Here is a 72,089-nt window from a genome sequence, read left to right as displayed (position 1 = left end):
TGTTGACTCAGTGAGTTTTAGTAACACGAGTGAGTTAAGCTGGAACTGTGGGGAAGAAGGTGCTACGAAAAGGAAAAGTGTACTTGAAACTAGGTTGAAACAGATCCGTAATTATTTATTTATTTTATATATTTCTCTGGGTGTTCCTGTTTTGAATATGGGAGACGAATGCGGTCAATCGTCAGGGGGTTCGGTCAACCGAAGCGATCGGAAACCGTTCAATTGGAATGCATTACAAACCGGTTTCGCGATTCAAACGACGGAATTTATTTCATTTTTGAGTGCGTTAAAAATCAGGCGAAGTGATCTTCTTCAGAGGCGGGAGTTTTTGAAGGTTGAAAATATTGACTGGTATGGGACAAATTTGTCCCTGCCAAATTGGGAAGATCCAACTAGCAAGTTTCTAGCGGTTAGTTTGAAGGTTGAGAAAGAAATAAACAGAGATGATGAAAACATGTTGGATGGTGACATGTTTGCCGCCTTCAATGGCGGAGATGAGGCGGTAACTGCTACTGTGCCGCCGCCTCCTGCTGACATGGCATGGGTTCGTTTGGTCGACACAAGTCTTCCGTTTCCAGGGTTCTTTTCTGTAACGGGTGATTCCATTCCTGAGATGATGCCTGGAGCACCTGCATATGAAGTGGCGTCTCACAGTTGTGTGTTACTTGAAGCCAGGAGGAGGATAGACGGTTAACGGTAGATTCTTGTTTGTTATTGTTGAGGTTTGTTTATTATAAATGTTAACAAAAGGATTACACTCTTATAATACCAGTATCATATGTAAAGTAATATTTGCGAATAATGATGCCATCCATGAGGCACAAAAAAGTTCATTCACACACAAACACAATTCTTGCTTGTCTTGGCATTTAGTAAACTTTGTTTTGGTTTAAATATGGAACAAATAAAATGGTTGGGCAATGGAAATGTGAAAATTGGATACATCAGCTTCAATCCAACTCATGTCTCATACCCATCAACCTAACTTAGTGGCTGGCTTCTCTCTTGTTCCTAGTCAAAATTTCTCACATGATTAACTAACTTAAGAACATTGTTTCACAGCATATCTTAAAATAGATGATATTTTGATTCTGTTGTTGTTGCTCTTTAAGGTGAGACGGGAAAGCTCTACACAGTTTTGAGTGTATGTTTGGTGGACTTGCTATGAGCCCTTACCCTAGAGTAGAGTTGTAAAAAACATACAGTATAATAAAGTTAACTCTGTTTCTAATACGCAATTTAACAATCAAAACAGTTTGATTAACATGAATGATACTTGTTTTGCAAGAAAGGACATGTAACAAACTTAACGTCATGAGCAGTCCACAAACATCTGGGCAAAAGGAATATTTCCTTTCCTGTGTGCAGTGTTGTGCTGTGCTCAGTCTCAGACAATATAGTTACCAATGGCCCTTTTAGCGGAAGGCAGTTTGTTTTATATTTACACAAACAAACTAAACTAGCCCTGCCCTACCTCCTGATTAAACGGAAGACTTAACTATCATTTCAGCAGCTGCACCCATTGCATTCACTCCAGAAATCCCAAGCAATGCCAAAGCAAGCTCATCCTCATCCCACTTCCTTAATCCCTTACTTAGCCTCTTCAAAACCTCCACATCCACCTCACCTACCCACTTGGGTGCACACAACACCATCAAGCTCACAAAACCAGACACATATGCCCTCCATGTCGCTTTATTACACCCAAGCGAAATCTTTCCATCAAGTGCACTCGCCATAAACTCCAAATGTCCCCCAAGAATAACCGCCCGTTTTTTAGATGCCGAACATGTGGAGTCAACGCCCCACGCAAACGCCCCCGAAAGCACCGCAAAGTATGCTAACGCATACCCCATCAGCATTCCGGTCATCCCGCCCGAGTCGCCTTTACTCGGGTCAGATTTGTGGCCCGATATGAACCACGAAGGTAACGTTTCTTTGATTAAAGATTGTACCAAATTTAACCGGCCTGTGATCCAGACAAGCGAGGCCCCAAGGGAGGCTGCTAGCTTGATACGGGTCATGGCTGAATATAATGAAACCTCTCCGTATCTCATCACCATCCCGTTTTTAGGTTTTCTCAGTTTTTCAACAGGTACTTCCAATGATACGATATCTCTGACTGTATGCATTAATAAAGACACGATTTCTTCAGTCATAAACATGATGTCTCTAACGCTACGGTGGACTCGCAAGTAGAGGATTCCCGGGGCCACCGCAGAAATCCCGCCGGAGCAGTGGGACCCGAAGCCATGGCCGAGAAGACTACCGGCACCACCGGCGGAGGCGACACCACCACAGGAGATAGGTAGGCCGATGGCTGATGAGAAGCAAACTCTAAGAAGCTGGACAACGGCGTCACTGCTGTGATGGAATACGGTCCGGGATGCGGAGAAAACCAGATAGTCAGTCCAACGTTTGGCCTTTGAAACCCAAAGAGCAGAGATGATGGCCATGCATGGCCATGGGCAGCTTGCCCCGAGGGTGTTTAAGGCTGGTGCAGCTAGGTTTAGGACAGGTTCAGAGACTTTATCCACTTTATAGGTTATTGTGAGGCTCACTAGGGCAGCCATAGGTAAAGGAAGTGTTGGCGTAGTCCCCCCTGCAATGCAACAAAAACACAGATTTTAAACAAACTGAAAATCTCCAATCAGAACATACAAACTGAAAAAGACCTGCAGAAAGACTTGGAACGTCGACACCAGTGGCGGACAATATTTTGTTCATGTTTTTCTCGACCATGGCTAAACTCGTGGCAGGACTTGGCCAGTCAGTCCCGTTCATGGCTGCAGGCTTCCATAGACCCCGTGTTGTTTCTGCTGAAAGGTAACTTACTATAGTTGCCATGGATGCAGGAAGGAAGTCAGCAAGATCTTTCAGCCCTGAAACATACATATATATGTTCACAAAACAAAAATTAGATACAAACACAAGTTGCTAATTTCATTCCAGAAAATTTAAGAAGAAAGAGCAATGCTTCAAAAATAAAAGAATGCTAAACTTTTTCATGTATACATGTTGACTAGAATTGATGTAACCAATTTTTATCAGACACTTTTACAAGTAACAAACTTGCAGAAGCAAAGCAATCACTTCTTTTCCTTTCCTGGTAAAACAAACATTCCACACATATTAAACTAGTGTTTCCAACTCACTTGCAGTCATTTTTAAAAGAAACTCACAGGATGTGGTGAATCATGTAGAAGAACATTTATACTGTAAAAGATTGTGCTATTCACTTTTCTTGTGGGTATCATCATATTTTAAGTGGCCTAAAGAAACTAAGGGGTTGTTTCTTTTTTACTTAATGGGCTTAACAACAAGACTTAATATGATAAGCTACATATGAGTGTTTTTTTACTTAAACCGGAAAAAACGACTTAATAGAGAAAATCAGGAAAATGAGGCTTTTCCCATTCGTCCCTAGCCTTTTACAAATTTGTCATAAAATCTTTCCTTCTATTCCTCTTTTAATGGGGAAAGCCTCCTTTTCTTCACTTTCTCTATTAAGTCATTTTTTCAACATTAAGTCAAAAGAAACACCTATATGGCTATATATAGCTTACTGGATATAATTTGTCCCCATCCATTAATACAAAAAGAAACAGCACCCAAGTCTAATAACTCATACAGCACTAGCATGTGGGAGGATATAATATGTATAATAAGTATTATTTGCCAAACAACTAATTTATCATGAGTAATTCAACATGACAAATCTTATACAATAAAAGAAATGCAACTTGAAGGCTTTACAAGACTTGGATAGGATAAGTTAGAAACACTAACCTGTAGTGAGTTCACGGGGAGACAATCTTCCATGAGCACAGGCTGTCAAAGCAGCATCAAGCACAAAAGGAACAGCTTCCAGAATATCCCAAGCAGGAAGCTTAAGACGAAGAGTGCAATCCTCAGGTATGGATCCAGATGAGCTACTGCTCCCAGATGTTGAAGTACACTGACCACCTCTATTCATTTTTCTAAACATCATATTCAAAAGGGCATCAAAAATTTGGTACACGGAAGTTCCAGGTTTAAGATCCGAGAGAGTTGAAGCAATACACGCTTGATGCTGTTTGTACCAAAACGCCAGTTTTGGAAAAGAATCCAAAAATATCGGCTCTAAAGATGACAGATTACTCCTCCCAAAAATCCCCCTTCTGTTTTTTGGATCAAGTGAATTGACACATGATGCTAACTGGGAATTGCGTGCCAGCAACAGGAACTCTGGTGTTAGCTGGGATCCTACAGGGGTTACATCCCCCATCACGTGTTCAAGAGGTGGTTGATGAAACCTCCATAGCTTTAGAAGAAGAGTGAATGCGTTTGAGAATACAGCAAGGGGACATAAATGTTCCCCAGTTGGAAGTGTCCAAGAAACTGTAGGCGAACATGATCCAAAAACCTCACATATGGGCATCAACACACCAGCAAGATGTGGGGCCTGGATAAATAAAATATCAGCATCAGCTTACAGGGAATAACAACACACTTTACTCTCGTTATCATTATGGGCAATGCAGTTTATTTTCTACCCATTTAGCAATTTATATACCTATATATATTTTTTACCCATAATAGCAACATGTGTACATTACTTTGCTAATATGGTCAATGTATTTTATTGGTTACATATTGATGCTATCATTGAAGAAATAAGTTTTATTATGGGTAAAAAAATGAATTACAGTTTACACGATTCAAGGATGCTATATTATTGGTAAAAATAAATGTAAACCTTGCCTACATTGGTGAAAAGAGTAGAGCATGTTGCCATTACCTGCTTAATGATACATCAGAATCAAGAGCACAAACCAAAGTTTACTTACCAAGCCATGTAAAGAAATAATCTGAACGCAATCAATAGATGATATCCCAACAAGAAGAACATTTAGCATGGGAGCATAAACTATCAAATGGCTCTCGCTCCCAGAATAATCCACAGGAACTGGAGGTGCCAACAGCTTAATGATGAAAGACCCAATATGTTCCTGTAAATCAATGTCACCCATGAAGACTTTAGAATTGTAAGAGTGGAATAAACCAAAAATATACATGAATGAGTAAAAATCACCTGTATATTCCAACCGCGGGTCAGGGATGCTCCGCATAGGACAGTTGCAGCAGAAATCTTCTCCTCATCTGAACCGTTGATTGCAATTCCATATATTTTCTCGATCTCTGCTAAGCTTCCATTAAAATCCAAGATCTCAAATTCAGTTCCCAAACCAGGGTTTAAAATATGAAAATCAAAAATCAAAACATTGTTGTTTGTTGGTGGGCATGGAATTTAAAACATAAAATCAAGACTTTGAAAACCATAAGGACAAGCATACCTTGAAGCTGGAATTGATACCAGAGTATGCATCATTTGAGTAGTCAAAGGAGACCCCTTCATCAATGATGACCAGCCAGGCATCTGGCCAGAAACAGCGCGAGGTATTTGGTTGCTGTGTCCCTTCACATAGCCAGGCCACAGATATGCTGATGTGTCCAGAAGACTCCTTGCAATACATGCCTCAACAATCAGATGTCTCAAATTTCCAGCTGCAAACAAGAAAGTAGATTCTAACAATAAGCTTTACTGAGGCAGATGCCCTGAGTAAAAAGATGGAAAATATTTTACACACCACAATTGACTGGCATGTCATTGAAGCTCACACCATCAAGGTAACCACTTCCAACTGGTATACCCGAGAAAAACATAATAGCTTTTGCAGCTGCTTGATTTGCTATGGAAGTCACGGATGGTGGTGGGGTCAGTAGGCCTTCCAAATCACCCAATTGTTGTAGACTAGAAACAAGGCTCTTGCGACAATTTCCAAGAATTTGTGTTTCGCTCCCTTGATGTGGATGTTTATCATCATCTTCTTGAAGCAAAGCATTCTCCTCTTCTTCAATAATATTAACAACTGCAAGAGTTGTCGTACATAATAGCAGGCATAAACATGTATCAAGGCGAGGTACTGGACCCTCAACAGCTTCCCCTTCCTAAGAAACCATTAAAAAAAATCAAACCGAATAAAGGGTATACATGTAAATCAATACAACACTGCAGAGTGCCATACGACAGGGTATAAAATGTGTATGAAAAATACAAGACAGGCTAAATTTGACTGGGTCATACATGCCATGGTTCATATTTTTTATAGTATTCTAATCGAGGGTATACATGTAAATCAACGAACTTTACAGCAACACCGCATACTGCCATGTGGCATAAAAATTGGACTATATAAAGAAAGAATACACTACAGGCCAAATTAGACTGGGATATACATGCAACGGTTCATATAAAGGGTAGACCCGCCCCTGAATTTTTTTGTAAAATATATATACAAGGAAGTAAAAGGTTTATGTATATCACTTTAAGCCTTTCAGAGATTATGAACTACTAATGTGGAAAGTGTTACAGGATTTTACCCTTTGAACAAGTCGCAAAGCTGCAATCCATAAGCCAAGGAAAGTGTCCTGCCAGGAGGCCTGAGTAATTGCCTGATGAGCTTTTAGCAGATCTACAACACAAATCCATTCAATCAAATGGCCTTAAAAATGATGTTTCTAACTCAGCACCTCCACAAAATAAATAAATAAATTGTACCAGTGAGAGTTTCAGATGCACTGGTGGCAGCCACTACATAACCATCCATAGTGTCTTCAAGGAACAAATCAATTGGAAGCCAAATAGCTGAACGGCTAGCCCCATGACTTTGGCCTGCAGATGATATAAGTGATCCACAAGCAGCTATTGCATGAAACTGTTGCAGAGATATTGTTTTGCCTTTGCATTCCCTGGACAGTTGTACAGGGTTATCAGATGTTAACTGCAAAAGAGCCTCAGGAATTATATCTTTTGAATTTCTCACAGCTGTTGAGTTTGCTACGAGCAGCCTCAAATGATGAATGAAAGACATCCAATGTGCAGACCTAAAAGTATGAATTAGCAACAAAAAAAAAAGTATGATTAGAAATTAAAATCAAAAAAATACAGTAACAGATTTTAGGTCTTGTTTCTTACATATTCTGGCGTGCCAGGTTCAAAATTCTGGAAGTTGCTTTATTACGGAAAAGTTGTACGATAATCTCAATGGCCATTGTGGTGTTCATTTTGTAGAGTCCCTGGTGAGAGTGAGAATCAGTTTTCTTTTCTCCAAAATCATCGATTTCCATCTCGAGTGATTTGATAGGCCATATAGACTTCTTATCAGGTACAAGTTCCAGCAAGTTTTCATCATCCAGTGACGCATCAAGTAACTGCCACACTACTGAAAATATAAATTCAACCAAGATAATCCCAGGTTCACTTGACTCCAGACCAAATTTCTGGTAGAGGTGAAGAGCATCATTTATAGATTCCATGATCCTGCAATTTCATGTTATCAATGTCATTCTTTTTCCTATTTAAAACATGCTAATAAGTATAATTTCAAGAGACATAGATATCAAAAGGATAACTACCTCACAACTCAGTTACAAAGAGATACAAGGGCACTACAATGGATCATAACCATATTAAATGACAAGAAAGAGCACCCGTACTCTAAAAGCAGATATTCTTATAAACCAAAAGAGGAAAAGAAACTTACTTGTGATAGTTTGGACCATTAATTTCCGAAGCTAATGGAAAAATGTGCCTTTTAAGGAGCTCCAAATAAAGCCTGTAGGCAGCAGGGTGGCTTCTTCGGCTTGGGATTACTCTATGATAACCAATAACCACTTAATTCAAACAATAATATAATCTGACAAAAAATAAATTCTACAAGAACATCCTACAACAAGTTGCACCTAGTTGTTTAACACCAAGCTTGATGGAAAGGCATACTTTGTGTGAATGTTTGGATGTGCATTTTGAAAGTAATTATCTGATTATTGCAGCTTCAAGCCACAATAACCAGTTTGTAGTGTTTGGGGGGCCAATTTTTGCTTATGATCATCTTATTATTAGAGGTCAAATAACCCAATTCACAATAACTGCAACAAAAATGATCATCAAATGATAGAGAAATTTTACTTACATACTTTTAGTAGTTTAGTTTACACTTGTTTCAATGTACTATTCCATTTAACCAATATTAAAAAATCACTTTCAATATGCACATCATAAGCAGCCAAAACATCAGTAACATGTTCATAGTAGCACTCCAGCGTTTATTCGTTCTTGTAAAAATATTTAAATTAAATCTCAAGCAGTCTGATTTTTCCACTATGCTAATCCTCCAGGAATAAATAAAACATGGACTATTATGCTATAAATGTTATGTAACTAAGACGTTATTATAATCTAAGAGTAGGAAATTTGACTGAATCTATCGGCATGAATGAAACCTGTTGGAAAGAAGCGCGAGAACGAGCATTGGCGGAACGATTCTAATGGAGAGCGCTTTCTCGAGAAACTTCCAAGCAATTGGAACGTTATTGGACCAACAGATGTGAGAAACGAGTAATTCAGCGACCTTAGTTGAAGGCATGGATACTCCTGCAGACAAGAGCGAAGAAGAGAGCTCAACCGCCCACATCAACGGGTCAGCGCCCTTACTTTGAGCAGATTTTGTCATTTCTAACACTCCATCCCACAAACTCGTGCTCGCCGGTACTGTCACCGCCATAGACTACTCACTACTAACCCTAGGGTTTTTTTTCGCTTTTAAAAAAAAACCTAAGGGGGGATTTTCTCCGATTATTACACAGAGTCGACTGAGCGAAGAATGTCACAGGAATGTGACCGCTTACATTGATGAGGGCAAGAAGAAAATGGGTGATTGGCTGATTTTCACCTTGAGTCAGTGACGGTGGCGGGCGGGCAAACACATCGAGGTAATTATAGGAGAAGATGATATTTAATTATTTACGACTTACGACTGCGGTTACGTGTACCTTTTTTTTCTCGTTCATATGAATTGCATATTATTTTCAAGATAAAAGTGTAAATTTGGTCAATTTCGAAAAATATTAACATAATTTATTTTAAATTTTTAAAAATAACGAGTTTGTCATTTGTATTTCATTTTCTATTTCTTTTATTTAATTCAAATATTTTCTAAGTTAAAAAAGAAAATAATCACTTCACTCCTTACATATTACTAATATACCCACCACTTTCCATTCATTCTCTCTCTACCGGAAACACCATCCTAATCCACCACCACCACTGCCTAGACCATCACCACCAACATCGATTAAACAAAAAACTTTTCCGAATGAAAAACAAAACACTTATTTTTTTATCTGCAATCTTAAACATAACTAATAATTTTTCTGCAAACTCAAGAACAACATTGTAACATCTGGATTCTTAGGGTTATTATGGTGTAGGTTAGTCTTGTGATTAAAGGAGAGACTCGACGAGTTGAGGATCCAACTCGCCGAGTCGAGTCGGGCTTCTCACGCGGATTTAATGAGTGGACTCGACGAGTCAGAGGAGGGACTCGCCGAGTAGGTGTTAGGTAGAGAAACCCTAATTTCTGGGTTTGGGACCTATTTAAAGGTCCTTATGGCCTTCATTTGCGGCCATTACACCCTAAGAAACCCTAGAGAGCAGAGAGAAAGCATGTGGTGCAAGAGGAGGGCTAATTCATCATCTTTTGGTGTGTCTTAGCAAAGGGAGGGATGGATTTCGAGCTAGGATGTCCTGTGGGACTCAAATCTTCCATCATTTCATTCAGAGCTACTATGAGAGGTAAGGATTCATGTCCATCTTCGTTTGGGTGATAGATTTCATGAATCTAGGGTTTCTTCTCTTCTTTTGGTAAGAGATCTAGAGTATGTGATGCCCTCTTGTGTCTATATCTTCAGATATGGACCTTGAGAGGTCCAGATAGTCCCTATTCCCCAGCTTTATGCAGTCATTTATGAATTTGGAGCCAAGGTTATCATTTTAAGGGTTATTTATCCATTTATGGCTATATGTGGGTCGCATGAACATAAAGTTTGAACCTTTACGTGTTTATTGAGCTTGGGAAGGTCGGATCTATGGATTAGAGGAACAGATCTGACCTCAGAAGGTCGTTTGAGTATGATCATGAAAGCAACTCATCGAGTTCATAATTGGACTCGAGGAGTCGAGTCGGGTTGCCCCGCGATTCAAATCCAGTGGAAACTCGTCGAGTGGAAGGTTCACTCGACGAGTCGAGCGAGGCCTTGGAAGAGTCAGAAGACACGCATGGACTCGCCGAGTCACCCCTATGTACTCGCCGAGTATGGTCAGAGTTGACCGTTGACTTTTGTTGACTTTGGGGTTTGGTCAACATAGGTAATAGAGGCCATGGAGGGGTAAAATGGTCTTTTACCCACTATCTGATTAGAGAGGGGAAGAGTAATCACCGGTTTAATTAGAGTTGATACTTCGAGTGTTAATTAGAGATATTGGCCTTATGTGTTAGGCGGTGGCGAGTTCGAGATTCAAGTGTGAGGATATCTGCTTTCTGCTTACCAGGTGAATCTTCTCACTATACTTTACCTAGAGTGGTAACAGAGTTATGTGACACAGTTATTGTATGTTATCTATGCGATGTGTGGCACTGCATTATTTTTATGTGATTTATGTTGTGTGTATATCAGAGCTAGGACCGGAAGGTCCACAGAGCTAGGACTAGAGGGTCCACAGAGTTAGGTTTAGATTTATGTGCCAGTGTATTTGTATGCTATTATTTTTATGAGATTTATTGTGATATGTGATATGCATGATTCAGAGTTATCAGAGTTAGGACCTTTGGGTCCATAGAGTTAGGGCCAGAGGGTCCATAGAGAGTTGGGACTGGAGGGTCCCACTGAGACACACTGACCAGAGGGTCAACAGAGTTATAGCCTTGAGTGTCTAATATGTGTTAGAGTGGTATTTTGGGTAACTCACTAAGCTTCATGCTTACAGTGTTTCGTGTTATATGTTTTAAGTTTTCTCAGGATCACGGGACGGCACCGGATCGATTGTACACACCAGAAGAAGCGTTGGTTTTGAGGATCCCGGTCTATTAATTGATTGAACAAAAGAGTCATGTATTGTAATTTAAACAAAAAGGGGCATTTTTATGAAAAGTGTTAAAGAGATAAACGATTTTAAACGAAAATTTTGTTTTAAAAGTTTCGGTGTTACAAACATATTTCTACAAACCCTAAAATCATTTTGTTTTTCCAAACATACACAAGAACAGTCCCAAACAAGAAAATTCAAGATCTGTAAACAAAAAATCTAAAAATATCTAGAAAACGAAAGAGAAAACCAAATCGATTTTCCATATCTGTCTTAGACCCATAAACAGCTCCAGATCTTCGCCACCACGCTTCTCCGATTTTTCAGATATGTCTTAGACACACCCTCGTAACCCCAAAACCTTAGAAACATTGGCATCGTCGCCAGTAGATTTTTCAGATCTAGAGGTCGCCGCCACTGTGAAGATCTCTGGAGCAAGGGTTTCAGAACACACCGTGTGACATACCCAATTTCACGGCTCGGAAAAAAATTATTTATGCTTATTTAATTAAGAGTATCCTTTAAAATTATACATTTTTACGGAATTTGTCCCAAAAACATTATTTTAATGTATAATACTATTAATATCAAAGCATTTCTGCAGAAATGTTTTCATTAATATTTAAAACATTGGGATGTCATGACCGATACAGGAAACATAAGCATAAACTTAGTCATTACATGTCTTGCAACAATTTATTTTACTAATGGCCTAAAACCTCTTACAACTCTCAGCGGATTCAACATTACTATCTTTGAACATTTGTATCGCTAGATGCGATACAAATAAACTGAGTAGGTCAAACTTGGGAGTCTGGAGAGCACATAGGGATTTCAACCCACAAAAATATAATTATATTGCTTTAAAATATATATTTATCTCAAAACAAGCAATAAACCTGGTTACCCATTTCCATAACTCTCACTCCCTGATCCTAAAATGATGATCTCAAGGGACCTATCCTAGAGGATCATTGTAAGCAACGAGTAAAACAATACTTCTTCGAGGATTTCGTAGCAATATATGTCAATAAGGCAACCATGTGGGGATAGAGTATCGAAATGAACATTCTTTCATTCTCCCTAAAAATCATGATCATTAACACCTACAAGTGGCGAGCCTGCTAGTGTTCCACAAGACTGTCTAGAATAGTCAGTGCCACAGAGTCCCACTGAAGCACTCAAAAACGTTAGGTAAATCGGACTCAAGGGGAAGGTTTTAGAGAGAAAGGTACTTGAAGGTGTGAGCAAAATCGCTGAAATTCGCATCCTATTTATTAAGGTGCATGTTGTGCCTTTGGTTGATGCGTCCAATTTGGTTGGTGTCACGTGTCAACATTCCAATGGTCCACATAGTGTTTCATTTTAGGAGTCATCATTCACTACGTGTTGAAAGCTCATGGAGCTACGTCACCTGGTCTATTGGAGGAGGTGGCTACCCGACAATGCCATGTAGTGCCTCCTGGTGGTGCCACGTCATCGCCTAATAGGTATATTTTCGCAATCTTCGAAAGGCCACAGCATTTGCATACGAGCTTCGTTTACGATGTTCTTTATATATGTGTGTAAGTAATTCCAAGCACTACAACTTACAACTTTCTTTTAGACCTAAACAGCTAATTCTCAATCTATTTTAAATTCATATTTTTATAGAGATTACATTGTTAAAGTCTATGCGAAAATCATAACTTCTTCATACGAACTCCATTCTCGATTGTCTCTATATAAATGGATTCATACTTACGAGATCTTCAACTCTCATTTACATTGTTTTGGCTAACAATCAACCGATCTAAATTTCAAATTATGTGTTGCATATTGATGTACTGTGTCACATTGAAACTTTGAAAAATCATAACTTCCTCATACAAAGTCAGATTTAGGCGTTCTTTATATGCACGCTTTCTCTTTTACGATTATTAAGACTTTCATTTATATTACTTAGGCTAATAAGCAACCGATTTGTAATTCACTTATAACGTCCCAAAAATATCAATAAAAAAAATTAATATTAAACCATCGAGTCATACAATCAATTATTCCAAACCAAACGAATTAAAATGTACTTTTAGACACCACAGTATATCAAAAGTAATCACTGCGGAAAAAGCCATTAGGAGATGTTGTGCAAACAATTCGGGTCATTCCCTTTGGAATTGGAAGTACCAGAAAAATGTTTAAACCACAAAATCGTAAGCACAAAGCTTAGTGAGTTCCCCAAAATACCACATATCATACATAATATCGGGCCCGCCCATATATCGGTCCCCGTCTAACATACAAATGGGCCCAACCCAATATATATAATTGGCCCCGCCCAGCATACATAATGGGTCAAACCTAGCATACAAGCGGGCCCCACCTAGCACACAATTCAAGAGTCACAAAGACAACTAATATCCTACACAATATAGTGAGAAGACTCACCTGACTCACGAAGTCAGCTAAAGTAACGCTCAAAGCCACACAACCGGTGCTACAACACATTTATCAAATCATATTAGGTCCAACCTTAGTCTATACACTAAATCCAACAATCTTGACCAAAAGTTAGCACATGTCAATAAGTCAACGTTAACGGTCCAAAGTCAAATAGCCAAAAACATTTCAGCGATTCGTCACGTCGTGGCCTCCCATTGGTCACATCGTAGCAGTAAGATGAAAAAACAGTTGGGCTCGCTTTAGTTGTGGCGCCAAAGTGTCACGTCGTGGGAACTGGATCTACGACATATCAATGCATTAAGATGCTTCCAACCACACCAAGAGCTCCAAAGCTCATATCTACTTCTTCTTAAGGTCTTGATGGATAAAGTTTTCAACTTTCTCCCTTAGGACATCCCCGTACACCAAGATCTCAAAACCTAGGTCCTAATGGAAACTTAAGGTATGACTCAACCATTAAGCACTTAATCATAAAATCCATTTCCCCAAATTTTTCTATAAGGGTTTCCTACGCCTAATGGATCATAAAAATCGCATATTTATGGGCATACATGTCTAATGCATGTCTCCTCCATTTTTAGGTCAAAACATGGGAGAAATGAACTTAAACTTTTGCATGGGACCAAAGTCTCCAAGATACTCCAAATCTATAACATATGACCTCAAAGAGGCCTTATGGATCCATAAAGTTGCCCACTTTATGGAATCCATTCCTTCAAACATTCCCAATCATGAAGAAAAAGGACAATAAATCTAAATCTAGAAGCATATCACCAAAAAGCTAGGATCTTGAACACTTAGAAAGGTCTAGATGCTGCACAAGAGAATGATAATGAGGCTTGCTTGCTAGATCAACACACTAGAACACTTTCTTCTTCTTCTTCAAGCCACCAAAAGTACCAAAATGAGCCGGGAATCACTAAGAGGGATTAGGGTTACGGTTTTGGGGATTGAGAGTGATGGAGGCTGAGGAAGATGACCTAGTGCCACACCCCCGAACCAGACGGCGCAAACGTCCGAGGGCTCGCGTGACTTAAATTGAATATCATCACAATGAATATACATGAAACATAACATAAACATCACCGAGCATTAATACATTACAACTGACCTTGTTCACATCAAGTACATTGTCTAAATATTACATATCCATAACATAAATTGTTTGATAGTTTTCAAAATATAACATCCTAACACACTTGGTATTATTCTTCAGCTTATCTGTTACCTGAGAATACAAGTTATTTTTGAAAACGCCAACATATGGAATGTTGGTGAGTTCATAAGCAGGGTTGTTATGAAAATGTTTTGTGCAATTTATAAAACCCAGAAAATCCGATATTTTCTGAAAATACAATTTTTTATACTAAAGTGTGAAGATCCATAGGTTTGTGCATGAATGATTTCAAAGCGTGTATAAACGAGAAGTTTTGCATTGTAGTTATTGAAAAATACAAGTGAATGGTGTTGACTTCCTCGAAAAACCCGACGTTTTCCGATAATATAATATGATTGTTTCGAATTATTATACCGTCACAACAGATGATTATGAATTCCCTTGATTACTCAGATAACACTGGATTTATTATGTGAGTCGTTATAACCATGCATGACAATTACTAGTTCGTCTGTCTTAGCATTCTAGTGAACGCCGGAATTGATCTTAAGATTTTGTCACCCTAGACTGGCCGAGTCTAACTGTAGCGAACAGCTGAGGTGTGGGGGAGTCACCCCCGTATAGATCTATACACAAACTCTCGCTCTCCCTCCAAGAGACTTTGATTATAACTACAGACTACAACCGACACTTAAAGGTGTCGCCCGTTATCACTCACTTAATCCAAACGAATTTGATTACCATTGATTAACGACCTGTATTTGTTTGCTTGAATTGAAGGTAAGCCTAACAAACAAAGAGAGGAGGATTACGATATCCTACTAATTACGTATGTTATTTTAAGTTGTTGGGTATACGAAGGACGCGTTGGCCCATTTCGCATATGATTTATTTGAACCTTACTAGCAATGCTAATGGGCCACTGAGGCCCAATAGCACGTAAAAGCCATTGAGGGTCCCTTAAGCATGTAATTGGGTCGTAGGAGGCCCAATAAACATGTATTATTATTGTTAGGACCAAAAGTCATGTTAATGGGTCACGAAGGCCCAATAGACATGATTAGAATCTTTCAAGCCTAACAACTTAAATATTTACTTGTTTTAGGTATAGCATAATTGTCGTAAGGTCTGATTGTTCAATTGTTAAATCGCAAAGTGTGACATCCCCAATTTCACGGCCAGAAAAGACCGATTTGTTTATGTTTTGTTTTTAAAATCAGAGTAATCGTTTAAAGAAAATTGTTGTGGAATTTGTCCCCAAAACTAAAATATGATAAGAATTTATCAAAGCATTTCTTAAAGAAAACTACTTTCACTATATAACAAAATCTCGGGATGTCATGTTCCGATACAGACGAAAAGCATAAACAATATAAAATAGACCTTACAACAGTTATTTATAACTACTGATCTATAATCCAAAATCTCTCGTCAAGTCCACCAACTTATACTCTTATGCCATTACCTGTAATGCAAAGAAAACTGAGAGGATCAAGCTTGGGATCTTGGTGAACATATAGGGTTTTCAACCCACAATAATATAATTATTATATTTAATCGTCAAACAATCAACCCGATTACCCATCCCCATTATCTTCTTGACTCTTAAGGTTTTACCCTAAGAATCAACTATCCTTCATTCATTCATTCCTAAGGATTTACCTAAGGAATTGGCACGAAGTTCATTGCTGTCAAAGTTTATCTATCAGGTACTAAATCCATAGTTATCAGGCGCTAACTTCATAGTCACTAAGGTTCACTTAACAGGCACTAACTCCATAGTCGTTGGGGTTTATCTCGTTTATTGACAGTATTGGTTCTGAGACATCCTCTAGCAATACATATCAATGAGTTTTTAGAGTACACCGGTGAACATCAAGTCCACAACACCTACAAGTTGCGAGCTTGCTAGTGTTCCACAAGACTGTCTAGAATAGTCCGTGGTTGTCATCCCTACTGTGTTGAATGATGGGGGCCATCGTTTGGGTAAAGGTTTCACTCATTTTTCATCTGTCACCCTCATCTCATGATCTATATCATCTTTCGTCTTATCCTCAAACTAATATTTCCTCACACACCAACTATTTCATCTACCCATGTTCTACCAAACATATTAGTAGATAAAAATACATATTTTTATACATAGTTTAAAACCTGTATAACATTCTCATTAAATACATATTCCAAACAACAGACGAGACACATACATATAACACGTATTTCATAGAGAATGAATCATATCTATGAGATAGAAGAAAGTGAATATACATTCACACATATAACAACAAAATATACACATAACACGTATTTCGTATAAAATACTTCGTAATTATGCGTTAGAAGAAAGTAACCACACACTCACTTGATCAGAAGATGATCGGACAACACTACGGCTTGTAGAAGTAGTATTCTTCGGTAGATCTGGAAGATCTTCACAAAAAATTGGCTTCTCGCGGGTAGAGCTTCGGCTTGGGAATTGCACTTCTCGGGATCTTCGGGGCTTCGGGACTTGCTTCGGGGCTCGGGATCAATATCGGGGCTCAAGGAGATTTCTTGCACGAAAATAGAGGCAAAACGGGAGAGAGAGAGAATAGAAATTGAGCAAAGAAATCGGCTGCCCTTGCATTCTATTTATAGGGTGTTGAATCTGGGATTACGCTGGGCGTAAATCTAGGTACGCTGGGCGTACTCGATACGCTGGGCGTACTCAGTACGCTAGGCATACTAAGCCTTACGTTGGGCGTACGCGACGTCATTGAATGCGTATGTACTCGAGTGACGTCATTGCATGCGTAGCTGAGGCGGTTCCGGGTACGCTGGGCGTACTCCAAAATTACGTTGGGCGTACTCGATTGAGCAGACTTCAAACTTGCGTAACTTTCGCATACGAGCTCCGTTTTTGACGTTCTTTATATCCACGCGTAGGTGAGACTAAGCTCTACAATTTTCATTCAGACTCCGTTGGCTAATTTTGACTTTATTTTTTATTAAATATTTTTAGTAGGCCATGACAGGAAAACTCCATTATAAATTCATAACTTCTTCATCTGATGTCCGTTTTCGTCTGTCTTTTTACCATTGGACTACTATTGACGAGATCTTCGATTCTAGTTTAGATTGTTTCGACCAAAAATCACTCGATCTCGAATTCGAGTTTCGGGCTGCACATTGCTAAGCTGAAACTTAGAAAAATCATAACTTCCTCATATGAAGTCAGATTTGAGCATTCTTTTGATGCACGCTCTCGGTTTAACAAACTCTACGACTTTCGTTTAGATCACCAGGGCTAAATATCGCTGTAACGTAATGTCACTATTTACGTCGCGCTGTGTCGTGCCGGTTCTGTCACGAAACTTCGACAGGTCATAATTTCTTCGTTATAACTCTAATTTCGGCGTTCTTTATATGCACGGAAACCTTATGATATATACTACAACTTAGTTAAGATTATTCATTCTAAATAATATTCTATCAAAAAGTCGTTTTTGACGCTTATCGTCTCTAAATTGACTAACTCTAATCTACGAGCGTTACACAAAGGCACGAAGTTTGTCGATTGTTTATAACGATATTTGAAAATATATGTATATTTTTCGTTCTATTTTCATAAGTTATAATTCGGTATTCATGAACCAAATATCTTAAGAATAAAATAATTGACTCAAAAGTATTGGGTTGACCTATTCAGCCGTTCTTAAATAAAAATGACAATCTTAGTCTTTTTTTATAAAAAAACGACATTTTAGGCCCTTAAACTATTTTTCTTGACATTTTGGCCCATAGACTTATTTAAATAATGCTTTTAACCCAAAATGTACTTTTTGGCAGTTTCATCCCCTTTAGTAAAAGATTTTCATTTAAATTCCAAACTTTTCGCAACTTTTACAATTTTGACCTAAAATTCAAAAAGTTTGCATTTTTGATCCTTTTTGGAAAAAAGGGTCATTTTAACCCACGAAATAGATTTATTTACCCTTTTACCCACTGTTTTGAGAAATTTACCATTTCAATCTCTTAAAACACATTTTTTTCGCAAATTTTGGCCTATGGGCCGAAAAGCCCAAAAATTTGGCCCATTAGGCTACAATTTACATTTCTAGTCCTTTGAAGAGTATAATATTCATAAAAACATCTATTTTAACAGTTTTGACCCTTTTGGTCCTTAGGAAAACCGTGAATGACAACCTTTAACCCAACTTTTGTTTATTTGACAAATATAGCCCAAAAATGAGTTTTATGTTGTAATGTGTTTATTATAATCTTGGAGGGTAATTTTTCTTGACTTGTTTAATGTAATATATCTTAGATCATGTATATTTTCCTCCTTGAGCTATAGATCTCGAAATTTATTTCCTTTTTGGCACATATTTACCACATAAACACATGAAATCACACATAACATACACATACACATAGATCTACACATTTTACTTGTATTCTCCCCCATAAAACTTGTGAAAACCGAAAATAGAGGGGTATGAACTCACCTTTGCTTGTTGTTTCGGTTTGAAGAAAGAAATGGAAGAGTTTGATGTTGTTTTCGGCCCCAGAAAGCTTCTTGAGAAGACTTTGGCTTAGATAGGTTCTAAGAAGCATGATCATGAACTTTCATGAGTCAGAAGGAGATTTATAAAAGAATTAAGAAACTAAACCATGGATCTAAGTACAACTTACCAAGGATGATGATTTCTTATGTAAGAACCACCTTGAAATGCCCTAGATCTCGAAAATTTGATGGAGGAAAGGAAAGTGTTCTTGAGAGAATTCGGAAAGAATTGGAGATGAATTATGTGTGTGCCTACTTTCGGCCGAGAGTAAGAGGGAAGAAGAAGAGAGATGATTTTGCATGGGAACATGAGAGGGCTTGGATGTTTGGAGTGTAATGAGCCTAGTTATCCACCAAATAAAAATGAGGTGGCACCACACAAGTCAACTCTCTAAATCTCTTTTTTTTGTTGGGCCGAGAACTTGGGCTAGGAGAAAGGATGAAGTAGATTGGTCCAAATCCTTTCCTTGGTTCAAATTTATGAGGCCCAATAATTATTTTTCGTCCCATTAGGCCTTTTGGGAAATCACGACCCATTTTGGTATAAAAGAATGAATTTATGGCCCATTAGGGCTAATTTGATTTGTTATGGCCCAATAAGGCCTATTAAAGATAAACTAGTCCATTTTAGGCTTATAAGGCCCAAAAAGGTTAAGTCTCATGAGAGTGGGTCCAATTAGATCCCATATAAGAGTTCTAAGCCCAAAATAGTCAAATTGGAAGCTTATTGGTCCATTAGGCCCAATAAGAAAATCCTAGTCCAAAATGGACTTGAACCGGGATTTTTAGGGTTTCCAACCTTTTGTTGACTATTTGAATGTTTGTATAGAGTATTTGATGGAATTTTGTTGTCATTGAATAAGCACCATACATGTTTTTAAGTTTTAGCTACAATGTTATCTTTGTTAAGGGTTTTACAAAGCATCAGAATTCCTAGTTGTGACACCTAGAATGGGAGTTAATGTGTTTATATATGAGAGAACCCAACAAATCCTGGGTTTTGGGCTACAACAGATGCCATGCGGTGGCCATTCTTTGCCACATCGTGGAGTCCACCAAAATGTTTGTTCCAGAATAACCTAGTCATGTTGTGGGTTTCCATGTACCACGTCGTGGCATGGAGTTTTCCCCAAAAACTCCATATTAACTCCATATTTGATTCCACTAAATTTAAAGCTACACAAAAATGCGAGTTCCAGAATAAACAGGTGTTACATCACTTTTTCTGACACACATAGTTGTGTCGGGTTGTTTGCGAGATTTGGAAGAAGCATAACCTTTTCATACGAACTCAAATTTAAGCGTTCCTTATATCCACGAGATTGTTATCAAGACTACTACATCTTTAGTTAAGATTATTTATCATAATTAAAATGCTATTTATGATTCATAATGCGTAAGACAATAATTAACCTATTCGAGGAGATGAAAGACGACGATGGCAGGTGGTTTCTACGACATTCACGAGTCGGAGAAGATGAAGGATGACGGTGGTGAGTGGTTTCTTGCGACAATCTTGAGTCGGAGAAAATGAAGGACAACGATGGCGGGTGGTTTATTACATTGGTGGTGGTGGATTTCGGTGTCGGTTTTCGAAAAAGAGAGAGATAGAGAGATGTAGTGAGAAGTGATGGGTGGGTTAGTTGATGAATTTTATGCAAAACAAAAAACACTTAAACTCTTAAGTGTGCATGCAAGCCTAATAAAGATATATGTTTTCTCTATTGAACCTATAATTATGAACATCAAAAGGAAACCCTAAGAACCCTAGTATATTTTCGAAAATATCAAATTGGGGTTGATAAATACATACATTGATTGTTATTGAAGCAAATAACAATAATTCTCGTGTTGTTGAAGCTCTGGAAGCAAACACCACAAATGTCGTGTCTCTAATGGTTCATACCCAACACTAGCAAGATGATGAATATGGAAAGATGAGAGGGGAGCTTAGAATTTCGGCTATATCTTCAAAAATATAAGTGGTCTAAATCCTTAAGGGTGGAGGTCCTTTTATAGTGCAATAAGGATGCCCTAGATAACCTTAATCTGAATATAATAATAATATTTCAAATTCGGTAATTAACCAGCACCATATTTATCCATATTGGATATCCTAGAAACCCTATAATATCCATCTAAAAGCGTCCATGCCTTCCATGCGAAGGTTCTGGAGCCTTTTGTTCAACTATTAAACAATTACACTTTAGACCCTACACTTTTAACCAATTCTTTTAACTCTAAAATTAAATCCAATTAATTCCTTATTAAATATTAATTAAATATTATTATTTCTAATTAATATATTATTCTCACAATATATTAATAAATTATTTATTTTAATTTATTAATCAAATAATAAATCAACATCTCTCTCCAAAAATCATCATGTCCAGTTGTTAGGTTTGAAGGCAGCCCAAAAGGACTTTTGCTACCATCAATTCAAGTTTATACCGGTTATATTTATGGGTTTAGACACCTAATTCAACAGTCACCCACTTGGATAAGTTTGTAACCATAATTGCCAGTATAACTTCTAAACTGATCAGCAAATTGTAGCTTTCAAAAGCTGTTGTCGAACTCTGACCCAGTCAGATACGTGTCCTAAGACAAGTGATCATATAATCCTTCGTTCTTCAAGATATCATTCGGATATGAGACATGGAATAGAATCAATCTCATTTTCCAATTCGTTGTTTCCCGATTTCTGATTTATAATGACATAGAACTTCTAATCGAACACATCAATCAAGTGTTGGTCAAGCCTAACACTATTAGTCAACACCAAATCACCGAGGGGCCCAAATATATCGTTTTTCCCATTAAGGAAAAAGGAACAGATAAACATTGACTTATATGCTTGCACCATTTACTCATCAAATCATGCACAACAATACGTTTTATAACATTAAATTACTGATTACGTATCATTAATGCACAACCAATTTGTAAACTACAACTCATATATCTCCGTTTAAAGATTATAAGATACTATCGTCTCAAAATTACTCGTGATAAATATCCATGAAGTAATCTCTGAATGTGGGTTAATCCAATACTTAAATCTCCATTTCAAATTGCAACAACACAATTGTCATGTCTAAAACTCTTTAGACAATCTACAATTCAATTCATGGCAGTCTTGATTCACTACTTACTTCCAAAAGTATGATCGAATGTGAATGTTTGATTAATCCAATTATTTGGGTAGTAAAACATGCAAAATGAAACACAAAATAAACAATAGATAGAAGGTAGTAATTCAACTTATAAATAAATTTTCATTATTTAATCACCACAAGCCAATTACAATTATTCTGTTACAAGTTTCAAAATAACTATCTAACTACTAAAACTAATATCATCTTTCAGACCAATGCTCCTAGTCTACTGAACGTGCTTGACCCTACTCAGACCCTTTATGAGGTATCTATAGAATTTTCTTCCGATGATACCCTCTTTATGACAAGGTGAACTTCTTATACTCTATGTATGATGAAATGGTATTTTCTGTCGATATGTATTGATCTTCCATGATCTCTTGGTTCCTTTGTTAAGGCAAACCCCCCTTCATTTTCACAGAAATTCTCCATTGGTTCCTTGATGGCTGGAACAACTCCAAGGTCTCCGATAAAGGTTTTCAACCAAATAACCTCCTTTGATGCTTCTCTCGCCGCTTTGTACTCTGATTCACAAGTAGAATCAACCATTGTCTCCTGTTTGGAACTTTTCCAGGCTACCGCTCCTCCATTTAGGGACCAAAAAGTGGTGGTGCTTTGGGCCAGGGTAATCCAGACCGATGGTTGTAGACTCGGGGGTATTCCAGTCCAATGACTGATTGGACCCATCATGTTTGTTCGTTTATGTTATGTGTGCTATGTGGTTGTACTTTGGGGGAACTCGCTAAGATTTGGCTTACGGTTTTTAGTTGTTGTTTCAGGTACTTTTGATTATCGTGTGAAGGCGAAGGCGTAACCGCACATCCTCTGTTTATGGATTTATGATTTTGGGATACTATGATATGGATAAACAATTTGGAAACAATGTTTTTGTAAACATTTTATAACTATGGGTTGTTTTTAAAAGTTTGAATTTGTTGTGATTTTTTTTAGTCGTTACAAATAGCTTCTATGATGAAGTTGAGCCACTAATGTAGTGGCCAAGGAGGCTTACTATAACAAGACTGGATTAGTAACCGATGAAATCCCTAAATAAAATTTCCAATGAACTATTAAACAATGTGATTGATCAAACAAGTACCAATAATTTTGGCAGACTTCTTTCTTTTTCAAATTTGCTTGTGACAAGTCCTAGCATTAGTATGAGTTCGTTGATGGATTATTGGAAGAAAAGGGGCTAAGTACAAACACAATTAAGACTTGTTATTGATGGTGTATTTTTAGCAGAGAGAAAAATAGCGAAGACATAAAAGTGTGTATCAGTGATGAAATCCTTCAACCAAAAGAATGCTTCAAATACCCAGGGTCTATGATCCATAAGGTTATGAGTTGTTGATGATAATGTCACCCAACGTATAAAGGCGGAATGGTTAGAGTGGAGAGCATCCACATGAGTTTTGTGTGACCAAAATGTCTCACTAAAACTTAACGGAAAGTTTTACAATGTAGCTATAAGACAAGCTATGTTGTATAAGATTTCAATGTTGGTCAACCAATAAAGAATTGAGAGGAGGATAGAGATCATGTAAATGAGAATGTTGTTATGGATTTGTGGAAGATTCTTACTGGACCTGGTGACGAAGATAACAATCAGAACTTTGCTAGGAGTGGTGTCAATCAATGAGAAATTAAGGGAAGGAGGATTGTGATGGTCTAGACATGTATGTAAGAGACAACTAACGGTCGCGGTAGGAGGGTGGATATGATTACCATATATGGTAAGAAGAAGAAAGGATGCCCATGAATGAAGTGAGAAGATAGTGTGATGTTTGACTTGAAGAATTTGGTACTTTCTGAGGATATTACCTCATACGGATAATGTGGACACATATGATAAAAGGAATAAAATAGGATTTAATGACATACTATAGTAGCACCCATGGATGAAGGGGAGTGTCTTTCACTTGACTCATTCGGCCCTATCTATACTTCCATCCCCACTTTCTATAATTAAACTTGTTAAGGAGATCAATAGACTCCTGACTTATTTTAGTTGACTATGGTGCTTCCCACAACTTCATTTCTTAAAAGCTGGCTCTTATACATAGGTTAACCATCCATTCATTCCCAGCAATTAGCATCAAATTGAGTGATGAGCGAACAACATGGATGTTAGAATAGTGCCGACACATTCTTGTCCAACTCAATTCCTTCGCATGTATTGTTGATTATTTGGTATACGATAAGGGTAACTTGGATATGATTTTAGGTACCGCCTTGCTTAGAACTATTGGGGACATCTTATGCAGTTGGAAAACTAGGGATATTTAATTTGGAGCAAAACTTCTCTCACTAAACTGCATGGCATCACACCATTCCAAACCCTTCCTTCTTCCCCTCCACACCTGCATTAAAGATTAATCTGGTTTCTCTATCTTTCCTCCTCCTTATGGCACCATCGATCATTCCTAGCTAACATGATTCAATTGAATAATCTTTTTAGTTTGTTGCTATATTCTATCATCCCAAAATGCTTACCCCCACTACACGTTGCATGGAACACTCCATTGATTTAATCGTGGGCTAGGATTCTGTATGTGTTTATACATACAACTATCCTCACTTGCATAAGGATGAAGTACATCAAGCATTTTGAGAAAATATTTAAGCAATGTATTATCCTCCCAATTCATAGTGCTTACTCGACCCGTGTGATCTTAGTAAGAAAAAAGACTCCTATTGGCATTTATGTATTAATTATCGGGCATTCAACCAGGCCAATATTCATGACAAATACTTGATACTAGTTGTGGAGGAGATGCTAAATGAGCTCTACAACAGCCAATTGTTTTCCAAAAATGACCTTAAATCTAAATTCTATCAAGTATGTATCTGAGAATCGATATTGAGAAAATTACTTTTCAGACCCACAATTGGCATTACGACTTTTCATGTGTCCACCAACACAACCCCTTTTGATATTGTGTATGGTTATCCCCACCCACTATTATGTGTTTAACACCTAGGGAAATTCAATGTGAAACCGACGCTTGAGACCTCATGTACTGTGATAAGGCATTGGCCTCAATTAAAATATCACCTTTCTCATGCCTAAGATCGAATGATAAAAATCCACTAATAAACACCGAAGGGATGAATTATTTGTTGTTGGTGATTGGGTTTTCCTCAAGCTTAGACCTCATCGACAACAATTGGTAGTACACCGCATAAACAAAATCATGTTGCTCATTATTACGACCTTTTCCTCATCATAGACAAAATTGGTTGTTGCTCGTTATTACAACCATTTTCCTATCACAACCAAAATTGGTTTGGTGGCTTACAAACTACAATTGCTCAATTTCGCTAAAATTCATTATGTCTTCCATGCCTCCCTTTTCGTCTCGAGAAACCATTCAGTCAAATCTTACTTACCAAATGGGTTGTAAATAGATATAGATGCTCCTCCATGACCTTACAAATGTCTGACAACTATAGAAATCCTGAAAGACAACAACATAATTCCTTAAGGTAGCGTTTGGTGGATGGTATTGAACTGGATAGAACCGAACAAGTATTATTGAAGTAGCATGTGACAAACACAGAATGTGGACAAGGTATAACTTTGACTAAATACAAGGAGACAATTTCTCTGAAATTTTAGTCTCTCTCAAACCCATGGAACACACTTTAAGAGAATGTATAATAATAGAAAAATCCCTAGGACTCTTGTCCCCACCTTCCCATATCCCCACCCCGACAACAATCTATTGACCCCCACCCCTTCTCGATGAAGGTTTGTCTTCCTCTCAACTGGTTGTTCTATTTCCTTCATATCTTGATCTTTGTTATTTGATATGGTGGTAAACATACAAAATAAAAGTTGAAATATGTTTCTTTCATTTCTCGATCTACTTCGTTTCACTCATGGTCTTTGTTGCTTCCACATTTCTTGATATATATATATATATATATATATATATATATATATATATATATATATATATATATATATATAGAGAGAGAGAGAGAGAGAGAGAGAGAGCTAGGTTCAAATGTTTCTAGCAAATAGTGTGTGCCTAAATGCACCAATGAGAATTCAGGAATAATAAATCATTAAATAAATTAAAAAGGGTATAATGGTAAACTTACTATATCTAATTATGGTAAAAATTAAGTCAATTAATTTCTCCTTAATTAGTTTAACCCTACAAAGCCAACATCCCTAACCATCGACGACTTCCTCAAATCATTGATACCTCTCTACCTTAATTTCCACCAGAAATTGATTCATACATCCGAGCACCACCGTCGGCCTTTTATCCGCCATCATGACAACAACTTCTAGATCCTTTATTCGACTACTCTTCTTCCTCATCTTCATGTTCGTCGCCTTCCATCCACCTGATGCCTCCATGCTTACAGATGGTGGCAAAAAATAGATTGATTGAAATAGAATGCCTGAAAGATGTTCGATTAAAGTCATCAGAATAAGATTATGTCTTTCTTTTCATATCTGATTTTGAGTTTTTGAGCCGACAATATTGAACCATAAGACAACTATTGAACAACAAGACCACAGGTTTGATTTAATGCTTATGTGATTCTTTTTAATTTATATTTTCTGTCTTTGGTTCTTAGTTATTGCATATACGATGACATATACTACTATAATTTGTATTTGTGTTTTGGTTTTATTAAAATAATGGATATAAATAACACATATTGAAGTGCACTCTATGTGTTTGTGTTTATGCCTGAGAGAAGACAGAATGGCAACTAAGACTAATGATTGATAACTGTATGAATTACAATAGCAGGAAGAGTGAAGCAATGTGGTTAAGAAGTTGGATGATCCTCGAGGGGGAGTCGTTCATCAGGTTTGTTTTTCTTTTTATCTGCAGCTTGATCTTGATTTCTCTTATTGATAATCAACCTCCTATCCAAGAAATTATTCCTCAATCTAAATCCGTAGAGACACACGATCATTTCTAAATCAGTGGAATTTTTACACATTAATTGTTTATCCCATTCTTAAAGAATCAGATAGTGAGAAATATCAATTGTTCTCTTTGACTTTTGAATAGATACTTTGATTATAAAAGTCTAATTTTGTAATTGGTTTGGAATTGTTTTTATACTTGTTCTTCTATGTTTTATTGTAGTGATTTTGAATATAAAAGTCAATTTATGTTAGAATCTTGTTTTGCATATATTGGCTTTAGTTGTTTTGTTTTTCTAAACCATTTGAATTTAGTAAAATTATATAAAAAAACTAAAAACTTATGAGTTTTGTAGATAATAAGAAGAAAACAAAAACTAAAAGTTGGTGTTTATTTATTTTTTGTGGTGGTGTAAGTAGGAACATGTGTTTCTTTCAAATATTCATGATTCAGATATTCTGTTGGAATTTAATGTATGTTAGGATGATGCAGAAATGATGAGGTAACTTATGAAAAAAAGATATGTGATACTTCATTCTCAAAGAATGAAGAAAAACAACAATATTCTTTCAGAATTTCGGGATTCAACATCCAAAAACAGCAATATTCTTTCAGAATTCAAGAAGAAAACCTGGAGAACGAGAGTATTCTAGCATAATGTTGTTATTTTTTTAAGAATGTTATTCATTTTTGTTGATATTCTTTTAGAATATTTATAACTATATTAAAATGTATAAGACTTTTAGTCTGTAAGAATATGTATGAATTTGTATTTAAGTTCGGATGTATAAGAATATATTAGAATGTTTGTTATTTTTCAACATCTTATTCAAGAATCTTGTTTTTCTTCAATAATATTCTATTAGAATAAAATTCTGAAAGAGTATCATTCTAACAAAAAATATTATAATAGAATAAAATCGGTAAAAATTGAAATTGAATTAATTAAAAAATTCAGATTTTTTAAATTAGGAGAATTAATCATCTCTAAAAATCTGAAAACTTCCTTTTATAAATGTAGTTAATTGTCCAAAATACCCTTTTGCTAAAAATTGTGTGATTATATGGTACATGTTACCCCATTGTAATATCATACACTCTCAAATCATGTTCATTGATTAATTTCATCCGTTGGTCCAGATCTGTGCATTCTGGCACACAATACTTAATAAAAACAAAATAACCTAAGGCTATATATATATATATATATATATATATATATATATATATATATATATATATATATATATATTAAAGTTGTGAAAAGTTTTAACATTAAACATGAGACATTTTGCCCAATTTTGGTCCCTTAAATTATATTTCCGGTCCCTCTATTTTTGTTTGTGTATCATATTCCTTCTTGGTTTATCTCTATCAATCTCCAGATCCTTCCATACATAAAATATCGCACCGCCTCCTTATCCTGTATCTTCCGCTCCATCCCCTATCTAGCCCGCTAAGACCATGTTGTCTCTTTCTTCACGGAGTCGCTTCGGACACAACCGGTGGCGAGGTACTGAAGCAGAGGAGAGGGTGGCCGAGAAATCTGTGTAGGATGTGTCGCACAACGTGCCATCAGTTCTGAAACCCAAAAGCGATACGATGGTCACTTCCTCCAGATCCTTCCCCACCGCCTCTTTACTTTTGATCAGGTAAGAATATCTTGCACTTTTGTACTTTTTCGCTTTCAGCCATCGTTTTTGATGAAATCGAATTTTTAATCAATTCTCAACTTTTGATTTTAGGGTTCAATTTTTTTTTTGTTATGGAATGGGATTTGGAATGGGGAACGCGTTTAATAAGTCGACAGGTGGTGATTATTCAACATGAAGCGGACAACTATGCCTAAATTGGAGACGTCCCGTCAATCGACTGTCGTCCTTTTGTCATTCTTCAGGCCAAGTATGTTTCTTTTTCGTCTTTGTTTTCCTATATTAAGGGGGTGTTTGGATAGGAAAAAAAGAGGTGTTTATTGCTTATTCCCACAATAAGCTAACTTTGAGTGTTTGAATACAATCCAGCTTATTAAGTTAAATAAGCTAATTTTAATAAGCATCTCTTCCCATGCTTATTGCTTATTGCTTATTCCCACCATAAATAAGCTAATAAGCAATAAACTAATAAGCAATAAGCTAATAAGCTAATCCAAAACACCCCTAAGCTTCCCTCGCTTAATTTGCTATGTTTTCTAAAGACAAAACTGCACAAATGGTCCCTGTGGTTAGCTGAAAATTGCCACTTTGGTCCAAAAATGTTTGAACTAGCACCAGAGGTCCAGACTTTTCATTTTGTTGCGGGTTTGGTCCAAAGTATTTTGAAAATATATAAAATGACATATTTGCCCTTGCTATTTTTTTCAGTTTCTTTATTAAGTTTATATATAAAAATAAATAATAAAGAAAAATATAAACACCCTTCCTTTGTTATATGCCTTTTTGTTTCTGTAAACACCCACTTGAAGCCATCGCCGATCAAAGCATAACCACCATCACCAAAAGCCACCGTCGGTAGCATCACCACCACCACTTGAAGCCGATAGAAGGGAGATGAAGAGATACATTTAGAGAGGAAGAGAGACAGAAGTAGATCGGAGCTAGAAATTCGAGAAGACGAAGGACTCCCTTTATCTCTCTTTCCCTATGTCGTTGAAGCTTGGTGAACAGATCTGGGAAACGGAGAAGATGATGGGTGGCAGTTGCGTAGGGAGGTCTCTGGTGATGAATGCCACCTGCCTGAAAACCTCGACGAAGATGAAGATAGTGGCGGTGATGAATGTCTCCATAGCTTGAAGCCAAAAACGGAAATGAGAAGGGCAGTGACCTGGGGTTTTGACTAAACGATTTTTAGATCAGAGGGTTCATCTCCACTGCGGCCGAAGATTTGCAAACGTAAAGCCACCTCTATTGCCGAGGATTTGTCCATCTTCACCGGGGGGACCACTGCCGACCCCAATGCCGCCAACGATTAGGGTTTTCAGCAAATCGTCGGAGATGCTAGCTTTGTTGTGACGATGATGACATCTCTAGGGGTTTTGCGAAGAGGTACAACTCCGTTGAAACAAGGGTTTTTTGAGGAAGAAGATCAGAGAGAGACAGAGAGACAGAGAGATCCATAGATGCGAAGAAGATCAGGTGCAGATTCGCCTATAATTACCTTATGCATTCCACACTCTATCTGATTGTTCTTATGGGTTTAAATCTCTAGTTGTTCTTGATTTTGAGGTTGTAGACTAAATATGTAATGTTTTATTTGCCAGATCAGGAAAAATATGTTTGTATTCATCAGATAATGATAGTTTTCTTGAGTTTCAATTTATGTTGTGATGTTGGTGGTGATTGATGGCAGTAGCGGTTATCAGTGACTAACGGCGGTGGTAACAGTGATTTTGATGGCGGACGGTGGTGGTGATAGCATAACCGGTAGTGGTATGAGAGAGAGGGGGAGGGGTGGGGTAGGGATTGGAGTAGTAGTTTCTTTTTTGTTTTATTTTTAATTATGAAAATTGTAAAATATATTTAAATAAATAAATAAAAACTGAAAAAGCAAAAAGTAAGGACAAAATCGTCATTATAAAAAAGTCCAAAGCAAATTGGACCAAACTCGCATCAAAATGAAAAATTTGGACCTCTGGTGGTAGTCCAAACATTTTTGGACTAAAATGGTAATTTTCAGCTATCCAGGACCATTTGTGCAGTTTTGTCTTTTCCAAATCTTTGTTTTCTTTCTGTGGCTTACTTTTGCTGTACGCATCGAAATATAGTTTTTTTTCTTCCGAATTTCAATTTGCTTGCTCTGATTTTGGTTGGTGGTAGTTAGTTTTGATCATCGTCTCCCACCTCCACCGTCGCCTACCTCTGCTAGGATTGTGTTTGTTGTAATCATCAATGATTTCGGCTGAGTTACCGTCAGGGCCGATCCATTGATTTTTCATGCCCAGGGCGAGATAATAAAAATAATACCCTAATGTTTATACAATGGAGAAAATACATATATTGATACAAATAACTCAACAATACTTTAAAACAATACTAAATTTAATATTCATTCATTTTAAATTTCAGCCATTATATATTTTAACTATTTTTTATGAAACAAACATGTTTTCATAAGATATTAACATAATCACATGATATTACATTATAACTATTTTTAATGCAGCCATTATTCATGTTAAAGGATTTATATAAAAAACACCATTGTTTTGAGTAAATGTATAATAGACAAGCTAAAAAAAAATTCAAGCCATTGTTTTGAGTAAATGTTTAACAGGCAAGCCAAAAAAATCATATTTATAATCCACACGTAAAACACATCTCGAATCAACAGGAAAATAACATTTAATAAATTTTAAAGATAAAATCCTAACACTTTGTGACCAAACAAATAAGGCGAAATCTAAAATGGTTAAGAAAGATATAAGATTGTATACAAATTATAAAAGCTTTCAGTAACATGACAAAAATCTATCCCACCCTTTTATCATATTACAGTGAATTTTCATGACATGGTGGATAGATTAGAAAAATCACAGCATAAAAAATATGTGACAAATGTTTTTTTTTTATCTCGTTCAGACATTTCATCGAACATTTGGCATACGCTTTTAACATTGCCAAAATTAATAAGAATTGCTATGTATATGCTCCCATAAATTCAAGTTTTTTCATGTATGTAACGAAAGGAAAAAAAAAAAAAAGACATAATATTAGAAAATTCAAATACCGATGGTTATACAAAAATCGAATTGAAACATACTTTAGGCTAATCGTCAATCTTTTTCTCCCTAGCATAAAGATGGTAGCCATGGAAGTAGACGAAGCACCATTGGGTAATTTTGATGAATATGCTCACAAAAGTAAAAAATAATTAAAAAAATAAAACATTTCAGAATAAGAAAAGCATTTGCTAATTCCAATCCAAAATAGATACTCTGGATACTTATTTCATTTCAAGGACTTCAACAAAACATACATTCACTCGAAAAGCTTCAAGCCTTTCACTTTAAATCCACTCTTCACAAACATAGAGCGATGCATTCCAGATTTCAATTATGCAAGCTACCCGTCTCCTCGTTTTCTGAAATGGCGTGAAGACGTGTCTCCTCGTGTTCTGAAATAGGAGATGCATTTTCTTTTGCCCCCATACAAGCCGTTGCGTCGCTGCCCCTGTTTGAGGGAGTTAATCGAGGATAAAAATTAGCTCAAACGAATACAAACCCATAAAAATTGTACTGAAAATTATGCCCTCTTACATTTGCTGCCCTGGGCAATGGCCCAGTTCGCCCAGCCTTCAGGCCGGCCCTGGTTACCGTCTTCCCCACTTATTCATCTGTCGGCGAATTAATCAGCCATTTGGATGCAAGAAGAAAAGCAGGGGTATCTAGCAACTACAAGAGACAATTTCTAGCAAATCTGAGGTTACTATTCATGATCGATTCATCTTTTTTTTTTTTTTTTTTTTTTTTTTTTTTACACTTCTGTTAGCAATTTGGGTTTTGACGTTTCCATTTGACAGCCATGAGTGACAACACCATTGGCTGCAGTCATTGGATAGCTAGACATTCTTATATCTAATGAATGTCTAATAAACGAACAATACGCAACAATTAGCCAAACTCATACACGTTCAAGAACTCTCCTTCGTCTCCTGAACATTATTTTGGACATCTGTATAGTGTATAGTGCAAAAAGCATGATGTGGAAACTGTCATAGATCTCTCTGGTAAACATAAAATCATGTCTGCAATTACATATAACTTAATGTTAGGTCAACCTAATGGTTTGTGATCTGTTTGCTGCATTAGATGATATGCCAAAGGTAGTTCAAGGGGACTCCAATAGAGTTGTTTGAATTTTTGCTAATCTAATCAACAACTCAATCAAATTTTCAAATGAAGGTGAGAGCAGATGATGAACTTTTGTGTTTTAACTTTTATGTGAACTCTCTAACCTGTTTGTCTTTCATTGTATGTACAATGACATCATTTTTCTTACAGTCTGATTTGGAAGAAGCCAAAACACAGGAAAATGCAAAACTGCAATTTGTTTTACAGGATATGCAATCTCAATTCTAAGAGACTAAAGAGTTGCTCATGAAGGAACTTGAAACTATCAAAAAGGTAGTTGAAACTGTTGCCTTCATCCAGGAAGTCCAAGTTGTTGACCATTGAAAATGAAAAGCTAAAGGTGATGCAGGTCATTTATGAGCTTGAGTGTACCTTTATAAATATGATTTGTTTAGCTCTCTGCGCGTATAGTTGAATAGCCACAAACTCCTCATGTTAAGATGTAAATCCATCTCATTATTTTTATCGTTCTATTCTTTCTTTGGGCGAATCGTCACTTTGCAAGAGAGATACTAGGAATTTGAATAATGACTATGATAACAAGGCTAAAAGAACACCAATTAATCATCAACATGTATGATGATATCCATTCTTTTTGCAACTAAATCCGATGAATAGTGGTATTATTATTGTGTTCATTCAAATTTTGTTGCAGGAAAATGTTACCGCTCTTATTGAATGTGTTAAGAAAGACATTGGATTCAGTCAAGGGAAACCTGTTGCTGCATTTACTATATACAAAAGCCTTATCCAATGGAAGTCTTTTGAAGCCGAAAGGAGTAGCGTGTTTGATCGTCTCATTCAGACGATTGGTTTAGCCATCAAGGTTTTCATTATTTTTATTCTAGATTTATTAAAAGTAAAAGTTTTTTTTTTTTTCAGGACCAAGATAATAATGAACACCTGGAATATTAGTTATCGAATTTGTCAACTTTGTTGTTTTTAATACAAAGGAGTATTAAATCTGATGGTGCAGATTCAGTCCGTAAACCTCCACCTCCAACTTCACTGTTTGGGAGAATGATAATGGTATTGATGCTTAATATTATTACTATTACTTTTTTGAAGGCTTATTCGCGGAATGATATTGATGTGATTTATTTGTATGTAAACATGGATTTCGTTCATCCCCCTCCACATTGAACCTTGCTGCAGTTGAGGTAGTACGCCAGGTGGAGGCCAAATTCCATGTCCTTTTTAAGAAGCAACTAAACGCATAGATTGCCATTAGGATTATTTTTCTATTTTTTAGGACTTTTTTTTTAATTTGTAGGTTATAAATTAAGTAAATAGCACTGTACTTTCAATTTATAGGTTTTCCTGTTTTTTGACATTTTTTTTTTTTTATTTCTTTTGAGTTTTTTCCCCAAAAACCTACCTACATTGCTATTAGGTCCTTAGGGGAAACTTTAAATATACAGTGGTTATAATTAAATTAATAATATGTTGAATTTGTGATTGAATTTGCTTTTTTTTTTTCGAATCCAGGAAACATTTGCAGAATACACAGCAAGAACAGCATTCGAGCGACCTTTGTTGAGTGGAGTTGCAAATGCACAAAGGGTAATGAATTACGAGAGAGAAGACCTCGAGAGACAACATGATGGGAACATAAGAACAATGACGAAAGAGCCCTCGCCATTTCGTGACGGATATGCCCCTGTAATTTTCGCTCAAGAAACTGTTTCCTATCTTAAATTGAACAAACAACGGAAAAAATTGTCGCATCCGACCCCCGCAACGCAGGGGTTCCCCACCGAGTTGTGATTTACTTCTTTGTTTTTTTACCTTTTTTTCTTTTCTCCCTTTGGGTTTAATTTTCATATTGCAAGAAGAAATCGAGGATCTGACATATTGTCATTGTGAAGAAAAATTGAAAAATATCATAATTTAGTAATTTCAACATATTGTTTTGTCATTGTCCTTGTCATACCAAAGGCTATACACATGATTTATTTTGTTTTATTCAATTTAATCCGGTTCATACTTGTCCTTAATGGTTAATTTAGGGGAAACACAGCTCCATTGAGGATGCCACTTTGGAAGACGGCTTGTCCTAAGTATCTAACAACAATTCCCTGAATTCAGGCTTGAGGACAAACATGTTCCTTCAGCTGTCGGTATTGATAAGGAAAATGGTCGAAATCCCGATGAGTCCCCAAACAAAAGAGCCCAACGTCCCTAAAGTTTGGAAAATGTACCAGAGGAGGAAGCACCTAGAATGACAGGTGTAGGGCTAGGATTAATCGGGTCATTATGCATGAAAAGGGATAGGATAAGGAATATCATTTAGTTGGATTTGGAGATCATGGGGTGGGGATCATTCTGATTTTTCTATTGTTGTGAAGTCGGTCGGCTATTTGAGCTTGGGCAGAGATACTTGCACTTCGTGTCTGATTTTCTTTTCGTCTTTTGAAGTTTTCAGAACCAATACAAATATTCAGTCGTATAATTTTATTTCAGTGAATTCCTTTTGATATTTAACAAAACCATTTTCCTTTTATGATATATAAATATGTTTAGGGTTTCTTCAAACACCATAGAACTCAGCGGTACGTGGTTGAGAGTCCAAACACCAACATTGATAATTTGAAGTTGAAATCCGAAAGAGTTCATCCGGTGACATGTTCTGAAGATCATGATCCTTTGATTTTCGAGCATCAAAATTAAGGTGGTTTTGTTTTGCAGTCTCTTCGTCTTGATGTTCTTGAGAGCGCATACGCTTGTACAGTCTCATTACAGACACACAATCCTGAAACGTGTCGTGACTCCCTGACCTGATATCGTACCTGAAAACATAAATTTGTGTTGTGTTATAAAAAAATCACATAAGTTCAAAGTAAACAGGACAGTCGTAACTTTGGTCAATTTTTTTTTTTTAAAAAAAAAAAATATATGTACAGACAACGTGTGGTACCCCCACACAGAAAGAAAGAATGAAAAATGAGCTTCAATAGGATATATCTTATTCTTTTATCTCCGACAAGTCAAATGGGTAAGGTTTTGTTGATGGAATATTTTGTAATCTAGAAACCACTCACATTACATAATACATATAATGACGGCTTAGTTTGGGCGAATTTAGGGGTAACTATTTCCTTCCCATTTTAGAAAACTAAATCACAACTATTTGTTGGTCACTTGCTCAGATTTCATTATTTGCTACCAACTTTCCTATTTTTATAGTTTTTTTTTTTTTTTTTTGAATGGCATTTTTATGGTTTTCTAATTTGATGGAACATTTTGTAATCTAGAAACCATTTTCTATAAAAGAGCTCATGACCAATATAAAATTTCCCATATTTGGGTGACATGAGTAGAAGTGGATCAGATAAAACAAAATTAAGTATGCTAAAACTCATGATTCGTGTTAAGATTATTCATATATAAAAATAAAAAATAAATAAATACCCTAATCAAGCAACTTACCCTAGATATGTCTTGGTGAGGTACTTGAGAGAGTGGCTCATGAAATTAGTTTTAAGTAGTGGACGATATGTCGCAGTATCCCTACACACAGAAAAACAGCATTTGAACAAAAACATGCTCAATCTAAATTTATTTATTTATTTATGCTTAGGCAGCAGATGCCCCCAACTTTTGTAGCGATGGCAAATCTGATTCAGATTTTTTGACCATTAAAAGCCGAAATAATTAGATTTTATAAAAAGCAAGGAATTGGCAAGTTGCTACAACAATACTGATCTTTTAAGGTAAATGTAAAGTGTTAGATGCAAGAAATAGCAACGTACTTCCATTAATTCACTTTCATTTCTTCTTATTACAACATTTTGTACTTTGGACAAATCTACCCAATTATAGGAATGACATTCATATTCAAAGCAATCTTCATTGCTATGATTCGGTAGATTTAAAAAAAAAAAAAAAGACAGAAACTGAAGTACAATACTATAACTGAATACATGTTTCATATTAGAAAAACTTGATAAGAGAAAAAAATGGAATATAGAAAACCTTAACAAATTCTCGGGATAGTTCATTAACAAGCAATCCAAAGCATGGTCCAGGTTATGGCCCACAAGAAGTTTAGCTTTTCCACCATCCAAGCGTGCTTTTCCTATTGATTCTCCGTTGTACAAAATTTGAGAAATCTTTTCTCTCACTTCCTTAACTGACATACCATCTCTTTTTAACTGCTCTTCTGTTATGCCCGTTACTTCATATCTATTTCACAATTCATGTAAACATCAACTTTATGAACCAGTTTCACTAAAACCGAAACTGATTTGTAAAGAATTAGTAAGTGAAATATAATTACAAGGACGATATTAAAATGCAATATCCGATTTTTTTAATGAAATAACTTAGAAGGCTGTAAAGTGTAAAACTTTTAAACCATTTGACATGTTACCATTTTTAGCAAAATGTTTTAGTTTAACCCATTTGACCTGTTATCGAGAAAATATAACCTGAATTGACCCATTTTCACATAAACATGCAGTCATCGAATTCTAGAAGAAAAATGAACAAGATGCAACACAGAAGACAAAAGTACCTGTAATCAGTTACAGATAGTTGGGGTTCCACATACGTGTGGAATATCATATTATCTTCTTCATCAACAAGGCAAACTCGAGCTAATAGATCAACTGATCCATCGATACCACACCCAACCATTTGGCAGTTGATAGCAACTGCTTCAGGATATTTACTCATGTAGTTTTCATCTTCTAAGGCTTCATATTCTGTGTAGGGAATATTCATTGTCCCCTGCAAGACATTAATAAAATAAATGTAAGTCAAGTGTATTAGATTGAAACTGAGACTCATGAGTCATGACACTGCATTTCTTGTCCACCAAAAAAGATGGGACATGGACTTGCTCTCTATCTCTCGCTTGTGCAAAAGACGTTAATGCCCTCATCATCGAAAAGATTATTCCATATCAACTTACGAGGGGGGGAGGGGCAGTCAGGAGGCATAACTCTTTGTGCTCATCAACAGAAACAGGGCTTTCAAAGACTTTCAGACAAAGGTGGCAACCATTTTGTGCAAATATACTTGAGCAGTGAGCTTTGGCTAATGGACCTACATAATCCATACAAAAATGTAAATAAGAATGAAAAATTTAATGGATAGATTATGTTAAAGGAGTGTTTAGATGCGATGATAAAGTGATTATTGCCATTTGACAGTTTCATAGTGTCTTGCAAATGATTATAATTTTAATTATGTAGGACAAAACAGAAGCACATAAAAAAACTGATTAAAAAGGGGAAGTTTGGTTCGAGAAATGTTTTGGGAGAAACTTGAATTTGTCAAAGGAAATGGAATATGAAGGAATTGAATTGTGTCACGAGTTCGGTTGGCCCAAAATGGAAGAAAAATCATGAGTGAGAAACATTTGCTATTGAACTTACGGTTAAAAGGATATTTGAGTATTTTGAAAAAGGAGTAAATGCGAGGAATTGAATTCCATGGAATGGGACATTAAAATCAGATGATCAAAGGATTTTGTAAATTCAAATGGAATTCAGTTTCATACTCATTGCAAAAACCAGGAGTGCAATGGAGTTGAATTCCAAATTCTGTGAACCAAAGGCCACTATCACTCACTTTAATCAAATGACTGTGATTTCAATTCGGATTCTGATTCTTGAATCACAATGATCACTTTAAAACCGCACATCCAAACACCCTCAAAGTATCACACCTGATATATGCTCCCTTAATGATTCAAATGATTTGCAGTGTTTATGACAAACACCGCATTTAGGTTGATGCACTGAGTGATAGGATTTCTTCATGTGTTCAACAAGGTTCTCTTTTTTCTTGAACTGCTGAAAACATGCTGCACATTTGTGCCTGGAGAAAACAGGTATTAATATAGCCATCTTATAAACTAACATGGTGTGAACTGCTTTAACACTTGATAAAAGTTCAAGTAGGCGAAGGGCAAAGCTTTAGAACATTTTGATATGTCAAGTTGTCAACCAATTAAAGAAAATGATATCAGATACAAAAAGTAATAAATTTTAGCATGCGTACATGATTACCGGGAACCAAACAAATGCAGTGTGAAAGCAATGTAAATTGATAAAGCATATAAGCAACGATGGAGATTGAAGGAATACAAAGGAAGAGATAAAAATCAGAGAACCTTGTGCTTGTAGAGACCATCGGGGTTTTTAGATGGTTTGGCTCGAACTCCTCCATTGCACAACGGCTCAAAATGGAGGGAACAGAAGAAATTAAGCGCCGGAATCGCCGTAAACAATGCAGAGCGGAGTTTTTATTTGTGGAATTAGGGTTTGGGTTTGATCAAGAGAGGGCTCTGGTTGGTAACGGTGGACAAAACACAATCGCCATGAAAGTGAAAGGTGTGTTAGCCCGGGGAGGTGTGATTTTATTTTTCTGTAGAAGAGCCTAACGCGATGTTCTCGAGTTTTTTAACGAAGGGTTTAGACAAATTTTTTTAATATATATTTGATCATTTGATTTGATTTGTTAAAAGGAAAAAATATTTTTAATAGCGATTTTATTTTCTATATTTATTAGTATTATTTTTTTCAAACGTTATTTTTAAAATATCTATAATGTCCTAAATATATATAAAAGCAAAGTTTAAAAGATTATATTAAAAAATCTTTAAGAAAAAATATCATAAAAGATGTAAAAAAAGAAAAATTATAAGCAAAATTTAAAACATTTTATTAGAAAAACCTATAAGAAAAATATCATAAAAAATGTACGAAATTACAAAAAGTCTTAAAAAATATGTAAAAAAAAATATATTAACTATCTTTTTTTGTATGCATTTGATTGCTACAATGTGTTCACATATTACCATTGTCACCTATAATTTATAGGTGGTGATAATGATAATATATAAAAAAAATTAACAAGTTAAATAATAGTCAAATGTGTATTAGAAAAAAATACCCAACATTATTTAGGACATAGCTGGAACTTATAACATTGCATATTGTACGGAAAAATATTGGGGAGCAACGCCTTCTTATCGGAACAATATGAGGTCATGATAGGGATTAGGGTATAAGGTAGGCCTGTCGAAAAAACCTGAAACCTGTTCTACCCATCCGACCCGTTCTGAATTCGGGTAGAATGGGTCGGGTAGAACGGGTAACGGGTAGGCCTGGCAATCGTGTCGTGTTCGGGTTGGCGGGTCAAAATATGCCAACCCAAACACGACCCATTTAAATATACAGGTCACGGGTTGGCGGGTTTGGAACATAAACTCATATATGACCCACCAACCCATTTATTTAAACAGGTTCACAAGTTGGCAGGTTCGTGGGTCAGATTTGGGTTCATGGGTCCGAATTTTACATATTTAAGTCTTAAACATCTAAATGAAAATTAAAAACATTCATAGAAACATGTTACAAACTTAGCTTTATAGGTTACGACTTATGACATTAGACCATTCACCACGAGTCATAATGTCAAACAGTCAAATGGTCTATGAATAAATGATATATTTTTGTAATACGTATTAAATATTAATACTTGATACATAAATACATTTAAAAATAAAATAATTTTTTTTATTAAGAATATAAACGGGTTGGCGGGTCAACCCGTTTAATTTTTGAGAAACCCATATATGACCCGTTTAATAAACGGGTTGGTGGGTTAGCGGGTTAGTGGGTTGAAAAACTCAACCCAAACCCATTTATTTCGTGTCGTGTCGCGGGTTGTGTCGCGTGTCGTGTTGAGAATTGCCAGCCCTAGTAACGGGTATGAACATTCGGGTAATAGGTTAACCTGATAATAATATAGGTCGAGTTTTAGGTATGAATATATATTTTCGGGTATATACCCGAATACCCGAATTCGTTTTTTAACTAATATCAAATATACAATGCAGTCACGTACGCTTCAAATAAAACAAAACCCTTCCTTTCCTTCTTATGAACGACAGCCCGACAGTCGACGCAGACTTTCAAAGGGAATACGAATCTGAAGCTGAAATTCTGAACCGTCATCACAATTCTCAGTTTCTCACTATCGCACATAATGGAATTAAAAAAGTACATAACATATTATATTGATTTGTATTGTTAATATATATATACCTGTTAATTGTATTGTTAATATAATATATATATATATATATATATATATATATATATATATATATATATATATATATATATATATATATATATATATATTATATTGATTTGTATTGTTAATATATATATACCTGTTAATTGTATGAAGTATTTTCCTACCCGATTCTTTATTAAGCAACCAACATGTAAAAATAAAAAAATAAAGAAAAAATTTATCAATAAGTGTCATTTAAGAAATTTTCGGGTATACCCAATAGCTACCCGACCCGACCTCAAACCCGAATACCCGAATTACAATATAAGTCGGGTATAGGGTATTATTTTCTTTAAGGAAATACCCGTTCTACCCGAAACCCGAAAATTTTACCCGTTCGACACCCCTATAAGGGAGATATAATGTCGAAAATTTTACCCGTTCGACATGTGGATGCAGATCATGGCAGCTAACAGTGCCACTGTGTCTACCCATAAATGATTTAAGTAAACAAAAATTGGAAATGAAAAGTGAGATAAGACATCATATCACATAACACCAAACGATTTAAGAAGTAAACAAAAAAGTGGAAACAAAAAGTGGGAAGGAAGCCGTAAACAGCTTGCAACATGCAATCGATTACAGCACTAAATTTACACTTTCAGCTTATAAGAAGAAAGAATTGCATTCATACTTTCCTAACCCCTACATGACATAATATGACATGACCTCTGTGCCTATACTTGATCTTTTTTCAACAAGAGAAAGGGAAGGGGTTTGGAATTACAATCTCTGTTTTACCCTTCTACCATGAACATCAACTCCATCAGGTATAACATCATTAATGCGCTTGCTTATGGCAGGAGAATGCTCGCTGATCCTTGCTACATATTCCAAGAGTTGGGTCAGGACTTCCGGGCAGCTTTCTTTAAGGTAATCAAACCCATCCGTCTGCATCACGGCTGATAAACAAGCAACATGATTCATTTACTTAATTAATGGGATTGGGTGGGTGGGTTATGCAGTTAATCTGGTAAGTTACCTCTGAGATTTTCAGGCGAAGCAACGAATTTGAGACACACAGCTTTCAACTGGTGGCAGTGGTGCTGCTCAGCCAGTGCTAATGTGGTTGCAACCGTGTTTATGGCAACATCCTGACAAAGATTAGTCTCACAGAGCACCCGAAGCCTATCTAAACCATAGCGATCAGCAGCTGCAAGAAGATGCTGAGACATCAATGTGGTGGCCCATTTCGTGTTCATGCCGGTTAGTTCTTCCATGTCAGGCAAACTATCCCAATACATAAAATGAAGCAATGCCTGCAAAATACACATTTTTGGTTATATAGCTTATTCATAACAGATGCTAATTTTCTTACATTATTTATTTATTTTTAAATATATTACCTTGAAAACAGGGGGCTCTATGTCCTCAACTATAATACATCGGGTATTTTGATCTTTCATTGGACCAAAAAGTTGAGCCCTGAAAACAGGTGAGCGGGCTGCAAGCACCAATTTATGAGCAGAAAAGGTTTCGTCTTTTACTTGAAAACAGACATCGGTGCCTTTTCCACATTCCAGGAGTTGCCCAAATTGTTGCCCGATGTCCGAAGGTGGCACATGGATGGAGTAGGTCTTGGGGCCTTCTGTCCGTGACTTGACAACTCCAACACAACAATGAACCTGAAGGCAATCATCTTTCAAGTAATCTGATGTCTCCAATGCAGATCTTTTGAAAAACCGCTTATAACCCCTGTAGCATCAGCAAACAAAAGTTCTCAACAACAAACTAGCATAAAAACCATAAACATGAAAAGCCAAAATCAAGTATGCATCAAAAGTCCGAGTGTGTATTGTATTTGTATTATGATTTCAAATTAAGAATTAACACTTTCCTTCACTAGAATTGACAAAGATCAGGCAGACCGTAAATACTAAATACTAGATACTTAAATAGTATGCCAACCATATTAAAAGTTTAGACCAATTCCATTATAATCATTGAATCGAAATGTCAGTAGTGTAGCCAGAAAAACTACAGGGGGGGTAAATCTTTTTGACTTGATGCAGAAAGCAGACTTGATAGAAAAGTTGGGAAAAAGGGGGCTTTTCACATTAAGTCCTTACTTTGTCACAACTTTACCCTCATTTGATTTCCTCCACTTTCTCAACTGTTACTTCCCTCTCTTGTATATTTTTTTAATAATAATTTATCAAGGATAATTTGCCTAAACAACAGATTAATCACACCACTTCTTAATTTCTTAGATTAGGATTCATGATGTACCAATAAGTAGGCATACATTAGCAAGCAGGCAGTTCCTGTCACAAAAAGGTAGTAGGATCGCATACCTTTTAAGCAATAACATAAAAGAACCCGAGAACATAGTGCACCTAGAATCTTTCAGATAGATAATGAGATCATTTGTACTTTTCTATAATGCAAATATAAGTAAGAATGTTTCCACACTCAACCATTACTAGAATTACCATTTCAACCCTGTTGCTACAAAGTTGTATGCATTTATTTACTTGACTGGATGCATACAAACGGATATATATTATGTGCTTCCTCTGATGAAATGTATGACAATCAAAGCTTGTGCTTTCGATGAGCAAAAGGCTATACCGTAGGATGTTTAAATTAAATGCGAGTCTAACGAGGTTATTAGGACTTTGGTGTGAAATGACTCAAATATCCTTGATTTTAATCATTTCATTATCTTATTCCGATGCTTTTTGTTTTGTGATAATCAGTCAGACAACACACATCAACATTTCCACAAAATTTAATTATTTCTTAAGTTATATTTCATCGGGGAAGAAAAATAAAGCACATTTGACCAACCCTGCATTACATAGTCATTAAAGAACTCAAAAAGGGGACAATATTTAGCAAAGAGATCTAACATTATCAAAATTACATTCTCTGCATTATTAAAACAAACAAACAGCAACTGGCTACTCACTAAAAGATGTAGCATTTCAAAGATCTTACCCATGGGAAAAGAACTTCATGATAGATTACTAGATCATAGAACTATGTACATTCAGCACCACCAAGAGTGTTTGGCAAAAAACTGATGATGATTGTAAATTTCTGATCATTTAAAGTCAAATGATCAGACTTAGATAACCCTAAAATTTGTAACGAACCAACTATTGAGATGAATGTAAACTTGTCTAACTATACCTAATTTTAAGCACTAATCTGGTAAATGAAGCCACATCCAGACACGCCCCAACATATATGAATTAAGCAAATAGATTTTCAAGATTATACCAAATCATTTGAACAAAAATATACATTAATAATTGTGATCATATAACAAAAACAGAGTTTAGCTTACCACATGCTACCCCTGTATTTAAGGGTATACGGACCACTCTCTAATGCTCTCCCAAAATGGCTATGAATCTTATGCCTCTCCCTGCCACTCTGATCCAGAAGAGTCAGCTCAAAAAGCGCCCTGACATCTGATCCTTCGCTAGCTAACGCAATAAACAAAGAAACATATGTCGCATTGTCCTCCAGGCTTTTCCCATCAGGGTAAAAATAGATAGCCCATGAATACCCACCAACCATAAACGTATCAGACGCTACATACTTCCCAATTCCAATTCCTTTCGATAGCGAGTAACCCGAAATCCTAAAATCATGTTCTCCATTCACCGTCTCGGTGACCGATGTAGAGGTCGTTGTCACCGCCGGCGGTGATGATGACGAAGATGTCCTCGATATTTCTATAGACGCTCTTCCCATCCCCGATTACTCAACAACCTTAAGACGCAAATATTTTAGTTCACACAAAAAAAATCCAATGGGGTGCTGCTAAAACCAGTCGAATCTTACGAATTCGACCGGTGAGATACAAGAAATGTGAAATCGGTGGTCAGATCTAGGGTTTTAAAGATGAAACTCAGGATTATATGAGGGGTTTGGAGATGGAATCATGGAATCAAAATATTTGAGGAGATCTAGGGTTTCGTGTTGCAATTCGTTTTCCTTTCGATAAACAATTTCAAAGGCTGACGAAAAAGAGAAAGATCGAGTAAAAAATCGTCATTGTGGGTATTTTATAGACGGTACTTTGTAGACGGGGTTGGTTTTCGTAAGGTGTGTTCGTACACATGATTCAACGGGTGGTACCGAATTTGGTGCGTAACAGCCGCTTTATTGGGGGTAGTTTCGTAAATATGTATGGTCGGTCTCTTTTCTTTTACCGCAATTGCACAACTTTAGCAGGTTTTCTCAACTCCAGTACTCAAAGAATCAAACTTTCAATATTTTACCCCCACTTTCAAATTGCTAAAGTAAATTATCCTTTCTACCTTACCAAGTTTTAATCTTAAAGTTGTGATGTTTAGTTTATGAAAAAATTGCAAATTTGATGTTTGTTACCAAATTGGGGTTTAAGTGTAACATTCTGTTTTGGAGAAGTTTCTTATTTCGGGATTGTAGACAATAAATTGATCAAATAAAAACCTTAGGCTTCAATAGAATAGGATTTAGACCATATGTGATGTTGATAATATTGGTTATGTGATCTAAGCCATTGGTTTGTGTTTTGAAGTCAAATGGGTAAAATGGGAAAAATGATGTTTCTGACTTCTTTCATGAATTAAGGATTTTAGTTCGGTATGTTTTAAGTCAAAAGTAATCAGATATGGTTGTGGGACTTGTCAATACATTTTCGTGCATATAAAGATCGTTGAAAACATAGTTGAAAAGAAAAAGTTATGGCTGATTGAAGTTGGAATGAATTTGGGTGAAAAACCGTCACCACAAAATGGAGATCAGAGCTCCACAGTATGACAAACCATAGAGTGGAGAAACGTGGCCATGGAGTGACAGTATGTCAGTCCAAACCCATGATTTTAGGGTTTTCAATATTTAAGCATAAGGTTCCGTATTTTTGGGCATTTTATGTAACGCTTGTTTCAGGTATCATTTATTTCTTAAGTTTTTAAGGTGTTAGACTGGAACTCGACGAGTTGGGGAGCTCCAACTCATCGTGTAAGGATCATAATGGATGCGGGATTAAGGGTCTACTCGACGAGTTGGAAGGCCCCAACACGATGAGTAGACGCTAGAAAGGAAAACCCTAATTTTTAGGGCTTGTGCCCTATTTAAAGGCCTTAAGCCTCATTAGTATCCTCCCTTATCGCCCCCATCGTCCAGAGAAACCCTAATTCACCCACTTCCTCTCATCGTGTGTGTGTGTGATAGAGAAAGAGAAACAGAGAGAGAGAGAGAGAGAGAGCTTAGAGTGGGACTTTTGGAGCTCTTTTGAAAGAAACTAGAAGCTTGAAGAGGATATATTTAGTAGAAGGCAGTAGGTCCGGGATTTCCTCCAGTGTTGCAGCTACATTGAGGTATAAAGTCGAAACCTTGGCATTTTATTGCTTAGATCTTCTTATATGAAAGTTTATGGTTATTATTAGCCTAGCTTGGGACTATTCTTGGATTTGAGCATGATATGAAAATTTGGCTTCAGAACTGGATATCTCAGGGCCTTTGTGGACTTAAAGTTGCCAACTTTATCCTCCTTCATGCTTTAAGACCCTTATAAGCTTGTTTACGTGTTTTTATCCCTTTGATGTATTGTATGGATGTAAAGTTAGTAACTTTACATGGTATCTCAACCCTATGGGACTGGATCTGTAGTTTGGGGCTTTAGATTCAACTGAAAGGGCTGAATATGTTAAGACTGGGAAAACTCGACGAGTTTCCCTGGTAACTCGAAGAATTGGATCGGGTTTCCCCGCCTTCTGGATATTGAGTGAACTCGACGAGATGATGAGACAACCCGGCGAGTTGGCTAGGGCTTATCCCATTTTCTGAACACTGAAGGAACTCGACGAGTTGTTAGATGCACTCGACAAGTTGGGGTCAACATGGACTATTGACCTTGACTTTGACCATGGTTGATCATGGTTGACCAAGTTTGACTTTAAGGGTGTTTTGGTATTTCAAGATTTTTACAAATAAGTCACTTGGCGATTGTAGATTGTTGAGTTTGAGTTGTTGATTGAGATTGATCTTATCGATTCAACATTTCTTGAGATGTGAGTCTCCTCACCATGCCAATGGGTCGAAGGCACCAAGGCCGACTCATTGTATGTGTGACATCCCCTAATTTCTCGGCCAGAAAAAACCGATTTAATTTATGCTTTTTAAAATAAAATCATAGGAATCTTTTTAAATGATGTTGCGGAATTGGTCCCCAAACAACATATGATAAAAGTTTATCAAAACCCTTCATTAAGAAGGTATATATTTTCCATATATATTAAAATCCTGGGATGTCATGTTCCGATACATATCAAAAGCATAAACAAGACATTATAAGCCTTTCAACAGTTATTTACAACTACTGACCTGTAATCCAAAAATCTCTCGTCGTCCTCCAACTATGCTCGGGGTCCACTACCTGTAACATAAAAAGCTGAGTGGGTCAGGCTTGGGAGCCTGGTGAGCATATAGGGTTTTCAACCCACAATAATAATAAACTTACTAAGTTCATCAATCAACAATAACCCTGATTACCCGTTCCCGTTATCCTCACTTTACGTCCCTAAACACTTTTCACAAGGGACCTAGCCTAAAGAATATCATCAGGATGGACACTACTGCTAAGGGGTTTCCTCAGCCATACATGTCCTAAAGGCAACCATGAGGGGGATGGAGTACAACTAATGAACACTCTTAGTTCATTAACACCTACAGTTTGCGGACCTGCTAATGCTTCCCACTGGACTGTCTAGAAAGTCCGTGGTCGTCATCCAAACTCCGCTAGATGACTTGATCTCAAAACACATCGAGGCCTCTCATCAATTTTATATTATCACACATCACTATCTACCCATGTTCTACCCAACATATTTGTAGATAAAAATATTTATACAATTTAAAACTTGTATAAAACATCAACTCAACAGTCACCTCAAATAAACAATTAATATATTTACACATAGCACGTATTATAAGGTAAATACTTCATATCTATGAGTAAAATGAAAGTGACTATACACTCACATGATTTGATGATAATCGGGCAGCAATTCGTTTCCTAAAACGATCGTTTCTAATAAAACCGAGAGTTTTATTGAGAAACCAGGCTTTGCAAAGGTTGCGCTTCGAAACCGAAAAGATAAATTTTCCGGGCTTCTCGGGCACTTCGTGGAGTATTCCGGGCTTTGGAATAAGTACCGGGGTTTAGGGAGATGTGAAAATAGCCAAAATAGTGAAAAAGGGGCCAAAATTGTCAATTTCTAAATTCTAGTCGGGAGGGTTCGCACCCTTCTATTTATAGGGGGGAGGCTTCTGATCCAAGGGTTGAGAAGAGGTCACGCGTCGCAGATCCGAAGGCTCACAGGGAGGGCTCGCACATGGCTCGCTCCTGCGAGGGGCTCGTTGTCAGTCTGTGATTGGACCGAGGTCTAGGGTCCGAAGTCGGTTCCGGTGGTGGGGTCCGCAGGCGAAGATGTGCATATGGCAGCACGTGCGAGGGCCTCGGTGGCGATTGCTGATTGGACCGCGGTCTAGCAGTCCATGTGCGAGGCTTGGAAGAAGGCATGCGAGGTTCGGATTGGGCCTCCCTTCGATCAAATCAGAATTCGACACGTGGCTTCACATGACTCACCATTGCTGACACGTGGCACATGCGAGGCGAGGGTGACGTGGCAACTCGTGACTATGCGAATTTTCTCGATTTTCACGCCAAAACTTCTAACATCCATAACTTTCGCATACGAGCTTCGTTTTTTGATGTTTTTTATATGCACGCGTAGGTAAAATTACGCTCTACAACTTTCGTTTAGACTTCGTTGGCTAATTTTGACTTTAATTTTTATATTATTATTTTTAACTGACCGGGACAGGAAATCCGTTAAAAATTCATAACTTCTTCATCCGACGTCCGTTTTCATCAGACTTTTTACCGTTGTGCTACTAATGACGAGACCTTCAATTCTCGTTTAGGTCGTGTCGGCTAAAAATCACTCGATCTAAAATTCGAGTTTTTAGCTGTCTACTGCTAAGCTGAAACTTCGAAAATCATAACTTCCTCATACGAAGTCAGATTTGGGCGTTCTTTTTATCTAAATTCTCGGTTTAATGAATACTATGACTTTTGTTTAGATCACTAAGGCTAAAAAGTAGTTTATCAAAAACTCACTTTTTACGACATTCGGCACCGTGTTGGTTTATCGCGAAACTTCGATTGGTCGTAACTTATTCGTTATAATTCGGATTTTGGCACTCTTTATATCCATGAAATCATTGTTTCGACCACTACAACTTTATGTAAAGATATCAGGCTTATCTCACACTTTAATTTTGACGCTTATTTTTATTCTTAATTAATTAAACCCTAATAATTAAGCATAAAATACATAATTCACATAATATTCACATAATTCTTTTTCATTTCTTCAAAATGAGTTACAAAGGTTAACCTAGACTATAATATTAATATTAATGCCTAGACTAGAAACACGGGCATTACAATTCTCTCCCCCTTAGGATGATTATGTCCCCGGAATCACACAGCGATAAACAATTACGGGTAGCGACTCACATGTCACTCTTCGTTTCCCAGGTAGGATTTGGCCCATTTATAACGTTCCAATGCACAAGCACTAAATCGACTATCTTACGTTACAACTTCTTAGTCTTACGGTTAACGATTGCCTCAGGTTCCCCAATTAACCTCTTGCTCTCATCCAATCTTAATTCAGAAATGGGAATTATGTCGGGAACACCTCCCGTAAACTACCTCAAATAACACACATGAAAGGTATTATTAATACCCTTTAGTTCTTCCGGTAATTCTAGCTTGTAAGCTTAATTTCCGATCCTCTGAAGAACTTTTAAATGGTCTAATAAACCTTGGACTCAACTTTCCCCTTCTACCAAACCTTATAAGTCCCTTCCACGACGAGACTTTGAGTAAAACCGAATCTCCAACTTCGAATGATATCGGTTGTCTTTTCTTGTCAGCATAGCTCTTTTGAGCAGCTAACATCCTTTCCCTAATCACTTGCAACTTTTCAGCAGTCTAATGGACTATTTCAAGTCCCATAAACTGCTTTTCCTCAGCTTCCAGCCAACATGACGGCATTCAACACTTTTCCCCATACAAAGCGTGATAAGGTGCCATCTTGATGCTTGAGTGGAGACTATTACCCTAGAAAAATTTTACTGAAGGTAAATGTTCATCCCAGTTACATTGGAATTCCAGGGTACATGCTCTCAGCATATCCTTCATTGTTTGAATCATTTATTCGCTCTGACCATCGGTTTGCGGATGGTAAGCTGTATCCAAACACAACTTGGTACCCAATTCCTCTTACAGACTCCTCCAACACCTTGAGGTAAAACGATTGTCACGATCAAATACAATCGTTAACGGAACACCGTGTAACCTCACAATTTCCCTCACATAAGAATTCCGTAAGTTTATCCATAGACCATTTCTCGTTAACGGCTATGAAATGCGCATTCTTAGTGAAGCGATCAACGACCACCCAAATCATGTCGTGACCGTTCCTTGTTCTGGGCAGTTTAGTCCCAAAATCCATAATGATATCTTCCCATTTACCCATGGGTACAGGTAAAGGTTATAAACTCCCATACGTTTTCTGATGTTGTGCTTTAACCCTAGCACAAGTTACACACTCGGCCACATACTTAGCAACATCGAGCTTTATCGTCAGCCACTAGTAATAGGGTTTTAGGTCCCTATACATTTTCGTACTGTCGGGATGAATCGAGTACATGGTCTTGTGAGCTTCTTCCATCAGAAGATCTCTTACTCATCCCGTCTTAGGTAACCAAATCCTATCTTTGAATACCTTCAATCCCTAACCGTTTATATCAAACACCAACGTTTTACTCAAATGTTCCTCCTTCCGGTTATTTTTCTCTAAAGCTTCCTCTTGAGCTTTCTTTATACTTTCCACAATTGTAAAGACAACTTCAATTCTCAACGCTCTTGGCCTTTTCTTTTCGAGGTTCACCTTCCGACTGAGAGCATCAGCATCAACATTTGCTTTACCAGGGTGGTAAAGTATCTCACAGTCGTAGTCCTTGAGTAACTCTAGCCAACGTCGTTGTCTCATGTTCAATTCCTTCTAATTAAAGAGATATTGAAGACTCTTATGATCAGTGAAAAGTTTGCATTTAGTACCATAAAGATAGTGCCTCCATATCTTTAAGGCGAATACTACCGTTGCCAATACTACCGCTGCCAATTCCAGATTATGAGTGGGGAAGTTCTTTTCATGCTCTTTCAATTGCTTCGATGCATACGCTATCACCTTATCCCTTTGGGTCAGAACACATCCTAACCCAACTCCAGAGGCATCACTATAAACTGTGAAGTCATCAACTCCTTCAGGTAACAAAAGAATCGGTGCTTCACACAACTTCTTCTTTAACTTCTCAAAGATTCCTATGCTTCTCATTCCAAGTATAGACAACTCCTTTGTGGGCCAGAGCTGCCAATGGAGTTGCGATCGAAGAAAAGCCTTGGATAAATCAGTGATAATATCCAACTAATCCTAAAAAGCTTCAGATCTCCATAGGACTTTCAATCGTAACCTTCGAGTTACAAAATAAATCCTTATTGAGGACTCCTTTTTCTTGGAATAAGTACTTTCCTTCATTTATTGTAACAGACCGATGGGTCATGTTCTAATGATCTCTCATTGTACTGCACTACTTAGACTCAGATCTCCTGGGGACAATTTTTAGAACAAACTACACCTTCCTTCATGTTCTAATGTGATACAATCACAGTTCAACATGTATCATTCCTAAATATCGACTTCTTTAACAATGAGTGTGATACTTCTATTGATCGCTTTAATCATCTTTCACCTCAATTTTCTGGCTTAAGTCAAATGCTACATCGAACTTGGTTCTCTGAACCACGTAACATACTCATCTTAGTCGGACTCGATTCAATATGACCTCTAAGGTCAGAATAACAATCATCTTCTTAGTCATTACCGAAACGATGGTAACGGTAGACTAGAATAAAATGGAATCAAATAATAGCTCCTTAGTAACCTTGTGACTTTCCCTGATCCAAGTACGAGTCATGTGCTTCCGGTAGTATAGGCCTCTACTACCACTCGCACCTAATCATACTCGTCCCAAGTATTGTTTCGCAGTTCTCCAAATCGCCATACAAGAATTTCACATAGTCATTCAATTCATCATATGACAAAACCAGGGTTTATATTATTTCCTTGAAACGATTACACAAAGGTTCAATTTTACCCTATACTATGCCTCTAATAGGCTAAACCACTTGTTACTATTCACATTACTACTTTATAACTCGATCTTCTTCTTTTGCAGCCTCAAGTGTCATCTGAAAGGCTCTCGCCTTCGGGTTTAGTGGTAGATTGGGATTTGCAACATCCTTCCTCTTCAGACAGTCTTTAAAAACATGCCCTTCTTCATGGCAATCAAAACATACACTTTTGTCGGACGGACACACGTTGGCATAATGCCTAGTCTTTCCACATTTGAAGCAAGTCACCTCCTCACTACATTTCCCTGAGTGCTTTTTCTTGCACTTCTCACACCACTTCACTTCACCTCCTCCTCCTCCAAATTTCTTAAACTTAGAAAATTTGCTTCTCTTGCTGGAACCTGAAGTTCCTTCAAATTTTCTCTTTTCACCAACTTCCGCCCTCTCCAGACCCTTCTCTCTGATCTGAACCTCAACGTTCTTAACAGCCCAAATGACAGCTTTAAGAGTGGTTGCTTGCTTAACCATCAGACCAAAGTCCGCTGGTAATCCGAGGGCAAACTTGTTGACCTTAGAGAGTTCAGTTGGAACTAGATGAGGAACAATCTTCATCTTTTCCGTAAAATTAGCAGCATATTCAATAACGCTAATCTTTCCCTTCTTTAAATTATGGAACACATTGTTGATCTCCAGAAGATCCTGCTCAGAGCAGTATTGCAGTTTCAGTTGTAGTACAAAGTCTTCCTAAGACATCTTACTAGCTTCTCCTTTGGGCATCAAATTAGCTAGTAACTTCCATTAGTTAGTAACTTCCATTAGTTCAACACACTAGACTTTAACAGAGGAATTGCAAGTGCGGTCTTTTGTTTGTTGCTGCACTCACAACTTTCAAACATCGTCTCCATTTAGAAGATCCATTTCATGACTTCCACCGGTGTCGGACTTCCAGATAGACACGGCGGTTTAGATGCCATGAAATCTTTGTATTTGCACCCGCGTCCATTAACTCCTCCATCCTGGTTGTCTTGTCTAACTATCAGTGGGTTGGCTTGACCAAGAGTCCCACTATAGTTCCCTCCTACTGATTGCCCTTCATTCAATACGGTCTGTTCAACAGGCATCGTAGTCTCTTCCCTATGTTGTTGTAGTAATCACCTTGTCTCCTCCATCTGGCGATCTAACATCATCTGCATCATTGCTTGTACTCCAGCCATCGTCATTGGCTCAGGTGCAGCTCCTACAACAGGTACTTGCTCAACTTCTTGAGGTTGAGGTTGTTGATCTCTGGTTCCGTTTGCATTTGCAACTCAACTACGAGTTCTTGCCATTACAATCTATATACCATATAGGGCGAATTTAGGTCTTTGCCCTCGATAGGTATTTAAATTCCCTTATCCCTCCGAAACGTTTACATGTTAGTTCTAATCTCGTAATCATAATGGACGCGGGATTAAGGGTCTACTCGACGAGTTGGAAGGCCCCAACACGATGAGTAGACGCTAGAAAGGATAACCCTAATTTTCAGGGCTTGTGCCCTATTTAAAGGCCTTAAGCCTCATTAGTATCCTCCCTTATCGCCCCCATCGTCCAGAGAAACCCTAATTCACCCACTTCCTCTCATCGTGTGTGTGTGAGAGAGAGAGAAAGAGAAGGAGAGAGAGAGAGAGAGAGAGAGAGAGCTTAGAGAGTGACTTCTGGAGCTCTTTTGAAAGGAACTAGAAGCTTGAAGAGGATATATTGAGTAGAAGGCAGTAGATTCGGGATTTCCTCCAGTGTTGCAGCTACATTGAGGTATAAAGTCGAAACCTTGGCATTTTATTGCGTAGATCTTCTTATATGAAAGTTTATGGTTATTATTAGCCTATCTTGGGACTATTCTTGGATTTGAGCATGATATGAAAATTTGGCTTCAGAACTGGATATCTCAGGGCCTTTGTGGACTTAAAGTTGCCAACTTTATCCTCCTTCATGCTTTAAGACACTGATAAGCTTGTTTAAGTGTTTTTATCCCTTTGATGTATTGTATGGATGTAAAGTTAGTAACTTTACGTGGTATCTCAACCCTATGGGACTGGATCTGTAGTTTGGGGCTTTAGATTCAACTGAAAGGGTTGAATATGTTAAGACTGGGAAAACTCGACGAGTTTCCCTGGTAACTCGAAGAGTTGGATCGGGTTTCCCCGCCTTCTGGATATTGAGTGAACTCGACGAGATGATGAGACAACTCGGCGAGTTGGCTAGGGCTTATCCCATTTTCTGAACACTGAAGGTACTCGACGAGTTGTTAGATGCACTCGACGAGTTGGGGTCAACATAGACTATTGACCTTGACTTTGACCATGGTTGACCAAGTTTGACTTTAAGGGTGTTTTGGTATTTCAAGATTTTTACAAATAAGTCACTTGGCGATTGTAGGTTGTTGAGTTTGAGTTGTTGATTGAGATTGATCTTATCGATTCAACATTTCTTGAGAGGTGAGTCTCCTCACCATGCCAATGGGTCGAAGGCACCAAAGCCGACTCATTGTATGTGTGACATCCCCTAATTTCTCGGCCAGAAAAAACCGATTTAATTTATGCTTTTTAAAATAAAATCATAGGAATCTTTTTAAAGGATGTTGCGAAATTGGTCCCCAAACAACATATGATAAAAGTTTATCAAAACCCTTCATTAAGAAGGTATATATTTTCCATATATATTAAAATCCCGGGATGTCATGTTCCGATACAGATCAAAAGCATAAACAAGACATTATAAGCCTTTCAACAGTTATTTACAACTACTGACCTATAATCCAAAAATCTCTCGTCGTCCTCCGACTATGCTCGGGGTCCACTACCTGTAACATAAAAAGCTGAGTGGGTCAGGCTTGGGAGCCTGGTGAGCATATAGGGTTTTCAACCCACAATAATAATAAGCTTACTAAGTTCATCAATCAACAATAACCCTGATTACCCATTCCCGTTATCCTCACTTTACGTCCCTAAACACTTTTCACAAGGGACCTAGCCTAAAGAATATCATCGGGATGGACACTACTGCTAAGGGGTTTCCTCAGCCATACATGTCCTAAAGGCAACCATGAGGGGGATGGAGTACAACTAATGAACACTCTTAGTTCATTAACACCTACAGTTTGCGGACCTGCTAATGCTTCCCACTGGACTGTCTAGAAAGTCCGTGGTCGTCATCCAAACTCCGCTAGATGACTTGATCTCAAAACACATCGAGGCCTCTCATCAATTTTATATTATCACACATCACTATCTACCCATGTTCTACCCAACATATTTGTAGATAAAAATACTTATACAGTTTAAAACTTGTATAAAACATCAACTCAACAGTCACCTCAAATAAACAATTAATATATTTACACATAGCACGTATTATAAGGTAAATACTTCATATCTATGAGTAAAATGAAAGTGACTATACACTCACATGATTTGATGATAATCGGGCAGCAATTCGTTTCCTAAAACGATCGTTTCTAATAAAACCAGGAGTTTTATTGAGAAACCGGGCTTTGCAAAGGTCGGGCTTCGAAACCGAAAAGATAAATTTTTCGGGCTTCTCGGGCACTTCGTGGAGTATTCCGGGCTTTGGAATAAGTATCGGGGCTTCGGGGGATGTGAAAATAGCCAAAATAGTGAAAAAGAGGCCAAGATTGCCAATTTCTAAATTCTAGTCGGGAGGGTTCGCACCCTTCTATTTATAGGGGGAGGCTTCTGATCCAAGGGCTGAGAAGAGGCCACGCGTCGCAGATCTGAAGGCTCGCAGGGAGGGCTTCTTGGACTCTAACATCTTTTGATCAATTTGGAATGCTTCTTAGACCTCATGGACTAGGAAAGTTATGATCTTTTGCATTCCTTTTTAGCCATACAAGTTATTTTGGTCCTTTATGTTATTTTGGTGTATTAAAGTTTAGATCTTGAAAGATTGTGACATTATTATGTATAAAGTTGGAAACTTTGTCCCTATATACATCTTGTTGATTCATATCTAAAAGTGGGATACTTGGACTTAATGGATTAAGTTAAGAAAGATGCCTTTTGGGTCCCTTTGAGATTTAAAGTCTTGATCTTGATGGTTTGGACCATCATAATGGATAAAGTTGGAAACTTTATCCATTATTAAGCTATTAGGAATCAAATATCATGTTTTTACTTTGGTCCTTGTGGATTAAGCTCATTTTGAAGAAAACCTATTCAAAATAAAGACCACAACATGGTGGCGAGACTTATCATGTTTGTTTTGTCCGGACGTACCCAACATGGCATGATGCTCGGCACGTCGTAGCGACGAGTTTATTTGTGATTGTTTTGCATGGATTTTGCCATGTCGTAGTGGCATGTCCCCCATGGCTCGGTAGCAGTTTTTGATCAATATTGGATTGAGTGGCCACGATGTGAGCGTTATCTATAGTTGAATTTGAACGTTGACTTTTTGACCAATTAAATTTTGGTCAACATTGGGTAGCATTGAGTATTTGACTAAGTATTGGTCTTGGTTTGGCTTTAGGAAGCTTGGGATGTTTGTTCTATTGTTGAGGTAGCGATTGGGTTTCTGCTGAATAATTCAGGTGAGTTTTCCTCACTGTACTTGTGGATCGAAGGCACCAATGTCGGCCCACTAGATTGTGTTATGTATCATTATGTATAGGATGTTGATATGTTATAGTGATTTGTTAGATTAGTATATCTGCATGATTACTTGTACTTGTTGGTTATTGATTATTTGTTGCATATGTGTACATTGTATGGTTGGGTTGAGGCTTTATTGCTCTACGTTGTATGCCAAAAAATATGGGGCAATCCAGTCCGATGACTATGGGTCGGGGGTAATCCAATTTGATGATTGTGGACCCGAGGGTAATCTAGTCGGATGACTGTGGACCCAATATGTATGCTTGAATATGTTTTGTTGTGTGGGGGTTTTGGGGAAACCCACTTATTTGTGTGCTTACGGTTTATGTTTAAAATATTTTCAAGTACTCTTGGTTTAAAAGGAAGGGCATGACTTTATCGCATTGTATCCCTTGGAGATTTATTCTGCATTGATTGTTTATGATTTTACTATGATATCTTGAGAATACTTTTACTCTTGTCATCTTTTTAGGATAATGAATGGTTTTAACATACTAAAGATGAAACTTTTACTCGGTATTTTTGGGTCGTTACTGTTAGCCTAATAAAATTTTGGGCTTTATCTTGTATTGAGTATTATGATTGGGCCTTTTAGCTATGAAACCCTAATTAGCTAGTCTATATATTATGTATTTCCCTTTCATTTTATTTGTACTTCTCTTTGATAATAATACGAAACCCTATCCGTTATATGTTTTTCACTTGCTAGTTTACATGGTATCAAAGCTCAGTTGATTATCTATACTTATCGTTTTCGAGGGTGTGTTACTGTTCATCGGCACTGTTCACCGATTACCGTTCATTGATTACTGTTCACTGATATTGTTCATCGAGCATTGTTCATCAAACATAGTTCATCGAGAAATGTTCACATACTATTCAATTCATCGAGTACTTTTCACAGTATTGTTCATTACATTGTTCATCGACACTGTTTGCAAATTTGGGTATGGTTTTCTTGCTCGTTTTTTGTATTCAGTTTGATTTGATTTGTTCTTTTTGTCGGTTTTGAGGGTTTCGTTTCGTATGTTGGCTTTGTTGATTTCGAGATCTTGATTGTTTCTGCTACTACTCGTATTTACTGTTTGACTGATATTGAAATATGGCTCCAAGAGACGATTATATTCAGTCCATTAGTATTCAAACTGATGGCAAAAACTATGAATATTGGAGTTATGTTATGAAAAATTTCTTACGAGGCAAGACTATGTGGGGGGATTGTTACATGTGACAAGAAGAAACCAACAGACAAGAAGGCTAATAATTATCCAACCTTATTGGATTAATGGGAGACTGATAACTCCAAGATCATTACTTGGATTAAGAATTTTGTTATACAGTCTATTGGTACTTAGTTGGCGAAGTATGACACGACAAAGGAGGTTTGGGATCACTTGGCTAGGTTGTATACTCAGTCTAACTTTGCAAGCAGTATCATTTAGAGTTTGATATTCGAGCCCTCCAACAGAACAATTTAAGTGTTCAGGAATTTTATGCAGCTATGTCGGATTTGTGGGATCAGTTAGCTCTTACAAAACCTGATGTGTTGAAGGCTTTTAAGCCTTATATTGATAAAAGGGAAGAGAAACATTTGTTTCAGTTCTTGATGGAATTACGTTTAGATTTTAAAGGTCTACGTGGATCAATCTTGCATCGTACACCTCTTCCCACTGTTGATTCGGTTGTTCACAAGTTGATTGCTGAAGAAACTCGTATGAAGTCCCATGTTGACAAAGCTCCTAAGACAGCTACTCTTGTTGTCTTTGCTGTTCCACCACCACCTCAGTCTTCAAACCAAAATCATCCTAGAGTTGCATTTGATGAGTATGCTTTTTGTAAAAAGAAGAACCATTAGAAGGAAAATTGTCCTTTGCTAACAAGCAAGGGAAATTGTGACAACCCGGAATTTTCATTCGGTCAAACCCTAAAAGTCAATCACTTCATATTATAAGTCAAGTTCACTTTTACTTGTTTTTAGGAAAAATAAGTTCATTTGATTATTTTAATAATTAATCTTTAAACGAACGGGTGAACGGATGGGCCGTCTCGGGTCTTGAAATTTCAAACCCGCAAACACCTCATGTCTTAAAAGTTCACGGCCAAACTTTTATGTTTGGGCCGAAAAATCTTCCAAAACCGTGAACTCATGCATTAAGCATGAGTTTACTCCCCAAACTAGTCATTTTATGTTTACTCCCTAAAGAACATCACTTTTCATTTTCACCCTAAAAGAGTAAACTCAAAAACCTTCTCAAGTATCATCCAAAATTTAATTCAAGATCTCTAGCCATTTCAAGTTGGTATAACACTTAATCTAGTGATTGTGCATCTTTTCATCCATCCATTTTTGTGTTTTGATTAGATTTCCAAAAACACCAAGAACACACACTAAGTGTTCTTGGACTTTTAGCTCATTTCAAGCTTCCTTATAGTAAGTACTTCCATCATTGAGTCTTATTAAGCTTGTATTACATGTTAGCATCAAGAAAATGTGCCAAGAACACAAGGATTAAGGTGTTCACGGTCCAAGAATGTTCTTGGGCCGTAAACACCAAGTAAGGCACCAAAGTGTGCCTAAGTCCTTTACCTAGCCTTAGTTTGATGTCTAAACCTTCCCTTGATGTGTTTAAACCTTCCCTTGATGTGTTTAAGCCTTGAAAAACACCAAAGTCCACCATTTCTATGTGTTTATAGTTTGGGGATCTCCCAAAACCATAAACACCCTAAAGTGAGTTTAATTGGGGCATATTCCTTCCTTAGGCCTAAAAACTAACCTAGACAATTACCTTGATGAGTTAAGGACTTGAAAACATGGCAATACCATTTTCCATTTGGGTTTATGGTAGTAAACCAAAGGGAAATGACCATGAGTCTGTAAACTCCTCAAAGGAGTGTTTTATTGCCCTAATCCCTTCCAAGGGCCTAACCACCAAGTAGAAATGCTTTAAAGGACTTGTAAAACCTCAAAACAACATATGGTCATAAAGTGTAGAGTTTACGACTATAAATCCTTGAGTTTACTACCGTAAACTCCTTGGGTAATGGTCATTAAAACCGTAAACTCCAAAGGAGTTTACCCTTGAACTCCAAACACTCTAGCTTTGCCCTACAAACACTTGGATGCAACCCTTGTGATCTTTAACACTTGAAACAAAGTGTTTTCATGTTCTAGAGTTTCCCAACTTAATTTATTAGTTATAAATTGACTAATTAGTTTTATATATATATATATATATATATGTTCATTATATGATAACTAGGCTCGTGCGTGTGTAAAAGTCTCCATTTGTCACCTAGCACCGTATCTGACACTTCATTCCAATCCACTCACTGCAAGTGAGTTCATACCCCTAATCAATGGTTTAATTGTTTTTAAATGCTTTTATGGGGGGATACAAGTTGAATACTTATAGTTATTACTTCAATCACATTTGATTAATAACTACAAAACCAGTGATTTTTCTTACTGTTTAAACTGTTTATCAAACTGTTTTGCTTCAAACTGGTTTACAAACTCTTTTACTTATCAAATACTTTTACTTAAACTATGTTATACTTATTATCAATTGCATGTCCATGTATGTATAGTTATATAAGCAATGTTTAAAAGGCTTAGGAAGGCCGCCCGCCTTATTTCCTTTTCGTCGTTGAGATGTGGTCTGGTGGGGTATCGGGTGTCCGTTCAAAGGCCGTTTAAATATTAGTTATATATCATGTGCACATATATAGTCATAAAAGGGTACTTCCAGTAAATTCAATACCCTTGGGTAGCAAGGGTATACTTCCATGTTCATACGTACAAGTTATATTACTAGTAAGCTACAATAGGTGTAGTTTAGGGTTTTACTAATACTAATACAAGAACAATGAATCATACAAAGAGTTAGTGCATACATGAGTGATAATACATAGTGATGAGAAACAGACATAATACATAGTGATGAGAAACAAACATAATACATAGTGATGAGAAACAAACATAATACATAGTAATGAGAAACAAACATAATACATAGTAATGAGAAACAAACATAATACATAGTGATGAGAAACAAACATACAGGATAGACAGAGGAAGAACACACAATACAGCTAGCACATACATTACATATACATTACATTCAATTATGTGAGCCATTAAACAGGTCATGGCACTACCTGCCATGACAGTTTTTGTATCCAGAATCTCCTTAATTGGGGAACGTATGAGTTTGCGTATAGATCTATACTGGATTGACTATCCTACACCTTGCTTCTCGCTACAGTGGGACTTGCAAGTCTACGTGTGCCAAATGTCATTTCTTACGGCGTCTTACATCGTCGTTTTACTATTGAGTCGGTAGCAGGGTACAAGCCGATCACATTGTACTTTAAATAACAATTGGTTTAAGGTAGTTAGTACAGTAGTAGTTACTTAATACAACACTACAGTACTATAATATTTATCCCATTACATTCACTTCGTGAACATTCACACGATGCACGGTAATGTAAAAATTATATTTTTTGTTAATGATAGTCGGATTTGGGAAAATACACACTCTTACAAGAGACACACATATAGTTACTAGATGCTTTGGTATAAGGCTACTCTTAGTAGGAAACATAGGGTTTTCTAGGATAGTTCAAACAAACACAAACTTTACAAAACATATGCATTACATCTTACAAACATCTTACAAATGCTTTCGTACAAGCTAATACACTAATATACTTATGATCTCACCAGCTTTAAAGTTGATACTCGCTTTCAAAATAACTTGTATTCTCAGGTCACCACTAGACAGGTACAAGTGCCAGGCTTTTGAGAAGATGGAGTTCATTCAAGAATCATGTTTTATTTTGATATGTATATTTTTTTAGTGTCTATAACTTTGATAGAACACACATGTATGAAATTATATTATTAATGCAACGGATGATGTTGTTGCTTGTTTACTACTATTCATTATTGTGATACTGTACAAGACGTCCTCCGCCCCAGAATGTTTCCGCCATTCATGGTTTTGGGGTGTGACAGATTGGTATCAGAGCATTGTTTATAGTGAATTGAGTATATCAACTCATAGAAGATATACTAACTATAAATACATTGGGATTAAAATACTCTGACTAAGAGTTTATACTTTAAATATTTAAAATATTTAACTGAGTATACGTGCCTGCATTCATACTAAAATCAATGTCACTAAGACAGTACAAAAGTATTATGATTGTTGGACAATGCAAGTAGACTTAGAGACATATGGTAAACCCTAGGAAGATGTAGCCTGATCAACTACATTATCCGAAAGGTGACTAGCATGTGCCTAAGGATGGTTGTGAGGTTGCAACAAGTCTAAAAACTTACCAACATTACCATAACAAGAACAGTAGAACAGAACATTAAACTTAAAATACTATAGGAGTATTTTGTGTTACAATAATCACTTATCTGAGAATTAAAGGTCTTTATTAGTATGTCAATAGTTGCTTAGTGGATACATTACGGGTATATTTGCCTAGGATGTCATAGCCTTAGAATCTGTAAATCTTTGCTTTACTTCCTGTTCTTGTTTGATTGTGAGCTTAAAGTTAGGATTCACTTATTCGAAGGGCTATCCTGTCAAGAGTACATATAGCTGGTATACACTAAACAAGTATTGGAGTAACTGATAAAGATCATCTAATAATTATCTAGTTAGTTTGTCTATTATCTAGCGGGATTTTAGTTTCTAAATGTTTTATGATGCATTTGGTAAGTTCTATCCATGAATAAGGTTGTTTACAGACCCCATTGACACTAGGAACAAGATTATGCTTCTGAAAAAAGATTAGCCACCTCGAAATGCTCTCGAAGTTACATTTTCACTTATTTATTAGGTTTTAATGTATTGAATGAATCCTGTTATAGTTCGAGCTCTTGGATCTATTCCAAATTTTGTTGTAGGTTTATGGGACTAGTACTAGTCATACTTAACTCATTTGGTCTTGTGTTAATGCCTAGAACCAAGAAAAAACATTTATTTTTACTTGATTTTGTCTCGTTAACTCTCAAACCGAATAACTTCACCTTTTTGAAGGTTTTTGGTCCTTGAAATATAATTTTAGATAATTCTTGATGTTAGGAACATAACCCACGTCATATATCACAAGTTTGGTTGGTGTGAGTGTTTAAAACGAGAAATAAGCTCCAGATTTGGATTATGTGTGTTTGGTGTGTGTAAACATAAGAATATGTGTTAAATTATTCATACCTTAATATATGAATAAAAAGGTGAATAAAGATGTGTGTACAACATGATAACACAAGAAGTATTTTAAATAAAAAGAATAAATAAAGCACGATACACGTATTATGTAGGCATGATCTAAGTAGAGTTACCAGAATGGGGTGTAGGTGTTCAGGGAGCTGGACATGTAACACCCTAATTATTTAAAAAGTTTTTCAATGCTATGGTTATCAAAATCATTTTGGATCTTAACCCGCATTTTAAAAAAAATGGCCCCACAAAAACATTTACAGTTAAAACTTTGGATGTTACCATTAAGCATCATACAACCATAACAAACAGATACGAATTACATTGATAGAATTAATAAGGAACTTAACAAGTTCCACTCCATTCTCTATTACTTGACTTATAACTTCTATCTATCATCCTCTCTTGTGACATCCCCAATTTCACGGCCAGAAAAGACCGATTTGTTTATGCTTTTTTTTTTAAATCAGAGTAATCGTTTAAAGAAAACTGTTGTGGAATTTGTCCCAAAAACAAAATATGATAACCATTTATCAAAACACTTCTCAAAGAGAATGTATTTTTATTAAATAATAAAACTTCGGGATGTCATGTTCCGATATAGACCAAAAGCATAAACAGTATAAAATAAACTTTACAGCAGTTATTTATAACTACTGATATATAATCCAAAATCTCTCGTCAAGTCCACCAACTTATACTCTTGTGGCATTACCTGTAATGCAAAGAAAACTGAGTGGATCAGGCTTGGGAGCATGGTGAGCATATAGAGTTTTCAACCTACAATAATACATTTATTATTAAATCATCAAACCATCAACCCAAATACCCATCCCCATATATCCTTTATTTCTTAAGGGTTTACCCTAAGAACCAATTATCCTTCATTCATTCGTTCCTAAGGATATACCTAAGGAATTGGCACGAAGTCCATTGCTGCCAAAGTTTATCTATCAGATACTAAATCCATAGCTATCAGACGCTAACTCCATAGTCACCAAGGTTTACTCAACAGGCACGCAGTCACATCGTCACCAAGGTTTATCAAATAGGCACGAAGTCGCATCGTCACTAAAGCTTACTCAATAGGCACGAAGTCGCATCGTCACCAAGGCTTACTCAATAGACACGAATTCGCATCGTCACCAACTATTCCATCTACCTATGTTCTACCCAACATTTTTGTAGATATAAATACAAACACGGTTTAAATCATTTAACACCCATATAAAAACATCAATTCCGAGCCCATCTCAAATAGACAAATAATATATAACACATAGCATGTATTTCATAGCTAATACTTTATATTTATGAGTTAGAAGAAAGTAACTATACACTCACTTGATCAGAAGATGATCAGACAACACTACGGCTTGTAGAAGTAGTATTTTTCGGTGAAACCGGGAGATATTCACAAAAACCGGGCTTCTCGCGGGCAGAGCTTTAGCTTGGAAATTTCACTTCTCGGGATCTTCGGGGCTTCGGGACTTGCTTCGGGGCTCGGAAATGATATCGAGGCTTCGGGGTATCTCTTGCACGAAAATCGATGCAAAACAGGAGAGAGAGAAGAGAAATTAGCAAAGAAACTCGGTTGCCCTCGCAAGGTATTTATAGGGGATGAAATTGGGATTACGTTGGGTGTAATTCTCTAGTTACGTTGGGCGTAACTCGGATAAGTCCGATGACTCCCCCCCTTCGGATAATATCGGATTTTATATTTAAATTAAATATTTAAATTATTTAAGAAACTTCAAAATTTTGTATATTCCTCATACAAGCTCCGTTTTTGACGTTCTTTATATCCCCGCGTAGGTGAGACTACACCTTACAACTTTCGTTTAGACTCTGTCGGCTAATTTTGACTCTATTTTTATTATTTATTTTTAGTAGGCCGGGACAGGAAAACTCCGTTATAAATTCATAACTTCTTCATCCGACGTCCGTTTTCGTCTGTCTTTTTATCATTGCACTACTAATAATGAGATCTTCGATTCTCATTTAGATTGCTTCGACCAAAAATCACTCGATCTCAAGTTCGAGTTTCGGGCTGCATACTACTAAGCTGGAACTTAGAAAAATCCTAACTTCCTCATACGAAGTCAGATTTGGGCGTTCTTTTTACGCACGCTCACGGTTTAACGGACTCTACAACTTTCATTTATATCACTAAGTCTAAATATCGCTCTAACGTATATTCACGATTTACGTCACGCTGTGTCGTACCAGTTCTGTCGCGAAACTTCGACATGTCATAACTTCTTCGTTATAATTTGGATTTCAACGTTCTTTATATGTACGAAATCCTTGTAACCTATACGACAACTTAGTTAAGATTATTCATTCTAAATAATCTTCTATCAAAAAGTCAATTTTTATGCTTATAGTCTCTAAAGTGACTAACCCTAATCTACGGGCGTTACATTTCTCCTCAAGAGCAACCTGAGATACATGACACTAAAAAGAGATACATAAGACAAAAGTATCTCATGAGCTACTCAGGATTGTGACCCAAATCATTTATCACATTTTACGTGAAAAATCATTTCATTCATAACATAACATACTTTTAGACCGTAAAACATTTTCAAGGAAAACCTTTTTCATACATGTCATAAATATCATTTCATATCTTATAATTTAATTTCAAAATATATCGTTCCACATTTCATTTCTTTTATCATTAATGGATAAATCTTGTATTAACCTGTTGCCATTTTTATACTTATCGTACCCCCAAGTCTAGACCAAGGTGGAAAGTGTTGGGTTTTGAGCAAAACAACAATCCTATGGTGTGCATGCAAACCCTAAAGCTTTGGATCTAGGTTTTTCTAATTATACATGTAATAATCATCCAAAGCTTGTAAACCCTAAATCTATCATATAGAAATCAAAATCAACATAATTAAACAAGTAAGAATGTTACCTTTTAATTGTAGGTTGAAGATCATTGCATTTGAGAGCTTAGTATCACAAATGTAATACCTCTAATCGATCACAAACACCACAAGCAATTGGATAATGTTAGAGAGAGAGAGAGAGAGGGGAGAGGTAATTTTTGGCTCTTGAATCCTTCTAGGGTTGTCGTAGCCGAAAAAGTGAAGCCAAGGGGTTCCCTATATAGGTGAGCTGCTAAGGTTTCGGTTAAAACCCTAATTAGATCACTTAGGCCTTAAGTAGTCCACAAGATCCTTCCAGAAGGCCTCCTGTGGATGATTTCTATGTGGGTTTCCCCATAGAATTTGTCCATCCCTTCTTCAGGGTTCCTCAACCCATATTCCAATTATCACATAATTGCAATATCAGTCCCCTTAATTTAATTAATCTATTTTGACCACAAAATTAATTCTAAATTAATTGTTGACTAATATTAATTAAATAATATGATTTCTCTTTTAATATATTATTCTCATAATATATTAATAAATCACATTTATCCTCTTTCTCCATTATTCATCCAATCAAATTGTTTTGGTCAAGGCAACCCAAAAGGACTATGATACCATCGGGTTAAGTACATACCAATTATAGTTATGGCCTTAGACACCTAATCCAACAGAAAGAACAGATCAATCCACCAAGGCATCGTGTGTGACATCCCCATTTTCACGACTAGAAAAGATCGATTTTGTTTATACTTTATAAAAACCAGAATACCTCTTTTAATGAAAATGTTGCAGAATTTGTTCCCAGAAAAACATGATAAATACGTTATCAAAGCATTTCCGAAGAAATGTATTTTTGTTCATTTTAAAACATTTGGGATATCATCATCGATACATAAACATAAGCATAAACAGAACTTACATTCATTTACACTAGTGATCAATATCTATTTAATCTCTTAGTGTAATGTAACTTCATATTGACACCTGTGATACAAATAAGCTTGAATGGGTCATGTTGGGAAACTTGGTGAGTACATAGGGTTTTCAGCCCACAATAATTTAATTATTATGTTTAATCATCAAACAATTAACCCAATTACCCATCCCCATTATATTCGTTATTCTTAAGGGTCTACCCTAAGAATCATCTATCTTGCATTCATTCATCCCAAAGTCCATCGCTTCTAGGGTTCATATGACAGGCACTAAGTCCATAGTTGTCAATGCTCGTTCGTAAAACACTAAATCCATAGCTGCTAATCTTCATTTATCAGACACTAAGTCCATAGCTACCAGCGTTTCTCTAACAGGTACTAAGTCCATAGTTACCAATGTTTATCTAATAGGCACAAAGTCTATATGTGTCGATGTTATTTATTAGGCACTAAGTCTATAGTTGCCCATGTTTTCTCACACCATCTTTCATCTCTCATCATTCATCTACCCATGTTTTACCCAACATATTCGTAGATATAAAATACATATATAGTTTAAATCATTTAAAATATGTATAAAATCGTTCATCAAGCATAGAAAGCAAGTATTCAAATAATATGCACACATAGCACGTAAGTTATATAAAATACTTCATATCTATGTGTAAGATGAAAGTAACTATGCACTCACATGCAAAGGTGGTGACTCGGTACTCAGATAACACTTCGTTTAATTTAAAACAAATTTCCGTTGACAAAACCTAGTATCATTTCCACTAGAGTTTAGTCTGATGTTCAACGAGACTAATTAATAGTATAGCTATTATTACTATTGTATAAACGTTAAACAATACTCTTCACCCACTATGTATAGACAGGGGCCAAACATGAAACACCGGAGGGCAGGATCATTTTGACATATAGCCCTTCTGAAATCCAACAACCCAGGAGGCCCTTCAAACTGGATTCCTCGTACCGCGAGTGGTTAAAAAGATATTATAACGACACTTATAAGGTCCTAATAACGTTATTATATTTAGATGAAAGCTATATTAAAAATTAGGTAGGCGTATCTTACCTACGATGGGGTTTGGCTAGAAGCTGTGCTTTGCAAGGGAAGAACTTCCGAGCCTAAAGCTCTTCTTATCGGAGCCGTCGAGCGCTCCGGGGCTTTCTTCTAGCGCTTGGGGAGTTTTTGGGAGGTTTAGAGAGAGTGTAGAGAGAAGAAAGAATGGGAAAGGTGTGAAGAAAATGAGGGTGGGAGAGGTTCTATTTATAGGGTGAAATATGGCTGAACTTGGTGCCACGTGTCACCATCTGGTGGCAAGACTTGTGGAGAAATCAATGGCCAAGATTGTGGCACGCCACCCATTTTCGCACAACATACTTTCGAGTTCTAAAATCTATAACTTTCGCATACAAGCTCCGTTTTTTACCTTCTTTATATCCACGCGTAGGTAAAAATAAGATCTAAAACTTTCATTTGACTCCGTCGGCTAATTCTCGACCGATCTTAAATTTAACAGTAGGAGGAGATTATACTGTTAAATGACCGCAAAAAATTCATAACTCTTTCATACAGACTTTGTTTTCGTCTTTCCTTTTATCGTTGACTTCCTATTAATGAGATCTTCAAATCTCATTTAGGTCGTGTAGGCCAAAAACAGCTCGATCTAAAATTCAAGTTTCGGGTCGTGCACTGCTATGTCATATCTTAGAAAATTCATAACTTCCTCATACGAAGTCAGATCTGGGTGTTCTTTTTATGCACGCTCTCGGTTCAACGTATACTACTACTTTTGTTTAGATCACTAAGGCTAAAAATTCCTCTATCATAAATTCACTATTTAATCTCCCGGTGTCGTGCCGGTTTTGCCGTAAAACTTCGACGGGCCATAACTTCTTCGTTATAACTCGGATTTCGGCGTTCTTTATATGTACAGAACCCTTGTAACATATACTACCACTTGGTTAAGATTATTCCTTATAAATAATATTCCATAAATAACTCATTTTTGATGCTTATTGTCTCTAAATTGACTAGCTCGAATGTGCGGGCGTTACATCGTGCTAACTGGGACATTTACTTCGCGATGGGGAGGTACCACCCCAGTGGATCCCTCTAGATTTCTTATGAGACATATGTTGGGTTATGAGCATAACATCATTCCTATGGTGTACATGCAACCCTAATTGCTTAGATCTAGGTTTTTCTAATTAGAACGTACAACATTAAATACCAAAGCAATAACCCTATTACTAGCATATAAAAATCGAAATTGACAGATAAACTAGCTATAATGATTACCTCAACTTGTTATGTAGTAATAACAAGAACTCGTTGACCTTTGAAAGCTTAGTGCCTCAAATGTTGCACCTCTAATGGAATCACAAACACTCTTGCAACAAGATGACTTAGGAGAGAGGAGGAAATCAGCTAGGCCATCTCCAAGAAGCATAAGGGCCGATTTCCATATGCTAAGGGATCTATTTATAGTTGAGGCTATTAGGGTTTTATGGTGAAAACCCTAATTTCCTTGCTTAAGGCTTAGGCAATCCATGGAGCCCTTTTAGAAAGCCCCTTGGACGAAATCCTTATGGGCTTCCCGCTTCCCATAGATTTCGTCCAATCTCTTCTATTAGGAGTCCATGGACCAACTAGCAACTAACAGTTAATTGCAATATCAGTCCCTTTTATTTAATTGGTCTCTTTTGATCACCAAATTAATTTCTGATCAATACTAATTAAATAATATGATTTCCAAATATATTAATCTTGTAGTATATTAATAAAACCATTTTGAGTATGAATTTATTATTCATGTAATAAATTCTACTTTCTCTCCTCTTGTCATCCTATCAAGTTGCATGAGTGGAGGCAACCCAAAAGGACCATGCTCGTAATCAAGTCAAGTACATACCAAAATAGTTATGGGCTTAAACACCTAATCCAACAGTCTCCCACTTGGATAAGTCTAATAACTATTTTACAAGTATGACTTCAGAACCTGATTAACAATTGCAGCTTTAAAAAACCGTTGTCAAACTCTGATCTTATCAGCAACATGTCCTTTAAGTAAGGGATCATACATTCATCCATTCTAGATATCGTATGAACTGAGACATGGATTATAATCATTCTCTATGTTCATGTGTTGTTTCCCGATTTTCCGATTTATGATGAATGACAACATACTACAATTGAACACATCAACTTAGTTTAGGCTTGGCCAAGTGCTTAGGGTGTCATCACTAAATCATCAAGGGGTTCACATATATCGCTTTTATCCCACTCTGGGTAAAAGGAACGGATAAACTTCGACTCAAATGCTCGCTTTTACTTACTCATTAAATCACACACAACAATATGTTTTATAACACCAAGTTACTGGTGTGTATACATATGTCAATGTACAACTGACTTGCAAACTACAACTCACATGTCTTCGTTTCAAGAATATAAGATATCATCGTCTCACTAATCACTCGTGATAAAATCCATGATGTGATTCAAGTGAGTGTGAGTTTAATCCAATTTTCAAATCTTATTTCAGGAGCACTCATGAACACTACAACAGACTTTTGCAACGTCTAAAACGCTTTAGATAATCTACAGTGAGATTCATGACAATCTTAACTCATTACCTACTTCCAAAGTATGATTGACTGTGGATGTTTGAATAACCTAGTTATTATGGAAGTCAAATCATACGAAGTGAAACACAAGAATAATCGAATTCAATATGGTCTCAAACTTTTGAGTATAAATAAAACACCTTTTATTTAATCACCATACCGATTACACATTATTCATTGTATAATGTTTCGGATAATCAACTTAACACTTTAATTGAAACATTAGTCATATCATGCTCCAAGCATGCACACTATGTTTACTTATGGTCCTTACTTTGTGACATAGATCAATTGAACACATTTCCAATGATGCTCATGTCATAATTCTCAATCTTTATCACAAGTGTAAGAATATCAAATTCTTTCCACTATTAGAATATGTTAGATTATAACATTTCATGCAATGACCCTTTTGTAATGTCACAACCCAATGATATTACAAAGTGCTTTATGAAGTCTCACATTCAAAGTACATTCCTTTGGACATCCTTCTTGCATAAAAGTTTCTAATCCACATAAATTCTTAATATCCAACTCCTATTATGGAAACATTTCCATATTTTCCATATGATAACTCATTCTAAACAGAATCCTATCTGTTCATAATAATGTCGATATGTTCCATCCAATATTATACTTCCAACTGCCCACAAGTGACCAATCCTTGGCAAACCTTAGATTGTCCTTGACAATTGTTTAAGTACTTTAGTCATACCCGGCTATGTTCCTTTTCCCTCTTAATGTCGTAGGCATTTGGAAAAGACAGAACTGTCAAATATTACAGCATATGTAATCGATCCTATACCCGAAGCGTATGGGATACGATTCATAACGTCTTACATAAAGACATGATACTTTACCAGTCTCCTGCCATAATATTGCCACATATAGAATTTCCTTGTGTTGAACCCTTTCAACATAACATTCATATATGTCCTTTGACTAAATTTGATTAAAATTTTTCGATCCAAGCTTTTAGAATTGAAATGAAGTATAAATTTCTCTCCCTTAACCATAGAAAACAACTTTTCAACCTCCGCGACTTTGCAAATTGAAACTCTTGTTTTCTATAATTAATATTGTTAACTTGCAACACATAATAATCATGCTCCCACTAACATGATGATTGTATCCTTACCAACATAACACTTATGATCTCACTAGCTTTGACATGTACTTAAAAAACAGCTGGACTTCTAGAAATCAATACTTATTGACTTTCTTACCAAATTTCATATTTCTGGTACATGATGCTTCCATAATACTTTATCTAAGTTCATACACCTTTTATTAGAAAGCTCATATGTGTGTCTAACAATTCCAGAACTTACAACAATAAGTCTTAAATTTTAAACTAATTGCCAAATCTCACAGTTCGAACCATGAAGAGGGAGGTCCTATTCATAATCGAATTTGAGAGTGCAATTTACATAATCACTATCTCCTTAAAATCTTCCT

General features: G+C 36.7%; 4 protein-coding genes and 1 long non-coding RNA gene across 10 annotated transcripts in view; 2 read left to right on the top strand and 3 right to left on the bottom strand.

Annotated features, from left to right (window-relative positions):
• The window catches only part of LOC111886399 (isoamylase 2, chloroplastic), a 3,483-nt gene extending 2,633 nt beyond the window's left edge, over positions 1–850 (top strand). For all 3 annotated transcript variants that reach the window (XM_023882635.3, XM_023882637.3, XM_023882636.3), the window contains exon 2: positions 1–850. This exon is cut by the window's left edge. In XM_023882635.3, the coding sequence (XP_023738403.1) occupies positions 1–694 (694 nt within the window). In that variant the 3' untranslated portion in view covers positions 695–850.
• A 388-nt stretch (positions 851–1,238) lies between these two features.
• LOC111886398 (mediator of RNA polymerase II transcription subunit 33A) lies at positions 1,239–8,808 on the bottom strand. Its single transcript, XM_023882633.3, has 12 exons — positions 8,326–8,808; positions 7,587–7,697; positions 7,019–7,363; positions 6,602–6,927; positions 6,424–6,515; positions 5,631–5,991; positions 5,337–5,547; positions 5,075–5,189; positions 4,830–4,991; positions 3,790–4,444; positions 2,676–2,882; positions 1,239–2,602 (listed from the first exon to the last, which is right to left on the bottom strand). The coding sequence occupies exons 1-12, from the start codon at positions 8,604–8,606 to the stop codon at positions 1,482–1,484; spliced, it is 3,987 nt and encodes a 1,328-aa protein (XP_023738401.1). The 5' UTR covers positions 8,607–8,808; the 3' UTR covers positions 1,239–1,481.
• A 23,242-nt stretch (positions 8,809–32,050) lies between these two features.
• On the top strand, positions 32,051–34,896 carry LOC111886402 (uncharacterized). Of its 4 annotated transcripts, none has more exons than XR_006186650.2 (6): positions 32,051–32,549; positions 32,648–32,854; positions 32,937–33,029; positions 33,129–33,318; positions 33,634–34,007; positions 34,467–34,896. It is a non-coding gene; the product is annotated as an uncharacterized LOC111886402 (long non-coding RNA). The 4 variants fall into 4 exon arrangements; XR_006186651.2 differs by adding an exon at positions 34,134–34,150 and having other exon boundaries at positions 33,129–34,007; XR_006186649.2 differs by having other exon boundaries at positions 32,052–32,549; positions 33,129–33,804; positions 33,955–34,007.
• A 513-nt stretch (positions 34,897–35,409) lies between these two features.
• On the bottom strand, positions 35,410–39,404 carry LOC111886401 (uncharacterized). The gene is made up of 7 exons (XM_023882640.3): positions 39,100–39,404; positions 38,653–38,804; positions 37,894–38,027; positions 37,495–37,709; positions 36,954–37,163; positions 36,408–36,488; positions 35,410–35,767 (listed from the first exon to the last, which is right to left on the bottom strand). The coding sequence occupies exons 1-7, from the start codon at positions 39,153–39,155 to the stop codon at positions 35,509–35,511; spliced, it is 1,107 nt and encodes a 368-aa protein (XP_023738408.1). The 5' UTR covers positions 39,156–39,404; the 3' UTR covers positions 35,410–35,508.
• A 2,139-nt stretch (positions 39,405–41,543) lies between these two features.
• LOC111886377 (BTB/POZ and MATH domain-containing protein 2) lies at positions 41,544–45,131 on the bottom strand. The gene is made up of 4 exons (XM_023882606.3): positions 44,365–45,131; positions 42,419–42,767; positions 42,055–42,331; positions 41,544–41,974 (listed from the first exon to the last, which is right to left on the bottom strand). The coding sequence occupies exons 1-4, from the start codon at positions 44,775–44,777 to the stop codon at positions 41,796–41,798; spliced, it is 1,218 nt and encodes a 405-aa protein (XP_023738374.1). The 5' UTR covers positions 44,778–45,131; the 3' UTR covers positions 41,544–41,795.
• Between the last annotated feature and the right edge of the window lie 26,958 nt (positions 45,132–72,089).

Source organism: Lactuca sativa, chromosome 9 (genome assembly GCF_002870075.4).
Source record: "Lactuca sativa cultivar Salinas chromosome 9, Lsat_Salinas_v11, whole genome shotgun sequence".
NCBI lineage: Eukaryota > Viridiplantae > Streptophyta > Magnoliopsida > Asterales > Asteraceae > Lactuca > Lactuca sativa.
This window is presented reverse-complemented; position numbering and strand designations above follow the sequence as displayed.

Excerpts from the sequence above, each read along its gene's own strand:
- LOC111886377 (XM_023882606.3), bottom strand. The coding sequence starts at position 44,777 with ATGGGAAGAGCGTCTATAGAAATATCGAGGACATCTTCGTCATCATCA. Across the intron at positions 42,768-44,364 it reads AAATACAGGGGTAGCATGTG|GGGTTATAAGCGGTTTTTCA; the intron begins GTAAGCTAAACT and ends CTGATGCTACAG. Across the intron at positions 42,332-42,418 it reads TAGAGCCCCCTGTTTTCAAG|GCATTGCTTCATTTTATGTA; the intron begins GTAATATATTTA and ends TGTATTTTGCAG.
- LOC111886398 (XM_023882633.3), bottom strand. The coding sequence starts at position 8,606 with ATGGCGGTGACAGTACCGGCGAGCACGAGTTTGTGGGATGGAGTGTTA. Across the intron at positions 6,928-7,018 it reads AACCTGGCACGCCAGAATAT|GTCTGCACATTGGATGTCTT; the intron begins GTAAGAAACAAG and ends TCATACTTTTAG. Across the intron at positions 5,548-5,630 it reads TGACATGCCAGTCAATTGTG|CTGGAAATTTGAGACATCTG; the intron begins GTGTGTAAAATA and ends TCTTGTTTGCAG.
- LOC111886401 (XM_023882640.3), bottom strand. The coding sequence starts at position 39,155 with ATGGAGGAGTTCGAGCCAAACCATCTAAAAACCCCGATGGTCTCTACA. Across the intron at positions 38,028-38,652 it reads ATTAAGGGAGCATATATCAG|GTCCATTAGCCAAAGCTCAC; the intron begins GTGTGATACTTT and ends TGGATTATGTAG. Across the intron at positions 36,489-36,953 it reads TATCCCGAGAATTTGTTAAG|GGATACTGCGACATATCGTC; the intron begins GTTTTCTATATT and ends TTCTGTGTGTAG.